Here is a 72,089-nt window from a genome sequence, read left to right on the forward strand (position 1 = left end):
CTAAATGTTGTTTTTATCTCTTCCCGCACTGAATAAACACGTGTTAAGCCCTCGAAGTGAGCATTTGGGTCCTTTTAAGTCACTTTTAACCATGAGCCAAATCCTGAATTTTGGCTCCCTAGAAGCATGAAAATGAATATTAAGATGCTCATTTTAGCTCCAGAAATGATGACCCACATCTGAAAGTAAAAATTAGTAGAAAGATGGAAATTTTCAAAACAGACCATTATGGTCATCTCAGAGCAATTTCATCAGGTCGCGGGTCATCGATCTTTTAGCATGAAAAATCGAACTTTCTCGCATGAACATTAATTTACTCTAAATGTTGTTTATATCTCTTCCCGCAGTGAATACACAGGTTTTAAGCCCTCGAAGTGAGCATTTGGGTCCTTTTAAGTCACTTTTAACCATGGGCAAAATCCTGAATTTTGGCTCCCTAGAAGCATGAAAATGAATATTAATATGCACATTTTAGCTCCAAAAGTGATGATCTACCTCTGAAAATCAAAATTAGTTGAAAGGTAGAAATTTTCAAAATGGACCATTATGGTCATCTCAGAGCAATTTCATCAGGTCGGTCATCAATCATTTTGCATGAAAAATACAACGTTCTCCCATGAACATTAATTTACTCTAAATGTTGTTTATATCTCTTCCCGCACTGAATAAACACGTGTTAAGCCCTCGAAGTGAGCATTTGGGTCCTTTTAAGTCACTTTTAACCATGAGCCAAATCCTGAATTTTGGCTCCCTAGAAGCATGAAAATGAATATTAAGATGCTCATTTTAGCTCCAGAAGTGATGACCCACATCTGAAAGTAAAAATTAGTAGAAAGATGGAAATTTTCAAAACAGACCATTATGGTCATCTCAGAGCAATTTCATCAGGTCGCGGGTCATCGATCTTTTAGCATGAAAAATCGAACTTTCTCGCATGAACATTAATTTACTCTAAATGTTGTTTATATCTCTTCCCGCAGTGAATAAACTCGTTTTAAGCCCTCGAAGATAGCATTTGGGTCCTTTAAACTCACTTTTACCCATGCACCAAATCTTGAGTTTTGGCTCCCTCGAAGCATGAAAATAAATATTAAGATGCTCATTTTAGCTCCAAAAGTGATGACCCACATCTGAAAGTAAAAATTTGTTGAAAGATGGAAATTTTCAAAACGGACCAGTATGGTCATCTCAGAGCGATTTCATCAGGTCGCGGGTCATCGATCGTTTTGCATGAAAAATCGAACGTTCTCGCATAAACATTAATTTACTCTAAATGTTGTTTTTATCTCTTCCCGCAGTGAATAAACACGTTTTAAGCCCTCGAAGTGAGCATTTGGGTCCTTTTAAGTCACTTTTAACCATGGGCAAAATCTTGAGTTTTGGCTTCCTAGAAGCATGAAAATGACTATTAACATGCTCATTTTAGCTCCAAAAGTGAAGATCCACATCTGAAAGTAAAAATTAGTTGAAAGATGGAAATTTTCAAAACAGACCATTTTGGTCATCTCAGAGCAATTTCATCAGGTCGCCGGGTCATCGATCATTTTGCATGAAAAATCCAACGTTCTCGCATGAACATTAATTTACTCTAAATGTTGTTTTTATCTCTTCCCGCAGTGAATAAACAAGTTTTAAACCCTCGAAGTGAGCATTTGGGTGCTTTTATGTCACTTTTAACCATGGGCAAAATCTTGAGTTTTGGCTCCCTAAAAGCATGAAAATGACTATAAACATGCATATTTTAACTCGAAAAGTGATGATCTACCTCTGAAAATCAAAATTAGTTGAAAGATGGAAATTTCAAAAACTGACCATTTTGGTCATCTCAGAGCAATTTCATCAGGTCGCGGGTCATCGAACGTTTTGCATGAAAAATCGAACGTTCTCGCATGAACATTAATTTACTCTAAATGTTGTTTATATCTCTTCCCGCAGTGAATACACACGTTTTAAGCCCTCGAAGTGAGCATTTGGGTCCTTTTAAGTCACTTTTAACCATGGGCAAAATCCTGAATTTTGGCTCCCTAGAAGCATGAAAATGAATATTAATATGCCCATTTTAGCTCCAAAAGTGATGATCTACCTCTGAAAATCAAAATTAGTTGAAAGATGCAAATTTTCAAAACGGACCATTATGGTCATCTCAGAGCAATTTCATCAGGTCGGTCATCGATCGTTTTGCATGAAAAATCGAACGTTCTCGCATGAACATTAATTTACTCTAAATGTTGTTTATATCGCTTCCCGCAGTGAATAAACACATTTTAAGCCCTCGAAGTGAGCATTTGGGTCCTTTAAAGTCACTTTTACCCATGCACCAAATCTTGAGTTTTGGCTCCCTCGAAGCATGAAAATGAATATTAAGATGCTCATTTTAGCTCCAAAAGTGATGATCCACCTCTAACAGTCAAAATTAATTGAAAGATGGAAATTTTCAAAACGGACCATTATGGTCATCTCAGAGCAATTTCATCAGGTCGCGGGTCATCAATCATTTTGCATGAAAAATCCAACGTTCTCGCATGAACATTAATTTACTCTAAATGTTGTTTATATCTCTTTCCGCAGTGAACAAACACGTTTTAAGCCCTCAAAGTTAGCATTTGGGTCCTTTTAAGTCACTTTTAACCATGCGCCAAATCCTGAATTTTGGCTCCCTAAAGCATGAAAATGAATATTAAGATGCACATTTTAGCTCCAAAAGTGATGATCTACCTCTGAAAATCAAAATTAGTTGAAAGATGGAAATTTTCAAAACGGTCATTCAATTCAAGTACCTCCATAGGGCATACTATACGAGGGAACGACTGTGGAAAGCGGGACTAATTGCCTCCCCGGACTGTCTGAGGTGCGGCAGTGCTGTGGGATCCTTTCTTCATATGGTGTGGGAGTGTGTGAGACTGCGGAGATTTTGGTCAGGAGTGTGGGAGTGCCTGGAAGAGGTGCTGGGCTGGGAGCTCCCCCGCTCGCCGAAGTTAGGCCTTCTTCATGTCATGGAACAGGTGGGGGGGAATTTGTACAAGCGGCATTTGCTCCTATTGGGCCTCATAGTGGCCAAGAGGGACATAGCTAGGGCCTGGAAGGCTACTAGAGCCCCACTGCTGGAGGTGTGGAAACGAGGTTTGGACTTTAACATGGGACTAGAACGTCCGATATTTGAGGCGAGGGGGTATCCTGCAAAACATTATAAGATCTGGAAGAAATGGGCTGACTACAGAGGCCTTCTGCTGGACCCCCCGGAACCTCGGGTCGCCGACGCAGATCGCGTCTGTACTGGCTTAGGGTGACGTGGCTCACATGCAGCGTTTACGATTGCTAGGCTCCTCTAGATGGACAATACAGACACCGTGTGGGGTGGAGGGAGGGTTCCAGGTGGGTTAATGGTGGGTGGGACCTGGGGGAATATCAGCTGGCTGTATTTGAATGTGCTGTTTTTGCTATGCCTACTGCCTCTCTGCTAATAGGGGAGCGGTGGATTATTTCTATTATGCTGTCAACTGCCAAAACCTAATAAAATTTGTTTTGAAATTTTCAAAACGGACCATTATGGTCATCTCAGAGCCATTTCATCAGGTCGCGGGTCATCGATCATTTTGCATGAAAAATCCAACGTTCTCGCATGAATATTAATTTACTCTAAATGTTGTTTATATCTCTTCCCGCAGTGAATAAACACGTTTTAGGCTCTCGAAGTTAGTATTTGGGTCCTTTAAAGTCACTTTTACCCATGCACCAAATCTTGAGTTTTGGCTCCATATAAGCATGAAAATTAATATTGAGATGCTCATTTTAGCTCCAAAAGTGATGATGCACCTCTAAAAGTCAAAATTAATTGAAAGATGGAAATTTTCAAAACGGACCATTATGGTCATCTCAGAGCGATTTCATCAGGTCCCGGGTCATCGATCGTTTTGCATGAAAAATCGAACGTTCTCGCATGAACATTAATTTACTCTAAATGTTGTTTATATCTCTTCCCGCAGTGAATAAACACGTTTTAAGCCCTCAAAGTGAGCATTTGGGTCCTTTTAAGTCACTTTTAACCATGGGTAAAATCTTGAGTTTTGGCTCCCTAGAAGCATGAAAAAGACTATAAACATGCTCATTTTAGCTCCAAAAGTGAAGAACCACATCTGAAAGTAAAAATTAGTTGAAGGATGGAAATTTCCAAAACGGACCCTTATGGTCATCTCAGAGCAATTTCATCAGGTCGCGGGTCATCGATCATTTTGCATGAAAAATCCAACGTTCTCGCATGAACAATAATTTACTCTAAATGTTGTTTTTATCTCTTCCCGCAGTGAATAAACACGTTGTAAGCCCTCAAAGTGAGCATTTGGGTCCTTTTAAGTCACTTTTAACCATGGGCAAAATCTTGAGTTTTGGCTCCCTAAAAGCATGAAAATGACTATAAACATGCTTATTTTAACTCGAAAAGTGATGATCTACCTCTGAAAAGCAAAATTAGTTGAAAGATGGAAATTTCCAAAACGGACCATTTTGGTCATCTCAGAGCAATTTCATCAGGTGGCGGGTCTTCGATCGTTTTCCATGAAAAATCGAACGTTCCCGCATGAACATTAATTTACTCTAAATGTTGTTTATATCTCTTCCCGCAGTGAATAAACAAGTTTTAAGCCCTCGAAGTGAGCATTTGGGTCCTTTTAAGTCACTTTTAACCATGGGCAAAATCCTGAATTTTGGCTCCCTAGAAGCATGAAAATGAATATTAAGATGCACATTTTAGCTCCAAAAGTGATGATCTACCTCTGAAAATCAAAATTAGTTGAAAGATGGAAATTTTCAAAACGGACCATTTTGGTCATCTCAGAGCAATTTCATCAGGTCGCGGGTCATCGATCTTTTAGCATGAAAAATAGAACTTTCTCGCATGAACATTAATTTACTCTAAATGTTGTTTATATCTCTTCCCGCAGTGAATAAACACGTTTTAAGCCCTCGAAGTTAGCATTTGGGTCCTTTAAAGTCACTTTTACCCATGCACCAAATCCTGAGTTTTGGCTCCCTAGAAGCATGAAAATGAATGTTAAGATGCACATTTTAGCTCCAAAAGTAATCATCTACCTCTGAAAATCAAAATTAGTTGAAAGATGGAAATTTTCAAAACGGACCATTATGGTCATCCCAGAGCAATTTCATCACTCCCTTTTGCATGAAAAATCGAAAGTACTCGCATGAACATTAATTTAATGTAAATGTTGTTTATATCTCTTCCCGCAGTGAATAAACACGTTTTAAGCCCTCAAAGTTAGCATTTGGGTCCTTTTAAGTCACTTTTAACTATGCGCCCAATCTTAAGTTTTGGCTCCCTAGAAGCATGAAAATGAATATTAAGGTGCTCATTTTAGCTCCAAAAGTGATGAACCACATCTGAAAGTAAAAATTAGTTGAAAGATGGAAATTTCCAAAACGGACCAATATGGTCATCTCAGAGCAATTTAATCAGGTCGCGGGTCATCGATCCCTTTGTATAAAAAATCCAACGTTCTCGCATGAACATTAATTTACTATAAATATTTTTTATATCTCTTCCCGCAGTGAATAAACACGTTTTAAGGTCTAGAAGTGAGCATTTGGGTCCTTTTAAGTTACTTTTAATCATGGGAAAAATCATGAGTTTTGGCTCCCTAGAAGCATGAAAATGACTATAAAGATGCTCATTTTAGCTCCAAAAGTGATGATCCACATCTGAAAGTAAAAATTAGTTGAAAGATGGAAATTTTCAAAACGGACCATTTTGGTCATCTCAGAGCAATTTTATCAGGCCGCGGGTCATCATTTGTTTTGCATGAAAAATCTAACGTTCTCGCATGAACATTAATTTACTCTAAATGTTGTTTATATCTCTTCCCGCAGTGAATAAACACGTTTTAAGCCCTCGAAGTTAGCATTTGGCTCCTTTTAAGTCATTTTTAACCATGCCAAATCCTGAATTTTAGCTCCCTAAAAGCATGAAAATGAATATTAAGATGCTCATTTTAGCTCAAAAAGTGATGATCCACATCTGAAAGTAAAAAATAGTTGAAAGATGGAAATTTTCAAAACAGACCATCATGGTCATCTCAGAGCAATTTCATCACTCCCTTTTGCATGAAAAATCGAACGTTCTCGCATGAACATTAATTTACTCTAAATGTTGTTTATATCTCTTCCCGCAGTGAATAAACACGTTTTAAGCCCTCGAAGTGAGCATTTGGGTCCTTTTAAGTTACTTTTAACTATGGGCAAAATCATGAGTTTTGGCTCCCTAGAAGCATGAAAATGACTATAAAGATGCTCATTTTAGCTCCAAACGTGATGATCTACATCTGAAAGTAAAAATTAGTTGAAAGATGGAAATTTTCATATCGGACCATTTTGGTCAACTCAGAGCAATTTCATCAGGTCGCGGGTCATCGATTGTTTTGCATGAAAAATCAAACGTTCTCGCATGAACATTAATTTACTCTAAATGTTATTTATATCTCTTCCCGCAGTGAATAAACACGTTTTAAGCCCTCGAAGTGAGCATTTCGGTCCTTTTAAGTCACTTTTAACCCTGGGCAAAATCCTGAATTTTGGCTCCCTAGAAGCGTGAAAATGAATATTAAGATGCACATTTTAGCTCCAAAAGTGATGATCTACCTCTGAAAAACAAAATTAGTTGAAAGATGGAAATTTTCAAAACGGACCATTTTTTTCATCTCAGAGCAATTTCATCAGGTCGCGGGTCATCGATCTTTTAGCATGAAAAATCGAACTTTCTCGCATGAACATTCATTTACTCTAACTGTTGTTTATATCTCATTCCGCAGTGAACAAACACGTTTTAAGCCCTCAAAGTTAGCATTTGGGTCCTTTTAAGTCACTTTTAACCATGCGCCAAATCCTGAATTTTGGCTCCCTAGAAGCGTGAAAATGAATATTAAGATGCACATTTTAGCTCCAAAAGTGATGATCTACCTCTGAAAAACAAAATTAGTTGAAAGACGGAAATTTTCAAAACGGACCATTATGGTCATCTCAGAGCAATTTCATCAGGTCGCGGGTCATCGATCATTTTGCATGAAAAATCCAACGTTCTCGCATGAACATTATTTTACTCTAAATGTTGTTTATATCTCTTCCCGCAGTGAACAAACACGGGTTAAGCCCTAGAAGCATTTGGGTCCTTTTAAGTCACTTTTAACCATGGGCAAAATCTTGAGTTTTGGCACCCTAAAAGCATGAAAATTAATATAAACATCCTTATTTTATCTCGAAAAGTGATGATCTACCTCTGAAAATCAAAATTATATGAAAGATGGATATTTCCAAAACGGACCATTTTGGTCATCTCAGAGCAATTTCATCAGGTCGCGGGTCATCGGTCATTTTGCATGAAGAATCCAACGTTCTCGCATGAACATTAATTTACTCTAAATATTGTTTATATCTGTTCCCGCAGTGAATAAACTTATTTTAAGCCCTCAAAGTTAGCATTTGGGTACTTTTAAGTCACTTTTAACCATGCCCCAAATCCTGAATTTTGGCTCCCTGGAAGCATGAAAATTAATATTAAGATGCTCATTTTAGCTCCAAAAGTGATGACCCACATCTAAAAGTCAAAATTAATTGAAAGATGGAAATTTTCAAAACGGACCATTATGATCATCTCAGAGCAATTTCATCAGGTCGGTCATCAATCATTTTGCATGAAAAGTCCAACGTTCTCGCATGAACATTAATTTACTCTAAATGTTGTTTATATCTCTTTCCGCAGTGAACAAACACGTTTTAAGCCCTCCAAGTTTGCATTTGGGTCCTTTTAAGTCACTTTTAACCATGCGCCAAGTCCTAAATTTTGGCTCCCTAGAAGCATGAAAATGAACATTAAGATGCTCATTTTAGCTCCAAAAGTGATGACCCACATCTGAAATTAAAAATTAGTTGAAAGATGGAAATTTTCAAAACGGACCATTATGGTCATCTCAGAGCGATTTCATCAGGTCGCGGGTCATCGATCGTTTTGCATGAAAAATCGAACGTTCTTGCATAAACATTAATTTACTCTAAATGTTGTTTTTATCTCTTCCCGCAGTGAATAAACACGTTTTAAGCCCTCGAAGTGAGCATTTGGGTTCTTTTAAGTCACTTTTAACCATGGGCAAAATCTTGAGTTTTGGCTTCCTAGAAGCATGAAAATGACTATTAACATGCTCATTTTAGCTCCAAAAGTGAAGATCCACATCTGAAAGTAAAAATTAGTTGAAAGATGGAAATTTTCAAAACGGACCATTTTGGTCATCTCAGAGCAATTTCATCAGGTCGCCGGGTCATCGATCATTTTGCATGAAAAATCCAACGTTCTCGCATGAACATTAATTTACTCTAAATGTTGGTTTTATCTCTTCCCGCACTGAATAAACACGTTTTAAGCCCTCGAAGATAGCATTTGGGTCCTTTAAACTCACTTTTATCCATGCACCAAATCTTGAGTTTTGGCTCCCTCGAAGCATGAAAATGAATATTAAGATGCTCATTTTAGCTCCAAAAGTGATGACCCACATCTGAAAGTAAAAATTAGTTGAAAGATGGAAATTTTCAAAACGCACCATTATGGTCATCTCAGAGCGATTTCATCAGGTCGCGGGTCATCGATCGTTTTGCATGAAAAATCGAACGTTCTCGCATAAACATTAATTTACTCTAAATGTTGTTTTTATCTCTTCCCGCAGTGAATAAACACGTTTTAAGCCCTCGAAGTGAGCATTTGGGTTCTTTTAAGTCACTTTTAACCATGGGCAAAATCTTGAGTTTTGGCTTCCTAGATGCATGAAAATGACTATTAACATGCTCATTTTAGCTCCAAAAGTGAAGATCCACATCTGAAAGTAAAAATTAGTTGAAAGATGGAAATTTTCAAAACGGACCATTTTGGTCATCTCAGAGCAATTTCATCAGGTCGCCGGGTCATCGATCATTTTGCATGAAAAATCCAACGTTCTTGCATGAACATTAATTTACTCTAAATGTTGTTTTTATCTCTTCCCGCAGTGAATAGACACGTTTTCAGCCCTCGAAGTGAGCATTTGGGTGCTTTTATGTCACTTTTAACCATGGGCAAAATCTTGAGTTTTGGCTCCCTAAAAGCATGAAAATGACTATAAACATGCATATTTTAACTCGAAAAGTGATGATCTACCTCTGAAAATCAAAATTAGTTGAAAGATGGAAATTTCAAAAACGGACCATTTTGGTCATCTCAGAGCAATTTCATCAGGTCGCAGGTCATCGATCGTTTTGCATGAAAAATCGAACGTTCTCGCATGAACATTAATTTACTCTAAATGTTGTTTATATCTCTTCCCGCAGTGAATACACAGGTTTTAAGCCCTCGAAGTGAGCATTTGGGTCCTTTTAAGTCACTTTTAACCATGGGCAAAATCCTGAATTTTGGCTCCCTAGAAGCATGAAAATGAATATTAATATGCACATTTTAGCTCCAAAAGTGATGATCTACCTCTGAAAATCAAAATTAGTTGAAAGATAGAAATTTTCAAAATGGACCATTATGGTCATCTCAGAGCAATTTCATCAGGTCGGTCATCAATCATTTTGCATGAAAAATACAACGTTCTCGCATGAACATTAATTTACTCTAAATGTCTTTTTATCTCTTCCCGCACTGAATAAACACGTGTTAAGCCCTCGAAGTGAGCATTTGGGTCCTTTTAAGTCACTTTTAACCATGAGCCAAATCCTGTATTTTGGCTCCCTAGAAGCATGAAAATGAATATTAAGATGCTCATTTTAGCTCCAGAAGTGATGACCCACATCTGAAAGTAAAAATTAGTAGAAAGATGGAAATTTTCAAAACAGACCATTATGGTCATCTCAGAGCAATTTCATCAGGTCGCGGGTCATCGATCTTTTAGCATGAAAAATCGAACTTTCTCGCATGAACATTAATTTACTCTAAATGTTGTTTATATCTCTTCCCGCAGTGAATAAACACGTTTTAAGCCCTCGAAGTGAGCATTTCGGTCCTTTTAAGTCACTTTTAACCCTGGGCAAAATCCTGAATTTTGGCTCCCTAGAAGCGTGAAAATGAATATTAAGATGCACATTTTAGCTCCAAAAGTGATGATCTACCTCTGAAAAACAAAATTAGTTGAAAGATGGAAATTTTCAAAACGGACCATTTTTTTCATCTCAGAGCAATTTCATCAGGTCGCGGGTCATCGATCTTTTAGCATGAAAAATCGAACTTTCTCGCATGAACATTCATTTACTCTAACTGTTGTTTATATCTCATTCCGCAGTGAACAAACACGTTTTAAGCCCTCAAAGTTAGCATTTGGGTCCTTTTAAGTCACTTTTAACCATGCGCCAAATCCTGAATTTTGGCTCCCTAGAAGCGTGAAAATGAATATTAAGATGCACATTTTAGCTCCAAAAGTGATGATCTACCTCTGAAAAACAAAATTAGTTGAAAGACGGAAATTTTCAAAACGGACCATTATGGTCATCTCAGAGCAATTTCATCAGGTCGCGGGTCATCGATCATTTTGCATGAAAAATCCAACGTTCTCGCATGAACATTATTTTACTCTAAATGTTGTTTATATCTCTTCCCGCAGTGAACAAACACGGGTTAAGCCCTAGAAGCATTTGGGTCCTTTTAAGTCACTTTTAACCATGGGCAAAATCTTGAGTTTTGGCACCCTAAAAGCATGAAAATTAATATAAACATCCTTATTTTATCTCGAAAAGTGATGATCTACCTCTGAAAATCAAAATTATATGAAAGATGGATATTTCCAAAACGGACCATTTTGGTCATCTCAGAGCAATTTCATCAGGTCGCGGGTCATCGGTCATTTTGCATGAAGAATCCAACGTTCTCGCATGAACATTAATTTACTCTAAATATTGTTTATATCTGTTCCCGCAGTGAATAAACTTATTTTAAGCCCTCAAAGTTAGCATTTGGGTACTTTTAAGTCACTTTTAACCATGCCCCAAATCCTGAATTTTGGCTCCCTGGAAGCATGAAAATTAATATTAAGATGCTCATTTTAGCTCCAAAAGTGATGACCCACATCTAAAAGTCAAAATTAATTGAAAGATGGAAATTTTCAAAACGGACCATTATGATCATCTCAGAGCAATTTCATCAGGTCGGTCATCAATCATTTTGCATGAAAAATCCAACGTTCTCGCATGAACATTAATTTACTCTAAATGTTGTTTATATCTCTTTCCGCAGTGAACAAACACGTTTTAAGCCCTCCAAGTTTGCATTTGGGTCCTTTTAAGTCACTTTTAACCATGCGCCAAATCCTAAATTTTGGCTCCCTAGAAGCATGAAAATGAACATTAAGATGCTCATTTTAGCTCCAAAAGTGATGACCCACATCTGAAATTAAAAATTAGTTGAAAGATGGAAATTTTCAAAACGGACCATTATGGTCATCTCAGAGCGATTTCATCAGGTCGCGGGTCATCGATCGTTTTGCATGAAAAATCGAACGTTCTTGCATAAACATTAATTTACTCTAAATGTTGTTTTTATCTCTTCCCGCAGTGAATAAACACGTTTTAAGCCCTCGAAGTGAGCATTTGGGTTCTTTTAAGTCACTTTTAACCATGGGCAAAATCTTGAGTTTTGGCTTCCTAGAAGCATGAAAATTACTATTAACATGCTCATTTTAGCTCCAAAAGTGAAGATCCACATCTGAAAGTAAAAATTAGTTGAAAGATGGAAATTTTCAAAACGGACCATTTTGGTCATCTCAGAGCAATTTCATCAGGTCGCCGGGTCATCGATCATTTTGCATGAAAAATCCAACGTTCTCGCATGAACATTAATTTACTCTAAATGTTGGTTTTATCTCTTCCCGCACTGAATAAACACGTTTTAAGCCCTCGAAGATAGCATTTGGGTCCTTTAAACTCACTTTTACCCATGCACCAAATCTTGAGTTTTGGCTCCCTCGAAGCATGAAAATGAATATTAAGATGCTCATTTTAGCTCCAAAAGTGATGACCCACATCTGAAAGTAAAAATTAGTTGAAAGATGGAAATTTTCAAAACGCACCATTATGGTCATCTCAGAGCGATTTCATCAGGTCGCGGGTCATCGATCGTTTTGCATGAAAAATCGAACGTTCTCGCATAAACATTAATTTACTCTAAATGTTGTTTTTATCTCTTCCCGCAGTGAATAAACACATTTTAAGCCCTCGAAGTGAGCATTTGGGTTCTTTTAAGTCACTTTTAACCATGGGCAAAATCTTGAGTTTTGGCTTCCTAGATGCATGAAAATGACTATTAACATGCTCATTTTAGCTCCAAAAGTGAAGATCCACATCTGAAAGTAAAAATTAGTTGAAAGATGGAAATTTTCAAAACGGACCATTTTGGTCATCTCAGAGCAATTTCATCAGGTCGCCGGGTCATCGATCATTTTGCATGAAAAATCCAACGTTCTTGCATGAACATTAATTTACTCTAAATGTTGTTTTTATCTCTTCCCGCAGTGAATAGACACGTTTTCAGCCCTCGAAGTGAGCATTTGGGTGCTTTTATGTCACTTTTAACCATGGGCAAAATCTTGAGTTTTGGCTCCCTAAAAGCATGAAAATGACTATAAACATGCATATTTTAACTCGAAAAGTGATGATCTACCTCTGAAAATCAAAATTAGTTGAAAGATGGAAATTTCAAAAACGGACCATTTTGGTCATCTCAGAGCAATTTCATCAGGTCGCAGGTCATCGATCGTTTTGCATGAAAAATCGAACGTTCTCGCATGAACATTAATTTACTCTAAATGTTGTTTATATCTCTTCCCGCAGTGAATACACAGGTTTTAAGCCCTCGAAGTGAGCATTTGGGTCCTTTTAAGTCACTTTTAACCATGGGCAAAATCCTGAATTTTGGCTCCCTAGAAGCATGAAAATGAATATTAATATGCACATTTTAGCTCCAAAAGTGATGATCTACCTCTGAAAATCAAAATTAGTTGAAAGATAGAAATTTTCAAAATGGACCATTATGGTCATCTCAGAGCAATTTCATCAGGTCGGTCATCAATCATTTTGCATGAAAAATACAAAGTTCTCGCATGAACATTAATTTACTCTAAATGTCTTTTTATCTCTTCCCGCACTGAATAAACACGTGTTAAGCCCTCGAAGTGAGCATTTGGGTCCTTTTAAGTCACTTTTAACCATGAGCCAAATCCTGAATTTTGGCTCCCTAGAAGCATGAAAATGAATATTAAGATGCTCATTTTAGCTCCAGAAGTGATGACCCACATCTGAAAGTAAAAATTAGTAGAAAGATGGAAATTTTCAAAACAGACCATTATGGTCATCTCAGAGCAATTTCATCAGGTCGCGGGTCATCGATCTTTTAGCATGAAAAATCGAACTTTCTCGCATGAACATTAATTTACTCTAAATGTTGTTTATATCTCTTCCCGCAGTGAATAAACACATTTTAAGCCCTCGAAGATAGCATTTGGGTCCTTTAAACTCACTTTTACCCATGCACCAAATCTTGAGTTTTGGCTCCCTCGAAGCATGAAAATAAATATTAAGATGCTCATTTTAGCTCCAAAAGTGATGACCCACATCTGAAAGTAAAAATTAGTTGAAAGATGGAAATTTTAAAAACGGACCAGTATGGTAATCTCAGAGCGATTTCATCAGGTCGCGGGTCATCGATCGTTTTGCATGAAAAATCGAACGTTCTCGCATAAACATTAATTTACTCTAAATGTTGTTTTTATCTCTTCCCGCAGTGAATAAATACGTTTTAAGCCCTCGAAGTGAGCATTTGGGTCCTTTTAAGTCACTTTTAACCATGGGCAAAATCTTGAGTTTTGGCTTCCTAGAAGCATGAAAATGACTATTAACATGCTCATTTTAGCTTCAAAAGTGAAGATCCACATCTGAAAGTAAAAATTAGTTGAAAGATGGAAATTTTCAAAACAGACCATTTTGGTCATCTCAGAGCAATTTCATCAGGTCGCCGGGTCATCGATCATTTTGCATGAAAAATCCAACGTTCTCGCATGAACATTAATTTACTCTAAATGTTGTTTTTATCTCTTCCCGCAGTGAATAAACAAGTTTTAAACCCTCGAAGTGAGCATTTGGGTGCTTTTATGTCACTTTTAACCATGGGCAAAATCTTGAGTTTTGGCTCCCTAAAAGCATGAAAATGACTATAAACATGCATATTTTAACTCGAAAAGTGATGATCTACCTCTGAAAATCAAAATTAGTTGAAAGATGGAAATTTCAAAAACTGACCATTTTGGTCATCTCAGAGCAATTTCATCAGGTCGCGGGGTCATCGATCGTTTTGCATGAAAAATCGAACGTTCTCGCATGAACATTAATTTACTCTAAATGTTGTTTATATCTCTTCCCGCAGTGAATACACACGTTTTAAGCCCTCGAAGTGAGCATTTGGGTCCTTTTAAGTCACTTTTAACCATGGGCAAAATCCTGAATTTTGGCTCCCTAGAAGCATGAAAATGAATATTAATATGCCCATTTTAGCTCCAAAAGTGATGATCTACCTCTGAAAATCAAAATTAGTTGAAAGATGCAAATTTTCAAAACGGACCATTATGGTCATCTCAGAGCAATTTATCAGGTCGGTCATCGATCGTTTTGCATGAAAAATCGAACGTTCTCGCATGAACATTAATTTACTCTAAATGTTGTTTATATCGCTTCCCGCAGTGAATAAACACGTTTTAAGCCCTCAAAGTGAGCATTTGGGTCCTTTAAAGTCACTTTTACCCATGCACCAAATCTTGAGTTTTGGCTCCCTCGAAGCATGAAAATGAATATTAAGATGCTCATTTTAGCTCCAAAAGTGATGAACCACCTCTAACAGTCAAAATTAATTGAAAGATGGAAATTTTCAAAACGGACCATTATGGTCATCTCAGAGCAATTTCATCAGGTCGCGGGTCATCGATCTTTTAGCATGCAAAATCCAACGTTCTCGCATGAACATTAATTTACTCTAAATGTTGTTTTTATCTCTTCCCGCAGTGAACAAACACGTTTTAAGCCCTCAAAGTTAGCATTTGGGTCCTTTTAAGTCACTTTTAACCATGCGCCAAATCCTGAATTTTGGCTCCCTAAAGCATGAAAATGAATATTAAGATGCACATTTTAGCTCCAAAAGTGATGATCTACCTCTGAAAATCAAAATTAGTTGAAAGATGGAAATTTTCAAAACGGTCATTCAATTCAAGTACCTCCATAGGGCATACTATACGAGGGAACGACTGTGGAAAGCGGGACTAATTGCCTCCCCGGACTGTCTGAGGTGCGGCAGTGCTGTGGGATCCTTTCTTCATATGGTGTGGGAGTGTGTGAGACTGCGGAGATTTTGGTCAGGAGTGTGGGAGTGCCTGGAAGAGGTGCTGGGCTGGGAGCTCCCCCGCTCGCCGAAGTTAGGCCTTCTTCATGTCATGGAACAGGTGGGGGGGAATTTGTACAAGCGGCATTTGCTCCTATTGGGCCTCATAGTGGCCAAGAGGGACATAGCTAGGGCCTGGAAGGCTACTAGAGCCCCACTGCTGGAGGTGTGGAAACGAGGTTTGGACTTTAACATGGGACTAGAACGTCCGATATTTGAGGCGAGGGGGTATCCTGCAAAACATTATAAGATCTGGAAGAAATGGGCTGACTACAGAGGCCTTCTGCTGGACCCCCCGGAGCCTCGGGTCGCCGACGCAGATCGCGTCTGTACTGGCTTAGGGTGACGTGGCTCACATGCAGCGTTTACGATTGCTAGGCTCCTCTAGATGGACAATACAGACACCGTGCGGGGTGGAGGGAGGGTTCCAGGTGGGTTAATGGTGGGTGGGACCTGGGGGAATATCAGCTGGCTGTATTTGAATGTGCTGTTTTTGCTATGCCTACTGCCTCTCTGCTAATAGGGGAGCGGTGGATTATTTCTATTATGCTGTCAACTGCCAAAACCTAATAAAATTTGTTTTGAAATTTTCAAAACGGACCATTATGGTCATCTCAGAGCCATTTCATCAGGTCGCCGGGTCATCGATCATTTTGCATGAAAAATCCAACGTTCTCGCATGAACATTAATTTACTCTAAATGTTGGTTTTATCTCTTCCCGCACTGAATAAACACGTTTTAAGCCCTCGAAGATAGCATTTGGGTCCTTTAAACTCACTTTTACCCATGCACCAAATCTTGAGTTTTGGCTCCCTCGAAGCATGAAAATGAATATTAAGATGCTCATTTTAGCTCCAAAAGTGATGACCCACATCTGAAAGTAAAAATTAGTTGAAAGATGGAAATTTTCAAAACGCACCATTATGGTCATCTCAGAGCGATTTCATCAGGTCGCGGGTCATCGATCGTTTTGCATGAAAAATCGAACGTTCTCGCATAAACATTAATTTACTCTAAATGTTGTTTTTATCTCTTCCCGCAGTGAATAAACACGTTTTAAGCCCTCGAAGTGAGCATTTGGGTTCTTTTAAGTCACTTTTAACCATGGGCAAAATCTTGAGTTTTGGCTTCCTAGAAGCATGAAAATGACTATTAACATGCTCATTTTAGCTCCAAAAGTGAAGATCCACATCTGAAAGTAAAAATTAGTTGAAAGATGGAAATTTTCAAAACGCACCATTATGGTCATCTCAGAGCGATTTCATCAGGTCGCGGGTCATCGATCGTTTTGCATGAAAAATCGAACGTTCTCGCATAAACATTAATTTACTCTAAATGTTGTTTTTATCTCTTCCCGCAGTGAATAAACACATTTTAAGCCCTCAAAGTGAGCATTTGGGTCCTTTAAAGTCACTTTTACCCATGCACCAAATCTTGAGTTTTGGCTCCCTCGAAGCATGAAAATGAATATTAAGATGCTCATTTTAGCTCCAAAAGTGATGAACCACCTCTAACAGTCAAAATTAATTGAAAGATGGAAATTTTCAAAACGGACCATTATGGTCATCTCAGAGCAATTTCATCAGGTCGCGGGTCATCGATCTTTTAGCATGCAAAATCCAACGTTCTCGCATGAACATTAATTTACTCTAAATGTTGTTTTTATCTCTTCCCGCAGTGAACAAACACGTTTTAAGCCCTCAAAGTTAGCATTTGGGTCCTTTTAAGTCACTATGGTCATCTCAGAGCGATTTCATCAGGTCGCGGGTCATCGATCGTTTTGCATGAAAAATCGAACGTTCTCGCATAAACATTAATTTACTCTAAATGTTGTTTTTATCTCTTCCCGCACTGAATAAACACGTTTTAAGCCCTCGAAGATAGCATTTGGGTCCTTTAAACTCACTTTTACCCATGCACCAAATCTTGAGTTTTGGCTCCCTCGAAGCATGAAAATGAATATTAAGATGCTCATTTTAGCTCCAAAAGTGATGACCCACATCTGAAAGTAAAAATTAGTTGAAAGATGGAAATTTTCAAAACGCACCATTATGGTCATCTCAGAGCGATTTCATCAGGTCGCGGGTCATCGATCGTTTTGCATGAAAAATCGAACGTTCTCGCATAAACATTAATTTACTCTAAATGTTGTTTTTATCTCTTCCCGCAGTGAATAAACACGTTTTAAGCCCTCGAAGATAGCATTTGGGTCCTTTAAACTCACTTTTACCCATGCACCAAATCTTGAGTTTTGGCTCCCTCGAAGCATGAAAATGAATATTAAGATGCTCATTTTAGCTCCAAAAGTGATGACCCACATCTGAAAGTAAAAATTAGTTGAAAGATGGAAATTTTCAAAACGCACCATTATGGTCATCTCAGAGCGATTTCATCAGGTCGCGGGTCATCGATCGTTTTGCATGAAAAATCGAACGCTCTCGCATAAACATTAATTTACTCTAAATGTTGTTTTTATCTCTTCCCGCAGTGAATAAACACATTTTAAGCCCTCAAAGTGAGCATTTGGGTCCTTTAAAGTCACTTTTACCCATGCACCAAATCTTGAGTTTTGGCTCCCTCGAAGCATGAAAATGAATATTAAGATGCTCATTTTAGCTCCAAAAGTGATGAACCACCTCTAACAGTCAAAATTAATTGAAAGATGGAAATTTTCAAAACGGACCATTATGGTCATCTCAGAGCAATTTCATCAGGTCGCGGGTCATCGATCTTTTAGCATGCAAAATCCAACGTTCTCGCATGAACATTAATTTACTCTAAATGTTGTTTTTATCTCTTCCCGCAGTGAACAAACACGTTTTAAGCCCTCAAAGTTAGCATTTGGGTCCTTTTAAGTCACTTTTAACCATGCGCCAAATCCTGAATTTTGGCTCCCTAAAGCATGAAAATGAATATTAAGATGCACATTTTAGCTCCAAAAGTGATGATCTACCTCTGAAAATCAAAATTAGTTGAAAGATGGAAATTTTCAAAACGGTCATTCAATTCAAGTACCTCCATAGGGCATACTATACGAGGGAACGACTGTGGAAAGCGGGACTAATTGCCTCCCCGGACTGTCTGAGGTGCGGCAGTGCTGTGGGATCCTTTCTTCATATGGTGTGGGAGTGTGTGAGACTGCGGAGATTTTGGTCAGGAGTGTGGGAGTGCCTGGAAGAGGTGCTGGGCTGGGAGCTCCCCCGCTCGCCGAAGTTAGGCCTTCTTCATGTCATGGAACAGGTGGGGGGGAATTTGTACAAGCGGCATTTGCTCCTATTGGGCCTCATAGTGGCCAAGAGGGACATAGCTAGGGCCTGGAAGGCTACTAGAGCCCCACTGCTGGAGGTGTGGAAACGAGGTTTGGACTTTAACATGGGACTAGAACGTCCGATATTTGAGGCGAGGGGGTATCCTGCAAAACATTATAAGATCTGGAAGAAATGGGCTGACTACAGAGGCCTTCTGCTGGACCCCCCGGAGCCTCGGGTCGCCGACGCAGATCGCGTCTGTACTGGCTTAGGGTGACGTGGCTCACATGCAGCGTTTACGATTGCTAGGCTCCTCTAGATGGACAATACAGACACCGTGCGGGGTGGAGGGAGGGTTCCAGGTGGGTTAATGGTGGGTGGGACCTGGGGGAATATCAGCTGGCTGTATTTGAATGTGCTGTTTTTGCTATGCCTACTGCCTCTCTGCTAATAGGGGAGCGGTGGATTATTTCTATTATGCTGTCAACTGCCAAAACCTAATAAAATTTGTTTTGAAATTTTCAAAACGGACCATTATGGTCATCTCAGAGCCATTTCATCAGGTCGCCGGGTCATCGATCATTTTGCATGAAAAATCCAACGTTCTCGCATGAACATTAATTTACTCTAAATGTTGGTTTTATCTCTTCCCGCACTGAATAAACACGTTTTAAGCCCTCGAAGATAGCATTTGGGTCCTTTAAACTCACTTTTACCCATGCACCAAATCTTGAGTTTTGGCTCCCTCGAAGCATGAAAATGAATATTAAGATGCTCATTTTAGCTCCAAAAGTGATGACCCACATCTGAAAGTAAAAATTAGTTGAAAGATGGAAATTTTCAAAACGCACCATTATGGTCATCTCAGAGCGATTTCATCAGGTCGCGGGTCATCGATCGTTTTGCATGAAAAATCGAACGTTCTCGCATAAACATTAATTTACTCTAAATGTTGTTTTTATCTCTTCCCGCAGTGAATAAACACGTTTTAAGCCCTCGAAGTGAGCATTTGGGTTCTTTTAAGTCACTTTTAACCATGGGCAAAATCTTGAGTTTTGGCTTCCTAGAAGCATGAAAATGACTATTAACATGCTCATTTTAGCTCCAAAAGTGAAGATCCACATCTGAAAGTAAAAATTAGTTGAAAGATGGAAATTTTCAAAACGGACCATTTTGGTCATCTCAGAGCAATTTCATCAGGTCGCCGGGTCATCGATCATTTTGCATGAAAAATCCAACGTTCTTGCATGAACATTAATTTACTCTAAATGTTGTTTTTATCTCTTCCCGCAGTGAATAGACACGTTTTCAGCCCTCGAAGTGAGCATTTGGGTGCTTTTATGTCACTTTTAACCATGGGCAAAATCTTGAGTTTTGGCTCCCTAAAAGCATGAAAATGACTATAAACATGCATATTTTAACTCGAAAAGTGATGATCTACCTCTGAAAATCAAAATTAGTTGAAAGATGGAAATTTAAAAAACGGACCATTTTGGTCATCTCAGAGCAATTTCATCAGGTCGCAGGTCATCGATCGTTTTGCATGAAAAATCGAACGTTCTCGCATGAACATTAATTTACTCTAAATGTTGTTTATATCTCTTCCCGCAGTGAATACACAGGTTTTAAGCCCTCGAAGTGAGCATTTGGGTCCTTTTAAGTCACTTTTAACCATGGGCAAAATCCTGAATTTTGGCTCCCTAGAAGCATGAAAATGAATATTAATATGCAAATTTTAGCTCCAAAAGTGATGATCTACCTCTGAAAATCAAAATTAGTTGAAAGATAGAAATTTTCAAAATGGACCATTATGGTCATCTCAGAGCAATTTCATCAGGTCGGTCATCAATCATTTTGCATGAAAAATACAACGTTCTCGCATGAACATTAATTTACTCTAAATGTTGTTTTTATCTCTTCCCGCACTGAATAAACACGTGTTAAGCCCTCGAAGTGAGCATTTGGGTCCTTTTAAGTCACTTTTAACCATGAGCCAAATCCTGAATTTTGGCTCCCTAGAAGCATGAAAATGAATATTAAGATGCTCATTTTAGCTCCAGAAGTGATGACCCACATCTGAAAGTAAAAATTTGTAGAAAGATGGAAATTTTCAAAACAGACCATTATGGTCATCTCAGAGCAATTTCATCAGGTCGCGGGTCATCGATCTTTTAGCATGAAAATTCGTACTTTCTCGCATGAACATTAATTTACTCTAAATGTTGTTTATATCTCTTCCCGCAGTGAATAAACACGTTTTATGCCCTCGAAGATAGCATTTGGGTCCTTTAAACTCACTTTTACCCATGCACCAAATCTTGAGTTTTGGCTCCCTCGAAGCATGAAAATAAATTGTTGTATAGCTCCTATATATCCTTATATCGTGTTAAGTTAGCATAGGTACATTTGAGATTTAAACGCCATTTTTCCTTTCTTGCTACTTCTGCACACGACCCTTAATTGTTGACTTAGCTTTCAACCTAGTGGTTTGCCGTGGTGTATGTGAGAATAATATGTTATTGCTCTGATATCAGTTTTGTTTGTTAAACCATGTCTGCACGGAGAGTGCTGAAGTTTCAGGAGCAACACGATATGGAATTGTTATGAGGTCTGATCTCCACGCCTTCATAGTCATAACACAAGTGCAGCCTTTGCCAACTTGGGCTTGAGGCGGGATTGATATTGCTTTGCACGAGAATTGTTAACACACTTGATGCGGTGCATATGCAGAGAGAGCTGGTGTATGCTGATGTGATTCCTTTCATGCTAGGACACTAAGGTATGGGCCCGCCCTAAAACAACCCAAAGAGACCTTCTTAGCTAATAATATAATATATGTGTTAGGGAGGGTGAGATATAAGTGTTGTTAACTCTTATTCATTACAGCATGTTAACATGCTGTCACCATTCGCTTTTTATGTCTTAGTAACTATGCTGATAATTTTGCTACTGATAATAAGTATACTTGTATTATCTAAGATACTGCGCCTGAGAAGACGGCATTAGTTAATAAACATTTCAAATGCACATGTGTCTTCTTTACTCCATGTTCTGGTTTGTAATGATAATATAACGAAAGAGTGTTCATGAGTCCCACGTACCCTGAGGTACTGTAAGTTCATGTTCTGGTTTGTCTAAACATTGGGAGTTTGATATGTCCAATGAGACACTGTAGCTAGCTCGGTAAGGGGTGAGTTGGTTGCTAAGGTAAGTTTTGGGACACCCTAATTTGCCGAGGTTCCACTCCTCTGTGCACAGTTCTGTGTGAGTACAGAAACCCTGCAACATGGCGCCCAACGGTTTCGGTGGTCTTATATCATGACACTCGAGTAGTTTATCGTTCATGCCTTAACCCCTTCACATCCGTTTCCGGAAAACGGGGTGTCGGTGAAACCTACCTATTTTTTGTAATAGGTCTTTATTCAAGCTTGATTCTTTCTCAAACGGTTTCTTTGAATTACTACCCAGTTGTGCTACAAAGTATTCTTTGTGTGTTCTTGTTTCCAGTGTTGACATGGCGGCGGTGGCTATTGCGCAGCATAGTCGCGTAGCGGTGCGCAATCATCTTCAGACGTACCAAGTCCCAGTAGATGGGATGGCTGTGATTTTCGTGGTATGTGCAGATCCGGCGTTTCCTTACGAGTTGTTTTACTCTTGGGTTACGTTTCCGGCTGTGGACGCTAATTCTGGTTTGTTCCACTCCTACACCGCCTCGGATGTCCCGGCTGAATATACGCTGTACAGGGCATTGGAAATACCTATTGATCATTGGCAGCATCGAGTTTGGTTTGATGGCGCCCTCCCCCACTCTTTGTCCGCTGCGAGGTTAGGTCCACTCTCAATTCCAGGTACAAATTGGCCTGCGTTGGGTGGCTTTACCCCGCACCCGAATCACGGGGCTTGTACCCTGGCAGAAATTCGCAGGCTACATGTAGTTTCCATTTCCGTGATTCGTGCTTTAGTGCAATACATCGGTCGACATCTTCCTGGTGGTCCCCAGGGGGGTGCGGCCGCTCCCATGGAACGAGGCGGAATGCGTCTCAATCCAGTGATGGTTAATTCGGTTTTTGGTGCGCGTCCTGTTGACAACGATGACTTCCCATTCTGGCTAGCAGAGAAGTTTGATCAACTGGAGGCGGTTTTTCCGAATTCTACTCCTGCTGATAAACATAGAATGTTAACGATTACTCTACCAAAGGATATTACTCCTGAACTTGCTGATTGTGAAAGCTGGGGAAAAACGTTTGCGGCAGTTTATACGAGGTGCTTCGGCACCCCGTCTATGAATGCTCTGCCTGAAATCATTAGACGTGTTCAGAATGATCACGGTCCAGAGGCAGCGGTTGAATTGGGTATGCGCCTGTGTGGTTCTTTTGAGATTGTAAGTGATCTCATTCTCTCCAATGTTAAAGGAGATGCAGTTAACTTTCAGGTGTCGAATGCTTTGGCTGCTCTGCCCGATGCCGACAAACCCCGCCAGTTAGCAAAGATTGTGTTGGCCGCTTATAAGACAATTGGCCGCACGAGTAGAGGTCTGAAATATTTTCCAGTGAAGGATAAAAAACAACCTCAGGGACAATCTGCAGTGACAGATGTCCAGCCCAAGTCCAAAAAACAGAATTGGCCTAAAAAACAGACACAGGGGAAGCAGACTAGGCAAACTCAGGATTCTGTTCCTGCAATACAAGCTCCTGCGCCGGCAGACAGAGTTTATGATTTGCGCGATCGCGCGATGATTAAATCACCTGATCGTTTTCAGGGTTCTGATCAACGCTCTCCTCGTTCCTTTCAGGAAACATCGGCCCAGAAGACCGGTGGTGGAGGAGGGGGTGGACGTGGACGTGGTGGCCAGCAAGGACGTGGTCAGTCCCGCCAGACAGACGGCGCAGTGAAGCAGGAGGATTCTACGCCTAAGCGTCCGCAGTTTGCGAAGAAGAAGGTCGCGGCCTTAACAGCGCATAGATATGCCACAGATAGTGAGAACGCGGCTTCGGAATCTGACGTGGGCTCTGACCTTGCTGGACAGCGCGGCGGAGATTACCATAGTCAGAGAGGCGCTCCGTCCACTACTGAGGGTGACAGCGACTGAAGTTTTTGTTGTTATAGAAACAGCCGATACGAGATTGGCTCCCCCTGAAAGACTTTTTTAAATTGTCCTGTTAATTGAAGGTGACATACAGCGTACTGTCAGAGGGGTATTTTGGGAGAACCTTTCGTCTACGTACGACATTTTGCTTTCCGAGGCTGACTGGCCCCCACCTTTTGTGCTCGCAGCGCCGCGAGGGGAGGAGGTAATCCTTCCCAGTTTCGCGCACACAGTCTCAACTGAGCATGCGCAGCATTTTGCAGAAGAGTGGGCTCGTGCTCTTGCACCGGCTCTCTACCGCAACCAATGTGGTTGGGACAAATTGTCCCCATGCCACGAAATTCCTTTGCGGTCTGAGCCGCAGCCTCAGCCTCAATATCCCATACGGCGTGAAGCTAAAGCGGCCGTCGCAGAAATCCTTGAACAATTGGAATATCAGGGAGTTATTGAAACGTGTGTGTCACCAATGAATAATCCCCTTTTTACTGTGACCAAACCTGACGGATCATATCGTTTGGTATTGGATTACCGGCATTTGAACTCGCATTGCCGTAACTGTGCAGTACAGAATACTCACGGCTCTGCCCTAGTGGATAGTCTAGTGCGTAAGCGTTTCAAGACAACGCTTGACATTTCCAATGGTTTTTATGCCCACAGACTGGATGGCTTTAGCTCCCAATGGACAAGTTTTACGTCCGCTGGTGTGCAAAAATGCTTCCGGCGACTCCCAATGGGCTACAAAAATAGTCCTGGGGTCTTCACCTCCAGAATAGTCACACTATTGGAGGGAATCGATCCGGATGCATGTTCTTATGTGGATGATATTTATCTCACAGACGACGAAATTTGGATGCATCTGTGTCGAGTGAATTCCATAATTTGTACCTTTGCAGACATGGGTTACAAATTTAATTTTGCAAAATCGCACATTGCAGAACACACAGTGTTGTTTTTGGGCTATGAGCTCAACAATGAAGGTAGAGGTTTGGCTCCTCACTTCTTAGAGAAGTGCGCACAATTGCGCGCTCCAACAACACTGAAAAAATTACAATCTTTACTGGGCTTTTTGAATTTCGGCAGAACTTACATTCCGGATTATGCCCAGCGTATCAAGCCTTTGTATGCTTTGATACAACCAACTTTCTCAAAATCATGCTGGCTGCCTGAGCATTCAGCCATTTTGCAATCCTTGCAGGCTGATCTGCTCGCTTCTAAATATTTACTGACTCGTGATAACCACACCAACCTGGTAATAAGAATAATTCCTGGGACGGTGGGTTTCACATACCTCACTTTTAATGAAGGTGACACAGTACCTATTGCTTACAAGTCACACTTGTACACTTCGGCTGAGATGCGGTTTCCCACAGTGGAAAAGGTTTTAACTGCTGTACAGATGGCTATTCTCAAGGAACGAGCACTGTCTCAGGGGAAACGCATGCTAGTGGTAACACCCTGTCATCACTTGGAGGCGGTCACGAAAGCCAGTGTACCGAATTCAAAGGCTTTGCACCCTCGGTGGATTCAGTGGGCAGCGTCATTGTCATCCACGGATGTCATGTTTATTTTTGACGCTTCCTTACGGTCGCAGGAGTACTTGCAGTATGAATTCGTTCATCCTGCTCCTCTGGCTATGCGACCTTTGGAGGACTTCCATTGCATCATTTACACTGATGGGTCGGCGCAGGTTGCGCATGGCTCTAAACATGCCTACGTTTCCGCATGCGCCATTGTGGTCGGTGCTATGTTGAATGATGAGTTCGTTTCCAGGGAAGTGCACACGTTGCCCCTGGGCGATTGCACCGCACAATTGGCAGAGCTTCGTGCTCTCTTACTAGCTTTGGAGTACGCAGATCCAAGTGTTACTACTCTAATTGTAAGTGATTCTTACTACTGTGTCCAATCTTACAATGAAAACTTGTTCTTTTGGATTCAAAATGATTTTCATGATTCCAAGGGTAGCACAATAAAACATAAAATGATCTGGGTTCGAGTGGCAGAGCTTAAGGCTATGTTGCCACTCGTTTATGTGATTCATACTCTCGGTCATCAGCGCGTAGGAGTTCACGCTGTTGGCAACTCGCTTGCTGATGAAGCAGCGAAATCAGCAGTATCTACATACTTAGTTGCAGCAGTTACTAGGTCTAAAACCAAGATTGATAGCGACATCTTGGCAGCGATTGCTGCCTCTGAGAAGGGAAGTAAACATCCTGCGGGATTCCCTTCGAAGTATAAATACCACTTAAGTCCCGAAAAGGTTCCTTTTGTGACAATTCCTGATGTTGGGGAACGGCTGATTCCCAACTCGGATCGCAGAACAGACTTGATTACAGCGGCTCATGAAGGTGTGGCGTCTGCGCATGCGGGCGTCTCAGCCACTGTAACGCAACTACAACAACGTTTCTGGTGGCGGGGACTGTACAAACAGACGCGTGATTATGTCCTTCTTTGTGACATATGCCAGCAGATTAAACCTTCAACTGCTACGCGTCCGCCACAGACTCAGTTGTACATTTCTAATAAACCACTAGGCTGTGTTTATTTAGATCACTGCGGTCCTTTTTCATCTGATACTGCGTATAAGTACATCTTAGTAGCAGTTGACTCATGCACACGCTTTGTGTGGGTATGGCCACATCGCAGCGCTGATTCACGGACTGTCATTAGAGATTTGCGTATCTTTATAGGGATTTTTGCCTGTGGTACCTTCCATTCGGATCAGGGTCCGGCTTTCGCCTCTAAGGCGTATAAGGATGCCATGACTTCGATGGGGGTCCAAGTCAAGTTTTCGTCACCCTACTGACCTGAGGGTAATAGTGTAGTTGAACGAATGAACCGTGATTTAAAGCAATCTTTGACAGCCCGAGTTATAGGCACTGGCAGAAACTGGCTGGCTCACCTCTATGGCGTGCAGCGTGCTCTTAATAATCTCCCTAGAAGGTCTCTGGGTGGGCGGACCCCATACGAAATGCTCTTTGGCATCAAGATGTACGTCCCTGACCTTGACGGTCTAGACTCTGTGGTTCGCGCCACTTCCTTTGACGCAGATGAACATTGCAATGTTTTACAGAATCTACAAAAGACCAGAGACAGTCTTGCAAAGGAACATTTGCCCTCCACATCGGATGATGCGTTGCAGATCCCGGTAGTTGGCTGGCTACCCCAAGTTGGAGAACTGGTTCGAGAGAAGATCGACAACAAGAAAGAGTTTGGTCCCTCCTATCGAGCTCCGGTCCCAGTGCTTGGAGTGAAGGGCACGAGAACAGTCATTTTACCACCACTTCCAGGTCGTAAGGAAAACAGGTTTATTTCTATTGACAATGTCAAGATACACAGAGTGGCCGATTCTTCTTAGCATGACACCAGCTGTTTCCTGTCCTTCCATTGTGAGAAATTCAATTATGCCCACTGCTTCTAATAATGAACCTGAGGTGGCCATCGAATTACCTGCTGTTTCCAGTCCATTATTAAATAATTTACCCGGAACTAACATTGATGAGACAGACTATACCTACCCCACTGATTTGTCTATGCCTGACCTGCAAGCTCGTTTAGCCACGGAATCCAGATTTTCATTTGACTCTGCTTCCCTTGCCTCGAAAAAACCCTCTCAAATTGCGGTATATGCTAGCCTGTTTAAAAAACATTTTTTGATTCCTCCTTGGATATACATTTGGCTGGTCCTTTTTTCGGTTTACCTTTTTATGTCAATTGGTTTTGTGTTTTATTTTTTTCGGATTATGAATGGACACTATGTCGAGGAGAGAACTTGCATTACTCATTTAAATGGAACATTGGCCCCACTTTCCTCTTCACATTCTACACACAGATTAAAAAGAGACTTGACTTTGGTTAACATCACAGCATGGCCTGTTCTGGATGGAATCGCGTGGGATGCAGTTCGTTTTCAGATTCATGGCCCAACGGAAGTCGTTAATGTTCCTAATGTACTAAGAGTTAATATGGGGGATGTGGTGAAACAAAACATTCGTTCTGATGATTGGGATGTTAATGCTGTGGAAAGTTTGTTTTCTGATTTGAAATACTATGCTGCTTTTGATGCTGAGGATTTATATTTAGAATCTGCTAATTATGGTGAATTGTTCTGTTACCAACATTATGGCAATCACTTCTTACACAAAACATCTTCCCGAAGGGATGCTGTTAATTTTACTCAGTGGGAACATTGCCCAGCTCCTACACAAGGGAGTTCAGAAACGTTTCTTAAAAAGTATACTTATTTCACTGACTTTAACCAGTCCAATCCCGAGTCCTTTTATTTTAAATTTCACAAACAGCCACTGTCCAAGGTTAGACTTACCGATACAAAATTGTTGTATTCGAAGGCCTTCCTAGATCAATTAGTTACTGGGGGCTATGAGTTATGGAAGGAAACAATAGACCTTAAATCGGTTTGGGGTTCAAGGGCCTGGCAGGTACGAGGCACTGAGGCTTTGCACCGTGCATGTCTCATCCCGAATCATATGTTGTTTTTAAATGAAACCATTTCCCAGACCACATGCTTTGGATTGGCTACATCTAAAAGGTTAAACACCCCGTCTTTCCCGGAGTTGGAGGAATATGAGGATTGCAGTAATTTTACTCGATTGTCCATTAAAGATATACAGGCTCTGCTTCTTAATTCCTCCTTTAACATTTCCAGTATGAATCCCAAGGGTTGGCTGCTTTGGCACCGTAGTGCTGATTCTTGCCAAAAAAGATTTTTAAATATAACTGACGGTTTTAAGACTGTTAGATCTGATCCCCGGTTTGATTTGAGTCATACTGTCACCTCTTACTCTGTGGGCAAGTTGTGTCAAGCTTGGCTGAAACATTCAACTTTACCTGCGGTTAAGTATCACCTTTCCAAACTGAATGCAGACGTGGATTTGAATGATTTCATTAAGGGCCCAGCTAGTGGCAGGTCGAAACGGTGGTTATATGGGGTTTACAATGAAATTTGGAAACTCTCACAGATTGAGGCTGCTTCACGCCTTAGGGCTATTGATCAGGCGAATCTTGAGAAAGTGCTTGCAGTTGTTGACAATAGCATTAACGTGCTTTCCTCTAGAATTTACACATTAGATAATATTGTGTCGTCTGTTGTTGATATTGTGCATGATGAAGTGTCAGTATTATACCATGGTCAAAATCAATTACGGTCAATCATGCAGTTTGCATGGACACTTCAGACTCTGAAAATGGGTAAAGTTCCCTGGGGATACATGAACGTTTCCTCTTTATTTTCACCGTTTAATTTGACAGATAAACAACGCTTGCTTTCAATGCGTGATGCTTCCTTTTCTATGCTCCATATTGAAAGGTTGGAATCTTTACCTTTTTCTGTGGCAGAAGCCACTACTGCTACGTGGCTTATCCACGGTTTAATAACACTGCCTTTTGCTTTATATAAGTTTTCAAATTGTATGAAATATGTGCCAATAGGTCGTTTTGAACCCTTAGGTAGCGGTTTTCTTCATGAGGTCTGGTCACTCCCATACACATACAGATGTTTCAAGGATGAACAAGAAGTTTATCTAACAGGGGATGAGTGTACTGAGACGCCAGATCATTCTTTAATGTGCAGACACATACAGTTACACGGTTCATGTAACAAGGACCGACCGAATATGGCTTGCGTTTTACAGGGCACGCCAGTTCCTGCTATCATCCCCACGTTTAAATTGTTAGAGAATGGTAGTTATTTAATGCTCAATAATGAAAACTGTTGTGGTTTAATTAAAGGTATAGCTTTCATAGTAACAGTTAGTGAGCGAGTTATTTGCTGCAGAAATGTTCTTTATCCTCCCACACGTGAACATAGGGAGTCTTCCATTTGGCCACAGATACCGACCTTGGGAGCAGAATTCAGCGGCATGGCTAGAATAAGAGCTCTATTGTCCCAGAAAGAGGTGGCCTTGAGCTCGGCCCGTGAAACTTTCGTGCTTCACATTGCTAACACCCGTACGGAGGTTCAGGCTCTTTTAAACACTGATTTGCCTTTGCATTTCGGAGCCATGGTCCGTTCTATCTTTAACGCATCCTCCACAACGGGCCTAGCGCATTTTTTTAAAGTTGTTAGCGGTGGTCTCGTGACTTCCTTTGAGAAGATTTTTGGAGTCATCCCTGCCTTCTTCCATTCTATTTTTTCGTCCTTATTTGGAGGGTTCCCGTTTTTACTTGCATTAGCGGCTGGCGCATTGGTGGTTTTCTGCCTTTTTAAATATGGATGCCCTTCCTGTGCAAGACCACGCTCAGCTGTTACTGACGCGGTTTCGCAACCGCATGCTTGATTATTATGGCACACTGCCGTTGGCGACTCTAAGCACGGCGTTTGGATTATCTTTTCGGTTCTCCTATTTCACCTGTGTCCAGCCTGTATTTCGCTGCCTGACCTGTGATTTCCTTTGGGCCATTGATTTGTGTCTCTGCGGACCAATATCTTCTGACGTCGATTTTGATCAACTGATGAGTCCTATCATTGCTCACGAGTTGGTTTGTTCTGACGAAAGGATTATGGCCTTGGCGGTGGCACATGGACTAATGGGTCCCTGGGATGTGTTGTCGGCAGCGCAAAATTTCTTGGAACGAAGTTTTCTTGAATACCCACCGAGCTGTCCTCTGATGGTTCTAGAGGATCCGGTGCTGGAAGATCACGTATGTTCCTTTCATCTTTTAAATTGGATGGCTGAACTGTTTTCGGATGAGGACAGTGACTTCCTCCTGGAGGCTGTTGCAGCTTACTTTTCATATACAGTCTTATCATAGACACTGCCTCAAATTGACATGCTGATTGATAGCATTTCCTTGATTTTATTGACTTTTAGTCAAGACATTTTTTTTTTCTTGCCTATTGGCTTGAGCCACATTATACTTGTGGGCTATTTTTTAGCATTAGTTTTTATAATTGAATTTTTATTCATGCTCGTTTATAATTGGATTCTGCTCTCATGTGATGGCACTTCTGTTATCTTATTTAGTCCGTTCTCGGATCATGGGGGGGTGTTGTATAGCTCCTATATATCCTTATATCGTGTTAAGTTAGCATAGGTACATTTGAGATTTAAACGCCATTTTTCCTTTCTTGCTACTTCTGCACACGACCCTTAATTGTTGACTTAGCTTTCAACCTAGTGGTTTGCCGTGGTGTATGTGAGAATAATATGTTATTGCTCTGATATCAGTTTTGTTTGTTAAACCATGTCTGCACGGAGAGTGCTGAAGTTTCAGGAGCAACACGATATGGAATTGTTATGAGGTCTGATCTCCACGCCTTCATAGTCATAACACAAGTGCAGCCTTTGCCAACTTGGGCTTGAGGCGGGATTGATATTGCTTTGCACGAGAATTGTTAACACACTTGATGCGGTGCATATGCAGAGAGAGCTGGTGTATGCTGATGTGATTCCTTTCATGCTAGGACACTAAGGTATGGGCCCGCCCTAAAACAACCCAAAGAGACCTTCTTAGCTAATAATATAATATATGTGTTAGGGAGGGTGAGATATAAGTGTTGTTAACTCTTATTCATTACAGCATGTTAACATGCTGTCACCATTCGCTTTTTATGTCTTAGTAACTATGCTGATAATTTTGCTACTGATAATAAGTATACTTGTATTATCTAAGATACTGCGCCTGAGAAGACGGCATTAGTTAATAAACATTTCAAATGCACATGTGTCTTCTTTACTCCATGTTCTGGTTTGTAATGATAATATAACGAAAGAGTGTTCATGAGTCCCACGTACCCTGAGGTACTGTAAGTTCATGTTCTGGTTTGTCTAAACATTGGGAGTTTGATATGTCCAATGAGACACTGTAGCTAGCTCGGTAAGGGGTGAGTTGGTTGCTAAGGTAAGTTTTGGGACACCCTAATTTGCCGAGGTTCCACTCCTCTGTGCACAGTTCTGTGTGAGTACAGAAACCCTGCAACAAAATATTAAGATGCTCATTTTAGCTCCAAAAGTGATGACCCACATCTGAAAGTAAAAATTAGTTGAAAGATGGAAATTTTAAAAACGGACCAGTATGGTCATCTCAGAGCGATTTCATCAGGTTGCGGGTCATCGATCGTTTTGCATGAAAAATCGAACGTTCTCGCATAAACATTAATTTACTCTAAATGTTGTTTTTATCTCTTCCCGCAGCGAATAAACACGTTTTAAGCCCTCGAAGTGAGCATTTGGGTCCTTTTAAGTCACTTTTAACCATGGGCAAAATCTTGAGTTTTGGCTTCCTAGAAGCATGAAAATGACTATTAACATGCTCATTTTAGCTCCAAAAGTGAAGATCCACATCTGAAAGTAAAAATTAGTTGAAAGATGGAAATTTTCAAAACAGACCATTTTGGTCATCTCAGAGCAATTTCATCAGGTCGCCGGGTCATCGATCATTTTGCATGAAAAATCCAACGTTCTCGCATGAACATTAATTTACTCTAAATGTTGTTTTTATCTCTTCCCGCAGTGAATAAACAAGTTTTAAACCCTCGAAGTGAGCATTTGGGTGCTTTTATGTCACTTTTAACCATGGGCAAAATCTTGAGTTTTGGCTCCCTAAAAGCATGAAAATGACTATAAACATGCATATTTTAACTCGAAAAGTGATGATCTACCTCTGAAAATCAAAATTAGTTGAAAGATGGAAATTTCAAAAACTGACCATTTTGGTCATCTCAGAGCAATTTCATCAGGTCGCGGGTCATCGATCGTTTTGCATGAAAAATCGAACGTTCTCGCATGAACATTAATTTACTCTAAATGTTGTTTATATCTCTTCCCGCAGTGAATACACACGTTTTAAGCCCTCGAAGTGAGCATTTGGGTCCTTTTAAGTCACTTTTAACCATGGGCAAAATCCTGAATTTTGGCTCCCTAGAAGCATGAAAATGAATATTAATATGCCCATTTTAGCTCCAAAAGTGATGATCTACCTCTGAAAATCAAAATTAGTTGAAAGATGCAAATTTTCAAAACGGACCATTATGGTCATCTCAGAGCAATTTCATCAGGTCGGTCATCGATCGTTTTGCATGAAAAATCGAACGTTCTCGCATGAACATTAATTTACTCTAAATGTTGTTTATATCGCTTCCCGCAGTGAATAAACACATTTTAAGCCCTCGAAGTGAGCATTTGGGTCCTTTAAAGTCACTTTTACCCATGCACCAAATCTTGAGTTTTGGCTCCCTCGAAGCATGAAAATGAATATTAAGATGCTCATTTTAGCTCCAAAAGTGATGATCCACCTCTAACAGTCAAAATTAATTGAAAGATGGAAATTTTCAAAACGGACCATTATGGTCATCTCAGAGCAATTTCATCAGGTCGCGGGTCATCGATCTTTTAGCATGCAAAATCCAACGTTCTCGCATGAACATTAATTTACTCTAAATGTTGTTTTTATCTCTTCCCGCAGTGAACAAACACGTTTTAAGCCCTCAAAGTTAGCATTTGGGTCCTTTTAAGTCACTTTTAACCATGGGCAAATTCTTGAGTTTTGGCACCCTAAAAGCGTGAAAATGACTATAAACACGCTTATTTTAGCTCCAAAAGTGATGATCCACCTCTAAAAGTCAAATTAATTGAAAGATGGAAATTTTCAAAACGGGCAATTATGGTCATCTCAGAGCAATTTCATCAGGTCGCGGGTCATCAATCATTTTGCATGAAAAATCCAACGTTCTCGCATGAACATTAATTTACTCTAAATGTTGTTTATATCTCTTTCCGCAGTGAACAAACACGTTTTAAGCCCTCAAAGTTAGCATTTGGGTCCTTTTAAGTCACTTTTAACCATGTGCCAAATCCTGAATTTTGGCTCCCTAAAGCATGAAAATGAATATTAAGATGCACATTTTAGCTCCAAAAGTGATGATCTACCTCTGAAAATCAAAATTAGTTGAAAGATGGAAATTTTCAAAACGGTCATTCAATTAAAGTACCTCCATAGGGCATACTATACGAGGGAACGACTGTGGAAAGCGGGACTAATTGCCTCCCCGGACTGTCTGAGGTGCGGCAGTGCTGTGGGATCCTTTCTTCATATGGTGTGGGAGTGTGTGAGACTGCGGAGATTTTGGTCAGGAGTGTGGGAGTGCCTGGAAGAGGTGCTGGGCTGGGAGCTCCCCCGCTCGCCGAAGTTAGGCCTTCTTCATGTCATGGAACAGGTGGGGGGGAATTTGTACAAGCGGCATTTGCTCCTATTGGGCCTCATAGTGGCCAAGAGGGACATAGCTAGGGCCTGGAAGGCTACTAGAGCCCCACTGCTGGAGGTGTGGAAACGAGGTTTGGACTTTAACATGGGACTAGAACGTCCGATATTTGAGGCGAGGGGGTATCCTGCAAAACATTATAAGATCTGGAAGAAATGGGCTGACTACAGAGGCCTTCTGCTGGACCCCCCGGAGCCTCGGGTCGCCGACGCAGATCGCGTCTGTACTGGCTTAGGGTGATGTGGCTCACATGCAGCGTTTACGATTGCTAGGCTCCTCTAGATGGACAATACAGACACCGTGCGGGGTGGAGGGAGGGTTCCAGGTGGGTTAATGGTGGGTGGGACCTGGGGGAATATCAGCTGGCTGTATTTGAATGTGCTGTTTTTGCTATGCCTACTGCCTCTCTGCTAATAGGGGAGCGGTGGATTATTTCTATTATGCTGTCAACTGCCAAAACCTAATAAAATTTGTTTTGAAATTTTCAAAACGGACCATTATGGTCATCTCAGAGCCATTTCATCAGGTCGCGGGTCATCGATCATTTTGCATGAAAAATCCAACGTTCTCGCATGAATATTAATTTACTCTAAATGTTGTTTATATCTCTTCCCGCAGTGAATAAACAGGTTTTAGGCTCTCGAAGTTAGTATTTAGGTCCTTTAAAGTCACTTTTACCCATGCACCAAATCTTGAGTTTTGGCTCCCTATAAGCATGAAAATTAATATTGAGATGCTCATTTTAGCTCCAAAAGTGATGATGCACCTCTAAAAGTCAAAATTAATTGAAAGATGGAAATTTTCAAAACGGACCATTATGGTCATCTCAGAGCGATTTCATCAGGTCCCGGGTCATCGATCGTTTTGCATGAAAAATCGAACGTTCTCGCATGAACATTAATTTACTCTAAATGTTGTTTATATCTCTTCCCGCAGTGAATAAACACGTTTTAAGCCCTCAAAGTGAGCATTTGGGTCCTTTTAAGTCACTTTTAACCATGGGTAAAATCTTGAGTTTTGGCTCCCTAGAAGCATGAAAAAGACTATAAACATGCTCATTTTAGCTCCAAAAGTGAAGAACCACATCTGAAAGTAAAAATTAGTTGAAGGATGGAAATTTCCAAAACGGACCCTTATGGTCATCTCAGAGCAATTTCATCAGGTCGCGGGTCATCGATCATTTTGCATGAAAAATCCAACGTTCTCGCATGAACAATAATTTACTCTAAATGTTGTTTTTATCTCTTCCCGCAGTGAATAAACACGTTGTAAGCCCTCAAAGTGAGCATTTGGGTCCTTTTAAGTCACTTTTAACCATGGGCAAAATCTTGAGTTTTGGCTCCCTAAAAGCATGAAAATGACTATAAACATGCTTATTTTAACTCGAAAAGTGATGATCTACCTCTGAAAAGCAAAATTAGTTGAAAGATGTAAATTTCCAAAACGGACCATTTTGGTCATCTCAGAGCAATTTCATCAGGTGGCGGGTCTTCGATCGTTTTCCATGAAAAATCGAACATTCCCGCATGAACATTAATTTACTCTAAATGTTGTTTATATCTCTTCCCGCAGTGAATAAACAAGTTTTAAGCCCTCGAAGTGAGCATTTGGGTCCTTTTAAGTCACTTTTAACCATGGGCAAAATCCTGAATTTTGGCTCCCTAGAAGCATGAAAATGAATATTAAGATGCACATTTTAGCTCCAAAAGTGATGATCTACCTCTGAAAATCAAAATTAGTTGAAAGATGGAAATTTTCAAAACGGACCATTTTGGTCATCTCAGAGCAATTTCATCAGGTCGCGGGTCATCGATCTTTTAGCATGAAAAATAGAACTTTCTCGCATGAACATTAATTTACTCTAAATGTTGTTTATATCTCTTCCCGCAGTGAATAAACACGTTTTAAACCCTCGAAGTTAGCATTTGGGTCCTTTAAAGTCACTTTTACCCATGCACCAAATCCTGAGTTTTGGCTCCCTAGAAGCATGAAAATGAATGTTAAGATGCACATTTTAGCTCCAAAAGTGATCATCTACCTCTGAAAATCAAAATTAGTTGAAAGATGGAAATTTTCAAAACGGACCATTATGGTCATCCCAGAGCAATTTCATCACTCCCTTTTGCATGAAAAATCGAAAGTACTCGCATGAACATTAATTTAATGTAAATGTTGTTTATATCTCTTCCCGCAGTGAATAAACACGTTTTAAGCCCTCAAAGTTAGCATTTGGGTCCTTTTAAGTCACTTTTAACTATGCGCCCAATCTTAAGTTTTGGCTCCCTAGAAGCATGAAAATGAATATTAAGGTGCTCATTTTAGCTCCAAAAGTGATGAACCACATCTGAAAGTAAAAATTAGTTGAAAGATGGAAATTTCCAAAACGGACCAATATGGTCATCTCAGAGCAATTTAATCAGGTCGCGGGTCATCGATCCCTTTGTATAAAAAATCCAACGTTCTCGCATGAACATTAATTTACTATAATTATTTTTTATATCTCTTCCCGCAGTGAATAAACACGTTTTAAGGTCTAGAAGTGAGCATTTGGGTCCTTTTAAGTTACTTTTAATCATGGGAAAAATCATGAGTTTTGGCTCCCTAGAAGCATGAAAATGACTATAAAGATGCTCATTTTAGCTCCAAAAGTGATGATCCACATCTGAAAGTAAAAATTAGTTGAAAGATGGAAATTTTCAAAACGGACCATTTTGGTCATCTCAGAGCAATTTTATCAGGCCGCGGGTCATCATTCGTTTTGCATGAAAAATCTAACGTTCTCGCATGAACATTAATTTACTCTAAATGTTGTTTATATCTCTTCCCGCAGTGAATAAACACGTTTTAAGCCCTCGAAGTTAGCATTTGGCTCCTTTTAAGTCATTTTTAACCATGCCAAATCCTGAATTTTAGCTCCCTAAAAGCATGAAAATGAATATTAAGATGCTCATTTTAGCTCAAAAAGTGATGATCCACATCTGAAAGTAAAAAATAGTTGAAAGATGGAAATTTTCAAAACAGACCATCATGGTCATCTCAGAGCAATTTCATCACTCCCTTTTGCATGAAAAATCGAACGTTCTCGCATGAACATTAATTTACTCTAAATGTTGTTTATATCTCTTCCCGCAGTGAATAAACACGTTTTAAGCCCTCGAAGTGAGCATTTGGGTCCTTTTAAGTTACTTTTAACTATGGGCAAAATCATGAGTTTTGGCTCCCTAGAAGCATGAAAATGACTATAAAGATGCTCATTTTAGCTCCAAACGTGATGATCTACATCTGAAAGTAAAAATTAGTTGAAAGATGGAAATTTTCATATCGGACCATTTTGGTCAACTCAGAGCAATTTCATCAGGTCGCGGGTCATCGATCTTTTAGCATGAATAATCGAACGTTCTCGCATGAACATTAATTTACTCTATATGATGTTTATATCTCTTCCCGCAGTGAATAAATACGTTTTAAGCCCTCGAAGTTAGCATTTGGATCCTTTTAAGTCACTTTTAACCATGCATCAAATCTTGAGTTTTGGCTCCCAGGAAGCATGAAAATGAATATTAAGATGCTCATTTTAGCTCTAAAAGTGATGATCCACCTCTGAAAGTCAAAATTAGTTGAAAGATGGAAATTTTCAAAACAGACCATTATGGTCTCAGAGCAATTTCATCAGGTCGCGGGTCATCGATCGTTTTGCATGAAAAATCCAACTTTATCGCATGAACATTAATTAACTCTAAATATTGTTTATATCTCTTCCCACAGTGAATAAACACGTTTTAAGGCCTCGAAGTGAGCATTTGGGTCCTTTTAAGTTACTTTTAACCATGGGCAAAATCTTGAGTTTTGGCTCCCTAGAAGCATGAAAATGACTATAAACATGCTTATTTTAGCTCGAAAAGTGATGATCTACCTCTGAAAGTCAAAATTAGTTGAAAGATGGAAATTTTCAAAACGGACCATTTTGGTCATCTCAGAGCAATTTCATCAGGTCGCGGATCATCGATCGTTTTGCATGAAAAATCGAACGTTCTCCATGAACATTACTTTATTCTAAATGTTGTTTATATCTGTTCCTGCAAGGGAATAAACACGTTTAAAGCCGTCGAAGTGAGCATTTGGGTCCTTTTGAGTCACTTTTAACAATAGGCAAAATCGTGAGTTTTGGCTCCCTACAAGCATGAAAATGACTAAAAACATGCTCATTTTAGCTCCAAAAGTGAAGATCCATATCTGAAAGTAAAAATTTGTTGAAAGATGTAAATTTTCTAAACGGACCATTTTGGTCATCTCAGAGCAATTTCATCAGGTCCATTTTGCATGAAAAATCTAACGTTCTCGCATGGACATTAATTTACTCTAAATGTTGTTTATATCTCTTCCCGCAGTGAATAAACTCATTTTAAGCCCTCGAAGTCAGCATTTGGGTCCTTTTAAGTCACTTTTAACCATGCGCCAAATCCTGAATTTTGGCTCCCTAGAAGCATGAAAATGAATATTAAGTTGCTCATTTCAGCTCCAAAAGTGATCATCCACATCTGAAAGTAAAAATTAGTTGAAAGATGGAAATTTTCGAAACTGACCTTTTTGGTCATCTCAGAGCAATTTCATCAGGTCGCGGGTCATCGATCATTTTGCATGAAAAATCGAACGTTCTCGCATGAACATTAATTTAATGTAAATGTTGTTTATATCTCTTCCCGCAGTGAATAAACACGTTTTAAGCCCTCGAAGTTAGCATTTAGGTCCTTTTAAGTCACTTTTAACCATGCACCAAATCTTGAGTTTTGTCTCCCATGAACAGTGGTTCCCAAACTGTGCGCCGCGGCGCCCCGGTGCGCCGTAATGAGGTGCCAGGGGCGCCGTGCACAGTCTAGGGTGACCAACCGTCCGTAAATTCCACGGGCCTTTTATCTGTAATTTTGGCCATCACAGGGAGCAGTGCTGCTCCCCTGTGAGAGGCCTCACCCCGCTGCTGGAGCCACCTCGCACTCCTCCAGGAGCACAGGAGCAGCCCCTCCCGCCCATTGTCATTCAGTATGCCGCTGATTGCCACTTACTGAATGACAATGGGGCAGTCTGGGGGTGTGACACCATGTGGCGGCCTCCTCCTGCCTCAGGGTACAGAAGGGCATTCTCTACGGTAAAAAGTGAAACGCCCACACTGCAACACTTCATTCAAAGAAGCCTGTAAAATACGTTTAAAAGAACAGGTTATCGTTCTCTGACTGTCCTGTCATTTTAGAACTGAAGTATTTTCAATATTGTATTCAACAAAGCCATGGTTGCTCCTTTTTTTTTTTTCAGGAACTAGCAACCATTGACAAAGCCAATAGTCCTGGCTTGTTGTGTGTGTAATGATATTTGCTGTATTATATATCTGGATGCAATGACAGAAACAACATAATACCAGTCGGGCGCAACACTATGCTAAGCGCAGATTTTTAGCCTAGGTGTTGTAAGCTGCGCTCTTAATTACGTCAAACACCCCCTTTGAAGAGACCCCCCAGTTTTTTTACACCGCTTAACGCCCTGGAAACAACACCATGTTAAAGTAACCTCACATCCTGGCACTGTGCAACATGCATGACTTCTACGTTTTCAGCCTGCCTATGTGCAGGGGCGTAGTGAACTCTCCACCAGCCCACCCTTTGCTGTAGTTCATTCTTGATGGGACTCTTCTGCCTGCAACTCTGCAAACAAAGGCTCAGCTCATAATGTGAAAAGGTGGGTGAGTAAATAAGTGAAGGAATGTCTGAATGGCTGGATGGATTACTGAAAGGATGAATGCATGAATGAAACAGGGAATGGATAGATAATGAAAGAAAGGATGGATTGATGAGTGAATGAATGGAAGTATGGATGAGAGAAAAGGTAAATAGATGGATGTGTGGGTGGAAGGGTGATGTATGGGTGGAAGGGTAGATGGATGGGTAAAAGTGTGGATGGGTGTGTGAAAGGATGAATGGATGAGTGAAAGGGCAGCTGATGGGCGAGTGAATTGGTGGATGGGTGTGTGAAAGGATGGATGGTTGGATGAATGAAAGGGTAGATGATGGGCAAGTGAATGGGTGGATGGATGAATTGATAAGTGTAATGGTGAATGGATGGAAGAGTGAAAGGGTGGATGTAAGGATTGATGAGTTAGTGAAAGGGGGTAGATGGGCAAAAGGATGGATAGATGAGTGAAGTGAAAGGGTGGATGGATGAGAGAACGGATGGCTGGATGAGTGAACGGATGGTTGGATGAGTGAAAGAATGGATGAGTAATAGGATCAATGGATGGATTCATGAATGGATGAGTAAATGGGTGTGTAGTTGGATGGATAAGTGAAAGGGGGATGGAGAGAGAAAGGGAGGATGAATGACTGAAAGGGTGAATGGGTGGAAGGATAAATGACTGGGTGAATGGATGAGTAAGTGAATGGATGGCTGGGTGAAAGAGTGGATGCATGGATGATTGTACAGATGGATGGGGTGAAAGGGTGGGTAGATGAATAGTGGATGGATGAGTGAAAGGGTGGATGGAGGGATGGATGAGTGAAATGATGGACGGAAGGATATATGGTGGATAGGTGTGCAAATGGTTGAATATGTTTGGATATAGATGGGCACACAGATGGAAGGACAGACCTTTTTAGTGTAAAAATAAGGCTGGGGATACTGATTACGACAGACCAAACTCAATGGTCCATTTTCTCAGAGCGGGTCTCAGTACCAAAAGGTACTGAAAGCAGCAGCTGGCATAAATAAGGGTTTGGGACCAGGCACTCTGTTGGGGAAAAAAACGATGGATTGGGATGCAGCCAATGTGATTGCCAGTGGATGAGATTAATATTTCAAGCATTCCAACCAATATAATACCTTCATTGCGTCCCAAATACTTTAAGAAAGATAACAGGAGGTACACACCACCCACCCGTAAAAAAATGGCGGGGAGCCACGGCCAACTGCCAAATAGGTCAGGGGAGCCACAGGTCAAAGAAGTTTGGGAACCACTGCCCTAGAAGCATGAAAATGAATATTAAGATGCTCATTTTGGCTCCAAAAGTGCTTATCCACCTCTGAAAGTCAAAATTAGTTGAAAGATGGAAATTTTCAAAACAGTCCATTTTGGTCATCTCAGAGCAATTTCATCAGGTTGCGGGTCATCGATCGTTTTGCATGAAAAATCCAACGTTCTCGCATGAACATTAATTAACTCTAAATATTGTTTATATCTCTTCCCGCAGTGAATAAACACATTTTAAGGCCTCGAAGTGAGCATTTGGGTCCTTTTAAGTTACTTTTTACCATGGGCAAAATCTTGAGTTTTGGCTCCCTAGAAGCATGAAAATGACTATAAACATGCTTATTTTAGCTCGAAAAGTGATGATCTACCTCTGAAAGTCAAAATTAGTTGAAAGATGGAAATTTCCAAAATGGACCATTTTGGTAATCTCAGAGCAATTTCATCAGGTCGCGGGTCATCGATCATTTTGCATGAAAAATCTAACGTTCTCGCATGAACATTAATTTATTGTAAATGTTGTTTATATCTCTTCCCGCAGTGAATAAACACCTTTTAAGCCCTCGAAGTGAGCATTTGGGTCCTTTTAAGTTACTTTTAACCATGGGCAAAATCTTGAGTTTTGGCTCCCTAGAAGCATGAATATGACTATAAACATGCTTATTTTAGCTCGAAAAGTGATGATCTACCTCTGAAAGTCAAAATTAGTTGAAAGATGGAAATTTCCAAAACTGACCATTTTGGTCATCTCAGAGCAATTTCATCAGGTCGTGGGTCATCGATCATTTTGCATGAAAAATCGAACGTTCTTGCATGCACCTTAATTTTATGTAAATGTTGTTTATATCTCTTCCCGCTGTGAATAAACACGTTTTAAGCCCTCGAATTTAGCATTTCAGTCCTTTAAGTCACTTTTAACTATGCGCCAAATCTTCAGTTTTGGCTCTCTAGAAGCATGAAAATGAATATTAAGATGCTCATTTTAGCTCCAAAAGTGATGAACCAAACCTGAAAGTAAAAATTAGTTGAAAGATGGAAATTTTCAAAACGGACCATTATGGTCATCTCAGAGCAATTTCATCAGGGCGCGGGTCATCGATCGTTTTGCATGAAAAATCGAACGTTCTCGCATGAACATTAATTTATTGTAAATGTTGTTTATATCTCTTCCCACGCATTTTAAGCCTCGAAGTGAGCATTTGGGTCCTTTTAAGTTACTTTTAACCATGGGCAAAATCTTGAGTTTTGGCTCCCTAGAAGCATGAAAATTACTATAAACGTGCTTATTTTAGCTCGAAAAGTGATGATCTACCTCTGAAAGTCAAAATTAGTTGAAAGATGGAAATTTCCAAAACAGACCATTCAACCCACCTCCTTCTCTACCTCCCTGTTCTCTTCTCCAGTGCTGTTCTGCTGCTCTCTTCCACCCCACCTCCTTCTTTAACTCCCTGTTCTCTTCTCCTGTGCTAATCTGCTGCTCTCTTCCACCCCACCTCCTTCTTTAACTCCCTGTTCTCTTCTGCTGTGCTTCTGCTGTGGGGTTACACTTTGCCTGCCTGTGCTTGCGGAAAATTGGAGCTGTGGACAGCGTATCGACTGCTGGAAATAGCGTCGTGTACAATGCTACAGTTCGCCGGACCCGCTCCGCGGGTCCCGCTTCATCTACTTACTATGTGGGGGCTCGTGAGAAATCCAGGGCTGGGAGCGTGAAGGCAGGGACTCAAACTTCCAGGAGTCCCTGCGAGGCCGATAATCACCACCTGGCCCACTCTCCCTGTTGACACGCCCATAACTCACCGACCGGGTAATACCCGCATCATCCTTTGGCTCCAGTGGGTTACCCTTTGCCTGCCTGTGCTTGCGGAAAATTGAAGCTGTGGACAGCGTATCGACTGCTGGGAATAGCGTTGTGTACAACGCTACAGTTCGCCGGACCCGCTCCGCGGGTCCCGATTCATCTACTTACTCTGTGGGGGCTCGTGAGAAATCCAGGGCTGCGAGCGTGAAGGCAGGGACTTGAACTTCCAGGAGTCCCTGCGAGGCCGATAATCACCACCTGGCCCACTCTCCCTGTTGACACGCCCATAACTCACCGACCGGGTAATACCCGCATCATCCTTTGGCTCCAGTGGGTTACCCTTTGCCTGCCTGTGCTTGCGGAAAATTGGAGCTGTGGACAGCGTATCGACTGCTGGGAATAGCGTCGTGTACAACGCTACAGTTCGCCGGACCCGCTCCGCGGGTCCCGCTTCATCTACTTACTCTGTGGGGGCTCGTGAGAAATCCAGGGCTGCGAGCGTGAAGGCAGGGACTTGAACTTCCAGGAGTCCCTGCGAGGCCGATAATCACCACCTGGCCCGCTCTCCCTGTTGACACGCCCATAACTCACCGACCGGGTAAAACCCGCATCATCCTTTGGCTCCAGTGGGTTACTCTTTGCCTGCCTGTGCTTTTGGAAAATTGGAGCTGTGGACAGCGTATCGACTGCTGGGAATAGCGTTGTGTACAACGCTACAGTTCGCCGGACCCGCTCCGCGGGTCCCGCTTCATCTACTTACTCTGTGGGGGCTCGTGAGAAATCCAGGGCTGCGTGCGTGAAGGCAGGGACTCGAACTTCCAGGAGTCCCTGCGAGGTCCATAATCACCACCTGGCCCGCTCTCCCTGTTGACACGCCCATAACTCACCGACCGGGTAAAACCCGCATCATCCTTTGGCTCCAGTGGGTTACCCTTTGCCTGCCTGTGCTTGCGGAAAATTGGAGCTGTGGACAGCGTATCGACTGCTGTGAATAGCGTCGTGTACAACGCTATAGTTCGCCGGACCCGCTCCGCGGGTCCCGATTCATCTACTTACTCTGTGGGGGCTCGTGAGAAATCCAGGGCTGCGAGCGTGAAGGCAGGGACTCGAACTTCCAGGAGTCCCTGCGAGGCCAATAATCACCACCTGGCCCGCTCTCCCTGTTGACACGCCCTCATCACACACGTATATAAACAGCCTATTACCCGCGTACGCGGGACGCGCGCAGGACGAAGCGCGGGACGAAGCGCGGAGCGAAGCCCGGGCAAAGGGCGGGCCCTCTTAGGCCCTCAGAGGCCGAAGTAGGCTGGGCTGGGCCCACTCTTTTTCATTTTACATCTTATTTCACAGTCCCTCTATCCGTGTTTGTATCAGACATTGTTTCTTGTTGATTAGTTTCAGCTTCACACAGTTTATCTTGTTTAATTCGTTTTAGATATTTTTGTATTTGCATTAAGGATTGCCTCTGTTATCTCCTTATTTTTGTTTTTTCTTTATTTTTTTGTTGTTTAAATATAACCATGACAGCAAAAAAGCTTCGTTCAGGGAGACTTTTGGTAGGAAGGTCTTGTGCAAAAACCAAATCTAACCCTCTTAGAAACAAGGAGGTCCAAAACCTGCAACTAAAGGGCCAGTGTCAATTATTCCAATTATGGGAGAAGCCCAAAGATAAGAATATGCCTACGGATATGGGTGTAGTAAGTTCCCTTGTGGGGTCTCCCAAGCTGTTATTGGAGGGTCCACTTATGGGGGAAAAATCAGATATGAGCTCACTGATTTGTGAGGAAATTAATTCGACAAAATCTACTGCTTCCCTTTCTACTAAATTACCCGCCCCTAGAGCTGAGGGTATGTTGCAGCAGAATACTCTTACAATGTCCGGGGTTAACCTGATTCAAGAACTTGCAGTTGGTTCCAACCAAAGGGAAGCAGGAAATGAGGACTCTCAAATGTTGGACATTGATCTGGATCTTTGTGGGCACTACTTAGTAGATGGATCTTTGAAGCTATTTGAGGCCACTAAAACCCCGCTTGGCTCCATTCCCTCGGGTCTCCGACTCTATAGTAGCACCCCTTCTATTAAATCCCAAGATATTACCTCCCTGTCTAACAACTCAAATAGCCCCGAGCTGAATATATCAGGCATCCACCCAACTGTCTTTCCTCGCCCAGAGAGTCTTGATAAACCTATCTCGGAGTCCCTGATTGCTTTAGAACCTCTGCTGTCCTCTATATTACTGCTATTCGGTAAATGTGTGGGTAGTAATGATTGTGTTCTGGAAACAGTTACCCAGATATTGAAGGTCCTTTTAAATTGGGAAAAGATACCCAGTATAGATCCTCGAGGTGGTTTGCAAGGGCCTAAAGACGGTGGTGATGTTTCGCCTGGAACTGGGCCCGTAGACTTTCCTCTCAATTCAGCCCAGAACATCCCGCCTGTTTCCGTTGGAAACGAGCTTATATCTAACGTGCTCTTGTCAGTCCCTAAATCTTCTGCATACAATTGTATCACGGAAGTGGCTCTTGAAATTGCAGAAGATACTGGCGAAGGAGTTGATTTAAATTCTGTTAAACAGTTTTTTCCTATCTTTGCCCAAGAGACTAAGGAAAAGGGGGAAAAAGAAAAAATGGAAAAGCCAGTAAAGCGTAGAGGTAAAAAGAGGAAACCTATCCGCAGAATCAAAAAAAAAGGCAGAGACAAATAATCTTTGATGATGTTTTAGACCAGCATGTCAAGAGTGATGATAATATGTCCTCGCCGGCTATTGTTGGGGCTGAAGATTGAAGCCCAAAGCAGGGCACCAATATGCAAAGAGATGAGGCTCCAGTTCCCCTTGTTGAAAACAACTATATCATTTCCAGTTGTACGAATCCCAATCTAGGAAGCCCCACTATCGGATCAGGGAGGTCAACGAACCCTTTTCCGATAGTGAAGATGATAAAATCTGCTCCTGAATTGGTATCGGTCCTCAATCCTACTGCTCCCCCCTTTTCTGCCCCGATAGAAGATGGAGTCTGCTCCAATAAATCCTCTGGAACCCCAATAGAGGATAGTATAGATACGCTGATGTTGGATTTCCTCCCTCTCTTTGACACTGAATTAATAATGAATAGATCTTGGCTTCTTAGGTGTTTTAAGGAGATGGAGAGTTTGAAGTTAATCCAAACTAGTGACATTGATCTGGTCTCAATTTTGAATGTTGAGGCAGGTTCTTGTACTAGGGTAAGGATCTATTCCAAACTTATTGTGAACCACATTTTGAAGCAGGCTGAGGGTCTTCAGAGTCGTGGGATCGATGTAATGCCTTTTTTCTCCATCTGTAGAGTTGATTCCTCTGATAAGAGGCCCTCTGGCTCAAGACAAGCCGGTCCTTCTTTCCCTTTTGAGGATTTAAAGATCTGCCTTTCTAAATCTAAACGTCTAGTAACACATGTAATTCCTCCCTCTTTATCCTTAAATGGAAATAGAGTAGATGACGGTCAGCAATGGAACTGGTTACCTGGCGCTTTATCAGGTAAATCTACGGACAATCCCAAATCATTTTCTCATCTTTAGCAGCAGCTTAAAAATGATCTCTTGGAATGCCGCTGGAACCAAGAACAGCCCTGAAAAGATGCAGTATCTTTATTCCTTGAAGGCTAATGTGATTTGTATTCAAGAGACGTGGTGTGTGGACAAAATGATCGTGGGCAGGGATTACATTGTCCTAGAAGGAGGGGCTGTTGCCTCTAAGAGGGGACACGCTAAAGGGGGAATCGCATGCCTGTTATCTAATCGGATAAAGTGGAAATATTCACACCACTTAGATCCCAGTAACCTTTTTCAGGCTGTGACACTATTTAATTTTGACAATATGGAAAAGAAACACCCCCTGGTATTAATAAATGCATATATCCCCCCCCGATGACTGTTTCAATGGAGTGTTAAAACAAGTTTTTGACTTTATTAAACAAATTAAGGATACAGTTCCCTCCCCCCATGTAATTTTACTGGGTGATCTTAACTGTAAAGTCTCTAATTTAAGCTTGGATCTATTTAGAAACAAGCTTAAAGAGGAATATTTTCAGATCCCACAAGCTCTTTTTCCAGTTAAAATTAGAACGAATAAGAGAGGGAAATTGCTCCTAAAAGAATTATCCGAAACCGAGGGTATTATAGCTAATGGAAGGCTTCCCTCCGACACACCTGCACTTTTTACGCATAAATCCAACAACAGTGAGTCGATATTGGACTACATAATCGTTGATTATTGCTTTTTCTATCTTTTAAGAGATCTAGTGGTCTCACAGACTCCATTCAGTGACCATAAGGTAATTGCTTTAACTCTTTCTATAACTCTGCCTCCTGCTGACCCTTGGACTCTTAATGGTGATCTGGTCAATTTTGGTGCTAAATCTGGAAGATGTTTCTGGAACTCAAAAGCCATGAAGGGTCTGGAACGTGTTCTAGATAAAACACTCAAAGATCTCCATAATTGGCTAGGGGCCGAACTGATGTCTTTTGAGGTTTTTATGAAGGAGGTTACTCGGGCTGCAAGGAAACCCAACTCAATTATAAAAAAGCCCATACTCCCCAGTTCGGTCATTTCCTTAAATAAGGAAATAAATAAATTGGTGAGGGAACAATACTTGTCCAGATCCCCCGAAAGATACCGAAAAATAGCCCTCTTAAAAAGAAGGAGACGAAGGGCCAAGATTAAAATAAAAAAAGAAAAAGAGGACTCTCTCTGGATCAATCTGCGTGAGGCCGCAGTGAACGGGCACGCTAGATTGTTCTGGTCTATAATCGGGGAGGGCTGTGGAACAAGAGTTAGTCCCCGCCCTATCCACATATGTGAGCAAACCTGGGTCAATTATATTGTAAATGTATATGCCAGTAATGGGTCTGCGGCCGAGTATGGGAGTTTTTGCAATGATAGAGATCCTCTAATAGATTTCCCGTCCGAAAAAAACATTGAATTGGCTATAAAAGAACTCCGCCTTTCGGGTGCAATGGGGCCTGATGAGCTCCCTATATCTGTCCTGAAGCAGGACCCAGTTTCCTGGAGCAAAATTTTGTTCTTCATATTTAGATTTTGCTTCCTGAATAAATCTGTCCCCTCGTCCTGGAAAGGGAGCATTTTGGTGCCATTGTTCAAGAAGGGAGATAGGAACGAACCTAAGAATTATCGTCAAATCGCCCTTCTCGATGCAATCGGTAAAGTTTTCTCCAAATGTCTCCTATATACCATAAATGACTGGGTGGAGAGGAATCACATTTTACCTCTAGAACAGACAGGCTTTCGCAAGGGTCATGGCACATTGGACAACCTCACCGCACTTCAGATAATCTCTGATAAATATGTAAGGGTTCGAGGAGGAAGAGTATATGCGGCGTTTATAGATTTCTCCACAGCGTTCGACAAAGTGGATTGGCCGTTGCTGTGGAGAAAACTAGCGGCTCTAGGCATGCCTCCTCTCCTGTTAGATTTGGTTAAGGCCCTTCACTCGGATACTTGGTGCCAAGTCCTGCAAGGAGGGGAAAGGGGGTTATCCCAAATTATTCCGACTATCAACGGACTGAAGCAGGGTTGTCTTTTGGCGCCTCTGCTCTTTTCCCTATATATTTCAGATCTTCCTATGTCTTTATCTGCTTGTGAAGGTATCGCTCCGTCATTAGGGGGAACCCCAATTTCCTGTTTGTTGTATGCGGACGATATCCTTATATTGGACCTTACGCCCAAGGGGTTAAATAATCGTCTGCATGCCCTACACCATTTTGCAGAACTTCATTATTTAAAGATAAATACGGCCAAAAGTCAAATTATGAGTATTTCAGGGAGGAAAAAAACAAAATATGAGAACTTTGGTTGGTCCATAGGAGGTCATAAACTGGAGGTGGTTAAATCTTATGTCTTCCTGGGGAAAATAATATCTGATAACCTAAGCGACAAGGCCCACATCGATAACAACGCCTGGAAGGCCCTGTCTCAGGGTAAAAGTTTGAGTGCATTGTACTCTGCCACTGGGAGAAGACATTTTCCTCATATGCTAGAGGTTTTCAGGGCAAAAATCCTGTCATCCCTTCTGTACGGTATTGAAATAGTTGATATAGGGCAATGGGTTTTTTTTACTTGTTGCAGAAGGAAAAATTCTACGGTTTTTAGCCTCTATTAACACTGCCTGCACAGTGGCATCCCTGAGACTTGAGTTTGGCATCTGTAGTAGTTGGGTGCAGGGCTTGGCAGGCTAGTGCGTTGGGTAGCCAGCCTGGCCAGAGGGGATGTGGGTACCTTGAGACACTTAATGAAGTCGGAATTGTTGGGCACTTTAAGGGAGTTCTCCTCTATTGTAAAGAATTTCAGGAAAGCTGTTGTCCTTCTGCAATTGGAGGAGAGCACTCTTTTCACTCTGTCGGCCGTACAGTTAAAATCACTTTTGAAACAGGCCTCGTGGGATCTCAGCTTTAGGCTGGACAGGGAATCTATACTAGCAAAGAAAAAAGTATCCCCCCTCACTGATACGTGCATATTAAAACGCATGCAACCCTATGTCGCCTGGAATCTATCCCATGGCATACGGCGTTTTTGGCTTCTCTTGAGGCAGGATCTACTCCCTCTTAATAAGCTTATGGCTAAGTGGTATGGTTGCTCTTGCAATTTTTGTAATTTGTCTACCCAGGACTTCATACATGTTCTTTTTGTTTGTCCTGCACTTCGTTTATTTCGTCGTAAGTGGTTTAGACAAATTTGTTTGAAATTGAATATCCTTACAGCCAATGCTTTCTTATGTGCTTTAAATAATCCTCCTAATGAAATGTTCTTCTTTAGCATTTTTAATTTTTTTTAATGTTTCTTAGATATCTACTAGAGGGTTTTATTCAACTGTGCTGTGCTGATTATTTAGTATTTTGGTAAAAACTTGTTAATGTTTGTTGCTTTTGTATGAGTACTTTGTATCATGTATTTCTTTTCTTATTTTATGTGGACCTCTTTTGAGTTCCAAAACATAATAAACAAACAAACTTCTGCTGTGCTGATCTGCTGCTCTCTTCCACCCACCTCCTTGTTAACTCCATGTTCTCTTCTGCTGTGCTGCTATGCTGCTCACTTCCACCTACCTCCTTCTCCAACTCTCTGTTCTCTTCTCTTCTCCCGAGCTGATCTGCTGCTCTCTTCCACCCGCCTTCTTCTCTAGCTCCCTGTTCTCTTCTCCTGTGCTGATCTGCTGCTCTCTTCCACCCGCCTCCTTCTTTAACTCCCTGTTCTCTTTTGCTGTGCTGATCTGCTGCTCTCATCCACCCCACCTCCTTCTTTAACTCCCTGGTCTCTTCTTTTCTCCTTTGCTAATATACTGTTCTCTCCCACCCTCTTGCTTCTTTAACTCCATGTTCTCTACTCCAGTGCTGATCTGCTGCTCTCTTCCACCCCAACTCCTTCTTTAACTCTGTTCTTTTCTCCTGTGCTGACCTGCTGTTCTCTTCCACCCGCCTCCTTCTTTAACTCCCTGTTCTCTTCTCCTGTGCTGATCTGCTGTTCTCTTCCACCTCCTCTTTCTCTAACTCCCTGTTCTCTTCTCCTGTGCCGATCTGCTGTTCTCTTCCACCCGCCTCCTTCTTTAACTCTCTGTTCTCTTCTCCTGTGCTGATCTGCTGCTCTCTTCCACCCCCCTCCTTGTTTAACTCCCTGTTCTTTTCTCCCGTGCTAATCTGCTGCTCTCTTCCACCCTGCCCCCTTCTCCAACTCCCTGTTCTCTTCTCCCGTGCTGATCTGCTGTTCCCTTCCACCGCCTCCTTTTCTAACTCCCTGTTTTCTTCTCCCGTGCTGATCTGCTGCTCTCTTCCACCCACCTCTTTCTCTAACTCCCTGTTCACTTCTCCTGTGCTGATCTGCTGCTCTCTTCCACCCGCCTCCTTTAACTCCCTGTTCTAATATGCTGTGCTGTTCTGCTGCTCTCTTCCACATACATCCTTCTCTAACCGCGCACACACACATACATATAACCACGCACACACACATACAACCGCACACACAACCACCCACACACAACCACACACACACAATCACACCCACAACCACACCCACAACCACACCCACAACCACAACCACAACCACACACACAACCACACACACAACCACACACCCAACCACACACCCAACCACACACCCAACCACACCCAACCACACCCAAAACCACACACCACTCACAACCACACACACACTACCACACACACAACCAAACACACAACCACACTCTATCTATCGCCCTCACTCTCTATCTATCTATCACCCTCACTCTCTATCTATCTATCGCCGTCACTCTATCTATCTGTTGCCCTCACTCTATCGCCCTCACTCTCTATCTATCTATCAATCTATCTATCTATCTATCGATCGGCCACACTCTATCTATCTATCTCTCTATCGCCCTCACTCTATCAATCTGTCTATCGCTCTCATTCTATCTATCTATCGCCCTCATTCTATCTATCGCACTCACTCTATCTAGTCTGACCTATCTCTCTCCTCCCAGGCATTAGCAAGGTGACAGAGAGGATTGTTAATGAACAGCTCTCAACATTCTTAGAAACCAATAACCTCCTCCGCCACTCGCAGACAGGGTTTAGACCCGGACAGGGGACCGACACCGCCCTCCTGGCCGTAACAGAGGAGACAAGATCCATTCTGGATGCAGGGGGATCAGTGGCAGTGATCCTCCTGGACCTAAGCGCTGCCTTTGACACGGTGGATCACACCATATTGCTCCACTGCCTCCAAAAATCGGGCATCTCGGGCACCGCTCTGGCATGGCTAAAGTCATTTCTGGAACACAGGACCTTCCGAGTGGCCGATAGCCACGGTCATTCTAAATCTCTCTCCCTGAACTGTGGAGTTCCTCAGGGCTCCTCCCTGAGCCCCACGCTTTTTAATGTTTACATGGCCCCTTTGGACGACATCGCCTCCCCATTTGGCATAAAGGTGGTCATGTACGCCGACGACACGCAATTAGTCATCTCAATCAACCAGGCCGATCAATCCATGGAGAACCTGGACTCTTGCCTACACAACATATCTATATGGATGGGCAATTCTAGGCTCAAACTCAATGGAGATAAATCGGAAGTCATGCTCCTAGGTAACCCAAACAAACTTCCAAAAACTCTTACCTGGCCAGCCAGTATGGGCACCACCCCCCCCCCACACCTAAACAAGAAATCAAAAGCTTGGGCGTCTGGCTTGACCAAGATCTCAGCTTCAGAGCCCAAGCAAGAAAGACAGCAGGAACCTGCTTTGGACTCATGCGAGCAGCCCGGAAGATCCTTCCACTGATCCCCCCCCAGTCTAGGAAAATCTTGATTCAGGGCCTCATTTTATCAAGACTGGACTACGGAAACGCCCTATATTTAGGCGCACCCGCAGCTATGATAAAAAAAACTCCAGCATGCCCAGAACGCCGCAGCAAGGCTACTGACGGGAACGAAATCCAGATGCTCAGCCAAGCCCTCCCTCAAGACGCTTCACTGGCTCCCCATCCAAGAACGCATCTCTTTCAAAGCCTTGTGCATCGCCCATAAAATCTTACAAGGAAAGGGTCCTCCAATCCTGAGACCTCTCATTAAGCCACACAAATCAGCCCGACATCTCAGGTCAGACGACCTGTTCCTGGCTAGAGTACCCAGAATAAGGAAAGCTCGCACTGGCGGCCGACGCTTCTCTTATAACGCTCCCAAGCTTTGGAACAGCCTCCCCCTTAACATCCGCAAAGAAAACAATCTCCTCTCATTCCGCAGAATGCTGAAAACCTGGTTGTTCCCTCAATAATCCACCTCTAGGAGTACTGTCAAACTTTACTTAGCGCTGGGAGGCCCGAGGGTAGCTATGCGCTTTAGAAATCCCGAATCAAATCAAATCAAATCAAATCATCTATCTATTGCACCACCACAGCATCACTCAGCACCACCACAGCATCACTCAGGGGCACCACAACATCACTATGCGCTACTACAGCATCACTGAACGCCACAGCATTACTCTTATGCACCACATCACTCAGCGCCACCACAGCATCAATCTGTGCAACCATTCAACAACAACTAGTTCAAATATGTTCTCTCAATGTTTCAAGCTTTATTACAAATGTCACAAAAAGATGTTAATATTTCACTTCTGTTCTGGGATTTTCGTCACAATAAAATACAATGAACATAATCTTCACAAAAGTTATTTACAAAAGCTATTGCCATTATAAATTACAATAACTTTTATTTAAGTATTAATGATTAAAAAAATTAAAAGCCATTGTTAGTTGTAATATCAATACATCTAAGTCACGTAAATACAACACATATTTCATTACAAATGCTATAGGTGTCACATTTGCGAAAGTAAAAAACTATTGGCATTGTAAATGACAAAGCTATTAATTTAGCTATTTTCAAAACAAACACATAAATAAAAAAATTGTCATTTGCAATACCAATAGCTCAAACTTTCCTAATGCGAGACCTATTGCATTGCAATGCTTGTTTTGGTTGTTCCAATTGCCTTTTTTGTAAATGGGGGAGATGATCGAGCCACTCCATGAAGATGGTATCGTTGATGTATGCAATATTAATTCAAAAGTCGTTTTTTATACGGCTGCCCCGTATTCCAGGTCTTGTTTGAATAGTATGGGTGGGATCCTGTTTGGTCCTGGAGCCCCCTTGCGCCTACATTTTGATATTCTTTTGCAAATTTGTTTAGTCGTAATTATAAGAGGCTGTTCTGAAGTTATATTAGAAGACAATTGAGATGTTGATGCTTCACTTTCGGACAAAAGGCTTCCTCTTAGGGGAGGAAGCATTTTGCTTTGCTAACTGTAATATTGTGACAGTATGTCTATTGGTTGCCTAGTGGAAAAGGTTATACTCAATACAGCAGGCCTGTGTTTGGTTATGTTGGTTATCGTGAGAAGCCAATAATAACACCTATAAGGCTGATTGGTTCACTGAGAAAAGTTATTGAAGATACAATAGGTCTAGTCTGTTTATTATGAAACGTTATGACAAAGGCAGAAGGCCTTACTTATTTATTGTGAAAATCGTTTGTTAAAGTCAATAGGCCTCAAATTGAATTGTTATAACACTGTTACAGGCTACAGATCGGTATTTTGTTACATGTAATCACACAGGCAAACATGTTGGTATTGACCACGCACTCTAACAACACCTAGGAGCAGAATAACTTCACTCTGATGATTCCTGTTAGGCCCTGTTGAATGGTGTTGTATATTATTTTACCAATTGCAATTTTTTTTTACCAATTGAAATTTTGTACATTTTTGTCATTTCATAACTGCATATATGATGATTGCCATCTTATGCACACTTTTGTAGGCCTGTATTAGTTGTAGTGCCAAGCCAATGATAAAGGCTTTAAGCCTTATCGGTTTACTGGAAGAGGTTATGCCAGATTTCTTAGGTGTAATCTGTGCAGAATGAAAAGTTATGACAGCAAGCAGGCCTGACTTACTTATTGTGAAACGCATATGTTAAAGGCAATAGGCTTATACAGGATTGTTATTAGGCTGCAATAAAACCTGTAGGCAGGTGTTTGTGTTTTGTTACACAGAAACTAGCAGATTACCATAATAGGCAAGGATTTTGGTGTTGTTGACCTATCCCAATAAGCCATGGACATAGAAGATTTGCACTGTAGTAATCCTTATTTTGTTTTTCTCTTACCTTAGTTGGCACAATAGATTAGGCAACGGGGTAGTGTACCTCTATCAATTATAACGTTAGATGCCGCAAAAGCCTTCAACCTGGTTAACTGGTATTATCTTTCTAGAGTACTGAAGGCTTTTGGTTTTGGTGAGATCTTTAGAGAAGTCCTTAAAAAAAGTACAAAAATCCTCGAGCTCAAATTGTAGTGAATGTTAACCACTCATCTCCTATATTATTAGGGGGGGCAACAGACAAGGGTGCCCGCTGTCTCCTATTCTTTTTGATCTATACATCAAGCCATTGGCTCAAAGCCTAAGGCTAAACAAAGAAATGTTCCCCTTCACTGCAAACAGGTTTTCAAGTAAATTAGCATTGTATGCGGATGATTTGATACTTTTTACATCTAATGTTAATCAAGCCCTACCTACACTAGTTAGGGAAGTGCAGGTTTTTGGGAAAATGTCAGGGTAGGAGATTAACAGTAGTAAGAATGAAATCATGGCTTGAAATTCAGAAGTGCAGGGGTTCAGGGTCTCAAATGAGTTAAGATATTTAGGAATAATTATTACACAAGAGTTAAAAGAACTGACCAAAATAAATATAGCTAGTGTCTCTAAGGAGGTCAATATTTGTTTGAAGAGATGGCAGAATCTTCCACTTACACATTATGGGAGGTCTAACCTGGTTAAAATGTGTATGTTTGCCTAAGTTTGCATATCTTTTTAATAATCTTCCCCTGACTTTTGATAAAAATCTCTTGAGTAAAATCCAGGGAAGGATCTCTACTTTTATCTAAGCTCGTAAGGGTATCAGACTATCGTGGAAAAAGCTTAGACTGAAGTTTGCACACGGTGGCCTGGATCTACCAGATCTACAATTATATTGCTGGGTATACCAAGTAAAGAATTGCAGGATGCTCCTTCTCAGACCAGAAGATAATTTGATTGGTTGTATGTTTAAGGCCATGCTGCTTGATATCCCAGACGAGGGTTTCATGTACAAATTCCGTGCCCCCAATTCTTTTTTTAAAGTCTGCCTGAAGGTTCTAAATGCTGCCGCCAAATTATGGTTCGACTGCCGTGTAATTCTAGGTATACCCTACTATAGCGAGTGGGAACCTGTATGGGACTCACCGGGCACCCCTGAGTGCCTGAATGACACTCTATCTCCACCTTTGAAAGCGGCGGGTGTTCTGCGTTGGGGCGATATAGTTGAAGGAAGCAATTGTCTGCTCTGGGACACTTGGAAGAACTTAACGAACGGCAGGCTGTCTAGATTCAAATATTACCACATTTCAACGTGGTGCAAGAACCAACCTTGGCATTTCTCTTGAGACAATGCAATGGAGGATGACCTCCAAGATCTAAACCCAAGGAAAAAGGAAATAGTTCTTTGGTATAACCATCTCCTAACTGCTGCAGACAGGAAGCTTGATCCTCCTCATTTGGTCTGGGAGACGTGCTTGCCGGATGAAGACCTGCAAAATATATGGCAAGTATCTTTAGATAAACTATACCCTTTAATCAAATCGGCTGCACTAAGGAAAAACTACCTTTTTACCCTTCACAGGATATACTGGTCTCCGCTTAAGATATCCAAAATAAGGGGAGGTGGAGATGCCAGATGTACAAGATGCCGTATCCACGAGGCAGACGACATCCACAAGTTTTCTACCTATCCATTTTTTAAGGAATATTGGGACAATGTGGATAAGACCTTGTCAGAAGCACTCGGTAAAGGTGTGAAGGTAAGCCCTAATTTAATTTTCTTTGGCATTGCACAGCCTTCAGAGGGTGAGGTGGACTTCATGGGTGAGCACTGAGCAGTGTAAACTTGTGTTCTACTTAATCCTTTTCGAAAGACGAGAAATCTGCAAAAGATGGCACCAGGCAGACCCTCCAACTTTGAGAGGATGGTCGAACTCAGTAAGATTTTTTAGAGACCTACATCAAAAGGCTGATTCCTACAAAAAAGAAATGAGATCGGGCTATTTTGGAAACTACTAGATCCAGAGTAGATGGTTATGGTTGGTATAGACTGTCCAATGTTTACACCTCTTGGTCAGCTTATGATGTGCAGTAAGGGCTGGTCCCCATAGAACATCAGCTGAGATCAGACCCCAAGATATAAGCAATTCATTGGGTGGCTAGGACCGAGAGGACGCTTATACTATGGAGGTTATATGAGGACAAAAAAAATCCTTATTTTGTTTTATTAGGAGAAATTGTATATTTTTTTAACAACTGTAATCTTGTACATATTCGTTAATTTTATAATGATATGTCTGCCTGTTCTGTGAGAAAGTTTATGCACAACACAGTAGGTATTTAGTGTCAGAGCTAGTTGACCAATACTTCAGATTTCAATTGCCTCATTTTAGAGCTTTCACTTAATTTCCTTCCTGCTCTTTTATTTTAATTTCTTTAGAGGATACTACATCTCCCCAAGCAGTGCTAACGGGCTGCTTTCTTACTGCTCATTTTATCTGCAGTGTGCCGTATCCCGCTTGGCCACTTCCTCAAAACCAGGCAACCATTATCAAAAGCTGTTGTGCATAAAGTATCATTGTTTTTTCTTTCCAAGAGGATCAACATGTTGGTTCTAATCACTGCTTGATTGATGAACAGATGCATGAGTACAAAGTCAAGTGAAGAAGTACATGTGTGATGATTTATTGAGTGCCTAAACCCATCAATGAGACAAAAGTAAACTTCCAGCCATACACCAGTCCTCTTGGCATTGCCAATGCTTGTTGGGATAGTCTGCTACGCCCTTTAAAATACACAGAAAAGTTGTTGCAATAGCTTTGCTCCTGCCTACATGGTGAATTGCAGATGCCTACTTTAGAGGTTCTACACATGAAGTAATAATACAAGATCTGTAGCAACATGACAGATGGCTTTCCTGCCTTTAACCCCGTTGCAAACAAGCCAAAGGAAATACGTGGCCTGCTCCATGCTTACCTGTTGGCGACCGAGTTAGATGTTTTGCTGTGACTGGCATTTTCTTGGCCTATTTTACCTAAATGTGTGTCACCCCAGTTCTGAATGGTACTCGTAGTTTTATATGGCTTTTGCAGAGTTAATGTTTGGTGTGTCATCTCCTTCTATACTGTTGTTTAAGTATCGTGAGAGCATTGTTCTGACATGGCATCTGGTTGTATTAAGTATTAAGGGGGTAACCCCCAAAAACTACCCGACCTGGGTCAGTAATGCAGTACAAATAGATGAGTGGTCGCGGTAGCAACACATTTGATCCATACTAATATTATAAAGAGAGAGCCCAAACCTTTGAGGCAGGTAATCTCAGTAACCACAGCACCAATCACAACACCCAATACATCGTTGGAAAGGGCAGTTGCAGCAGAAGGACATAGGCTATGCAGACGGCCACCATATATATATATTTTTTTTTTTTTTTGCAGTTTTATATAGCGCGAACTTGACCCGAACTGAATCAGGTATCAGAGCGCTTTACATAGCACCAGTTAAGTTACATGAGGACACACATTCATTTTTGTTAGGCACGGGGAGATTAAGTGATTTGCCCAGAATCACAGGATGTTTGACGTCGTTACCAAGACTCGAACCGAGATCCCCAGGTCTGAGGTCGAGCGCCTTAGCCGTTAGGCCAACTCCTCTATACATTTAAAAGGTAAAAGAACCGTGCCAGCAAAGTAGTCCCTTGTGGGCGTGTCAGCGTTGTGCTGTGGGCGTGGGCTGGGGGCGTGACTAACGCTGGGGGCGTGTGGTACGGCCATCACATCGTGGGCTGTGGGCGTGTGCTGCGGGCATGACAAACGCTGGGGGCGTGACAAACACTGGGGGCGTGAGTCCGCCCTTCATGCCATGTGAGTCGTACATACAAGCGCCAATGACGTTGCTGCACAGCATCAAGTGGCACGTGGGGGCGTGAGAAACGCTGGGGGCGTGTGTCCGGCCTTCATGCCATGTGAACGCAATTGCACCGCATCAAGGTGCACGCTGGGGCCATGAGAAACGCTAGGGGCGTGTGCTACGTTCCACCCTTCATGCCATGTGGGTCGTACATTAATCAGAAGATCGTCTGCTGTGGCCGTGCGCTGGGGGCGTGACAAACGCGTTCACCTGGAGGCCTGGTAAGTAACGTTACTGCAGCCTCTCCTGCGCGCTGTTACTGAACTCTCTCATTCAACGAAATTACACGCGCCTGCTACCATCAACCAGAGCTCTAGCTGGGCTCAGGCGGCAGATCAGTACACTAATTACACGTGCCTGATAACATCAACCAAGGCTGCAGCTGGGCCTCAAGCGGGGGAACACGCGCCTGCTAACATCAAACAGGCCTGCATCTGGGCCTCAAGCGGGGGAACACGCAAATGAGCGTGTCTGCGGGGACAATTACTTCAGCCTCTCCTACTCGCTGTCACTCAACTCTCTCATTAAACGGATTTACCCGCGGCTGATAACTCTCTCATTCAACGACATTACACGCGCCTGCTAACATCAACCAGGGCTGTAGCCGGGCTCAGGCGGCGGATCACTACACCAATTACACGCGCCTCCTAACATCAACCAGGGCTGCAGCTGGGCCTTCCCCGTCCCTATTCTAATGAAACAAAAAGTGTTGTCTATCGCGAGATTTTAAAATAAATTGCCCTTGCCAAATACACACATTCTATTTCATACCCGGACAACGTCGGGACGGGCTGATAGTTGATAATAAAATAGCATTCACCAGTTTTTCTTATAAAGAAACCGCTAAGTTTCTAGCTGTTTTGTATGGTGGGCACCTAGTCCTTTTCAATATTAGAACATGACCGCATATGAGCCGCTGCTCTCAGGCACTGCGTCATGTATACATACAGTGAAAGTGATTCAGATAAGAGCGCTTATGTTTAATCCTGCAAATGAGTTTCATGTTACTTTGGATTAAGACCACGTTCCCGACAATATCACCCGCAACCTATCTACTTTTCACCCGGTGCAAGCTTACTGACACTGATGGAGCGAGATTCAGAAATGTTTTTCATTTCGACTCGTGAAGTCACACTTCCATAATAAAATAATAAAATTAACAGTTGTATTGTATATGTATTAATTTAATCTAGTTTAAGTTGCATCTACACCTGACAAACGCGGGATACTAACATCTGTGCTCATAAACGTGCATTATGTTGCATTTCCTTGTTTGTGAAAATAATAAATTAATCATGTTTTATTTTGTCATGTCAAAAATTAACTGCAGCTGTTTAGAATAAATAGCATGTGCTTATTTTGCTTCCTTGTCTATGTGGTGTCATTCTATTCTCTATAGGTGCATTAAAGAACATTGCTGGATATTAAGAAGAATGGTAGATATAAAATGCTGCTTTATTTGTTTGCTTCTGCTAGTTAATTCAAACTAATGGGTTGGTTATTAGCAATAAAGGGTGGCAACAGAACAAATTATTTTTCTCGCATTAATTATTTTCTTGTGTTTGTTTATACATTAGTTAATAAAGAGGCTTTGGGCCTAGTGAAAATTTTCCGTGCTTGCAAAAATCTGCTTGGAGCCAGAATAAGTCTGTGATGACTTCAGTTCTTTCCGTCTGAAAAGTTTGTTTCGATGAAATGACATTCTCTTTGCCAAACAAGGCCAAGGCCAGGAACCGGCGAAAGGCTTCATCCGAAGAAGCTGAAAACTTTAAATTGTTGCCAATGTATCAACTGGAGGAAACTGCGTTTTTCGAAAGCCGGAGACAATGGTCTCTAAGAATGATGACGGAACTGTAATTCTGAAATCTGGTGACATGTCGCTTGTCACTTTTGAACCAATGGGACTTCATTTCAGCAGAGAAAAATATACAATTTTAGATTAGCTTAGCGTAGAAAGGTATAAAAACTCTTGCCCCGTGGAGGAGTTATGCTTCTCCTTGCGGACCTTTGATGAGGGCGCTATGCTGTTGGACTTCTCTTGGAGCACGTAAGGGCCCTCAAAGACTTTACTTTTAATTTTTCCTTATAGCTAGTTTTAGTTAGGGACCTAGGTTTTGAAAAATGCCAAACTGATAATTCTCATTTCCAATAATAATTTTGATTCATAATAAAATTGTCATAACTATTTGCAATGATTCAAATAAAAATGCTTTAATAAAATCTCTAATACATTTTCCAAATGAGTAGCTAATAAAAATCTTACTTTGGAAATCAAGCTGGTCTTGTTATTTTCATATGTATAGGTTATTCATAGTTAGATCTTATCGCCACAGTGGCTTAATTAGCTTGTAGGTTTGTATAGTATGAAGAATTCATTTACCATGGTTGTATATAAATGTATATAATTTGTGAATAGGTTAATTAGGTCACATGATCCAGTTGGTTATAGTATGTCATGTTAGATTTATGGGCCTTATGAGAGTTTATTGATTGATGGTGTATATAGTAGAGTTGGGTAGCGTTTGCTCATGACATATTTCCAAATGCCCGCTGGATCAACACTACGACCGGGAGTGGGCACGCTCCTCCTTTTACGCTTCATGTTAACAGGCATTCGTTAAAATCTTTCCAAGTCCAGTTGGACAGACATTATGCACAGATAAGTCATATACAGACACCCGCATGACTTTTTTTGGCTGGTTTTGTAGTATCCGTATAGGATTGTAAATTTGTATTCAAGAATTTTGAAACTTGGTAACACTTGTTGCTTTTGCAGATATTTAGGATTTTTTCAGACCTCCTGTAAGGGATAGAGATACCGCTGTAGTAGACTCTTCATTAATTGATGATTAAGTAAGTTAAAAGATTTGGCACTACTTTGATTAGAGTGTTATCGGACCCAGATAGCAGATATTTGACTGTTCTTCCCTCCACCCCTAGGAGCCATTCCAAGCCCATACCTTCTAACCACGTGGCGGAGGAGTCCCGCGTTTTTATCTAGTAGGTATTATCTACCAGACACACGAGCAGCATTCACGTGATTTTATATGTTCCCCCCTCACACGCTTTTTTGTTTATTCACAGGTGCTCTTCTCAGTTCAGTCCTGATGAAGACCCCACTGTGAGGACATTAACCCAGCCTGCACCTTAGGGGTCGAAACGTCGACAATACACAGACAACATACAACACAAACTCTGACGCTAAATTAAAAAGTGGATGTTCACCAGAGTTATGTGTAAAACCAGGAATATTTGACCTGTTCTAGGCCAGAAAGGTTCATATCATGTATAACTGATGTATATATGTCAGAACCACCTCTTTCCTATCTTTCACCCACACGCTACCACTTGACCCCCATACCTTTTCCTTTTCCTACTCACATCAAGAGCACTATATAAAATATATTGCACTGTGATATAATTGAGCAACTGTGTTGCCTTCATCTATTAATGCTTTGAATTTAATTACATTAGATGCTCCTATTCCAATTGAATAAATTGGACTCATGCTTTATAAGAAAAACTGTTGAATGTTATTATTTTTTATTGTCAATCAAATATGTTGCTACCGCGACCACTCATCTGTTTGTATGGCATCTGATTGTAGCACGGGTATCCTTACATCATTTATTCCTTTTCTCTGTACTGCATTGTTTAAGATTGATGCTGGTTATACTTTTTTTCCATCGTGTGCCTGGTTTGTTCTGTGTGATCTGATGCGTTGCAATTTAGAAAATTAAAATACAAAATGAATAAAAACCAATATCTGTATATTATTACTTCTACAGTCTACAATGGTCTCTCTGTAGACAATGCTGTGTGCTCTGTGTGACGTAGAGTAGGCCTGGCCCTCGTTGTCATGCGGTGAGGGGCTCATATACTGCAGGCGAGGCCCAACTGACTCCAGTTCCTCATTGTGTCCCTGTTTAGCTGCTATTTTTTTTTATAAATCTACAACCAGTGTATTTAATCGCTCATACTGGGGGCCACTGGCATAACCAACCCTGTGACCCATGAATTTACGGCATAATAATTGATTTACCAATCTCTGCGAATAACCCACCAGTTGATGCATAGTTTATAGATTTCAACAAAAAATCGTGTTTCTAACTCAAATGTATCAGAGTAGTACGAAAAAGTGTCCCACAATGGCCGGCACTTGTAAAGCTTACCTGCTCACCGTTCAGTCGTAGATGGATTAGTTATAATAATATTTATTATTGTTATTATTTAGACCAAAAGTTTAGCAATCGTAAACCAAAAAAATGAGATATCGCTGAATCGATGACTATACCAGTTATAGTCCTGAATGCTTGAACTCTTGTGGCTGGTCACAGTAATCCACCCCAGTTGTCCATTACTGTGTTCCCACATATCAGATGACATATAAATATATTTTCGAGGCTTTATCCAAAGGTTTTTATTTGTCAGTAATGATGTCAATCAACTCATGATCCACTTCTGCATGCCAGGTGGGCAGAAGATGGGTCGGTCCTGGTCTTTAATCAATGTGGGAGCCTCTGCAGGCAGTAATCTCACGCCCATCCACCCCCCTGGACTGAAAGTCCCAAGGTATGTTAGAGATCTTCTGCGCCTCCGCTGTTCCCAAATAAAATGTCATAGCATGTATTTATTGGAATGGAGCAGGTGGGAGCTACACCGACAGAGCTGTAACGAGGATGTGGAGTAAGGGCCAGAGTTGCAGGCTTTCGAACTGGGAAACAGGTTCGAAACTGGCGTCCTCTCAACGTCCTGTGATTCTGGGCCAATCACTTAATCGCCCCGTGCCTAGAAAACAAAAAAAAAAATGATTGTGTGTAATGTAACTTGCTAGTGTAAAGCGCCCCAATACCTTGGGGTGGAAGGAGCCCTGCTTCAAACTGCAAAAAAGGATATATCATAATTTGAGATCTAATATTCTGAGGAGAATTATCATTGCATATGTCGACCGTCAAAGTGGGTACAATGTTGCTCAACTAAAATGTGTTCAAATTGCAAAATAGTGAAATACTACCACCGAGAATGCCACGTTGGTGCATTAAGTCCAGTTTGCTGCCTTCCCTCACTGAGACCCGATTCACAGCCTAGATGACAGTTAATGCAGTGTTTGCCCTCTCTAACGATTGACTTCAGGGGGCAGCTTCACAAGCGTTCATCCTCTCGAAGTTTCCGACACCTGCTCGTAAAGTAACTGAAAATAACATGCACAGGGGTTGAAGGCTTAATGGTTAGGGTTACTGCCATCAAGACAGCTCCTTGAGTGTGCCGCAAGAGGGCGCTAGATTGCAACAAATGAACGCTATTACGGTTCCTAGCGGGAGAGAAGTCTCCAGCAAGGTGCTATTAGGCATGTGGTTCGAAATATCCCTGCTCTGGGTGTGGTTATTGCTGCAAAAGCAAATTAAACTGGTTTTTCTTTTGGCACTGTTACCCAAAACATTGTTATTAACTTCAGCAGGATGGGTCCCCGGGGGGACTTGGCACGAGCCGGTGTCCCCCCGGGGGATTTCGCGCAATTCGGCCTCACATGGGAGGCGATTGGTGGTTCTGGGAGTGGGAGGGGCTTAGCGGCGCTCGGGGTGGGAGCGGGAGGGATTGCATCACTCGCAGCCAGGAGACGGCGGTGGCGAGTTTTTTGACAGAGAAGCGCGTCAGCTGGGTTTTCCTGTCAGAATTTGGACAGAGAACAGCTGTAGCGCTGGGAAATTCGTAACGGAGGTTAGAAGTCATCTGCAAGTTAACCTCTGTCAGCGTTTTTTTTTTTTTTTAAATGTTTTATTAATTTTAAAACAAGAAAACAAAAGAACAATACAAAACAAGGCAGTACATTAAAACGTGTCATCACGTGGCCCGTGGGGGGGGTATATAGAGGAATCAAGCAGTAGTGCAATCAATAATTGGGGGGGGAGAGGGGGGGGGGGGAAGGAGACCAAAATATATACAAAACAACTTCATTCCTGCGGAGGAAACGTCAGGTTGGGAGGAAGACAAATCAGCATCAAATTCCGACATTGGGGGAGTACATATATCTCCACGGTATGCGTTCCATTGGGTCCACACTTTCCCCCACTTGCCTGGTCTGCCACGGGAAACATACACTGTTTTTTCTCGAAACATGCACCAATCCATGTTTTGTGTTCACCCCAGAAGTGTCGGAGGCTTCTGAGCGCCCCACAATTGGGCAATATCACGCTTGGCAACCATGTTGCCCAAGGTCGCCCAGCGGAGCTGCGCTTGATTGTAGTCATTCGGCTCCCAGACATTCAACAAGCATCTTCGCGCTTCAGGCATTAATCGCACTCCCGTGACCTCACTCATTACTTCATGCACGCGGTTCCAATAACGTATCACAGCAGGGCATTCCCAGATAATATGAAGGAACGTAGCCACCATACCGCATCCGCGCCTGCACAATCCATCCATCGAAAATCCCATCCGAACCAGACGTGGGCCAGTCACATACACCCTATGCAAAATTTTTAGTTGGACTAACCGAAGACGTGCCGGGATAGCCACTTCCTTCGGGGAAGAAATCGCGGACTGCCAGTCCTCATCATCGAGTTCTAGACCATCTCTGGTCCACAACCCTCGAAGACTATCTAGTAGATCAGTCCTGGTATTGATCAACTTTTTATAAATTAGCGAGATCGTGCTATCAGGAACGTGACCATCCAGAATCCGATCCTCGAGCGGGGATGCCTCCGGCACGTCCGAGCCTAGTGGAAAAACAGACAAGACCGCATGCCGGACTTGCGCATATCTGAAGAATTCCTTATCATTCAGCCCATACTCAACTTTCAATTCCTCAAACGTCTTGACCCTGCCCTTGATCCATACGTCATCTACCCTACTGATCCCGATCATGTCCCACCGATCAAATCCCTTAGATTGCCAAAGGGAGCCCAGTTTATCCGAAGCATATAGTGGGGTAGCCCGGGTCGGCCTGTCGGCCCATCCTGTGGCCGGCGTAGCTCTACGCCACACCTGCACTGCTGTTTTGGTGGGGCCCGTAAGAGTTTCGCCAGCTGATTTCGCATATAGAGCCCTATTGTAGTCCCCACAGGGTAGCAACCATCTGTCCATCGCAAAAGCCGGGTTTAGTGGGGGAGTGTAGGTGCCATGGTTGATGGCCCCCAATTGAGAGGCCCAGTAATAGCGACGAATGTCCGGGAGGGCGATGCCGCCATCGTACCAAGGGAGTGTAAGCTTCGAGAGGGCGATGCGAGGACGGCCCCCCCCATATCAATTGCCGCTGTAGACTCTCAATCTCACAAAAATATTCCGCTGGCACAACATCAAGCGTGTTTTGAAGCGCATAAAGGAATCGGGGAAGCGACATCATCTTAAACAACGCAGCTCGTCCCAAGGGAGAAAGGGGTAGTCTGCTCCAAGTCCCGACATCCGCCCGAAGGCGTCTGAGAGGGGGCAGCAGATTGCGCTCATACCGAAGTGTGGGGTCCAAGGTGACAAAGATTCCCAGATATTTGAAACCATCTAGTACCACCGGAATAGGACAATCACGGGGCAGGAGAGGAGTATCACCGGAGAGAACATAAACGCAAGATTTAGACCAATTTATAACTAAGCCGGAATTCTTACGGAAAGAAGTCAAAACGTCGAAAAGGACGATTAACGACTTTCGGGGCGATGTGAGGTACAAAAGGATATCATCTGCATACAGAGATACACGGTCTTCAAATTCCGGAGACCATCGAATGCCCTTCATGGATGGTTCCCATCGCAGCCAAGCCGCCAGTGGCTCTAAAGCAAGGGCAAACAAGAGTGGGGACAGAGGACAGCCCTGGCGCGTACCTCTACCGAGAGCAAAGGAGGCCGAGACACGTCCATTCACCACTACCTGGGCTAAGGGATCAGCATAAAGCAATCGAACCCAACGGATAAAGGTGGGCCCAAACCCGAATTTGGAAAGGACCGCCCAAAGATAGGGCCATTCAATCGTGTCAAACGCCATGGTGGCGTCCAAAGACGCCAAGATGGCCGACTCTCTCAATGTCCCCGCTCGCGCGAGGACTCCATGCAAGCGCCGAAGATTAAATGCCGTATTGCGATGTGGTATAAATCCGGACTGGTCTGGATGAACCAGATCGCTTATAACAGTCACCAGATGATTAGCAAGAACTTTGGCCAGGATCTTGGGTTCAGCATTTATTAGGGAAATAGGCCTGTATGATTCGCAGCAGTCACGTGGCTTACCCTCTTTATGAATAACCACTATGGAAGCCAATCTCTGGTCAGGAGGAAGAAACCCTTCTGCCAGTGATTCCAAAAACATAGATCGCATATATGGTGCCAGCACATCCGGACGGAGCTTGTAGAGTTCTATAGGGAGTCCATTAGGGCCCGAGGCCTTCCCGGAGCGGATCGAACGGATAGCGGTCGCAACTTCATCCGCCGTGGGCGGAGCTTCCAGCAGGTCCCTCTCTGAATCAGACAAGCATGGCAGCGAGATATCGCGTAAAAGCATGTGGGAGTCCTGCTCCGGTCTATCGGACACAGGGGAGTACACTACCCGAAAATAATCGGCGAACCTCTCAACAATCCCAGCAGGGTCCGTGATACTTTCATCATTCGCGTCAACTATAACAGGAACCACTCGACTCGCGCATTCTCTCCTATCCAACCAAGCAAGCAACTTCCCAGCCTTATCTCCCACATCATACAGACGTCCCTGCTGTTCACGACTCATCTCCTTCGCTGCATCAGTCACCAGAGCTCTGTACTCATGTTGTTTTAGGTCCAACAGATGAAGCCTCTCAGGGGAGACCCCAGCATCAAACTCTCCCTCAAGAACGGTAATTTCAGTCTCAAGACGAACAACCTCCTCTCGTCTACATCTCTTAACATTGCCAATCGACGAGAGGGCCTGCCCCCGAATTACAGTTTTGTACGCCTCCCACAAGGAGACAGAAGAGGATACTGACCCCACATTTTCGGCAAAGTATTGATCAATTGTCTTAAGTAGTTCCGCTCTAATCTTAGGATCACGGAGGTACCATGGGTTGATCGGGGCCACTCGACCCTCCGATCCCCCATGTGCGTTCACAACCAACCACAGTGGGGAATGATCCGAAATACCCCTGGCAAGATGTTTCACCTCCCCTATACGGGAAGCCTGGGAGGAGGGCATCAAAACATAATCCAATCTCGAAAGGCTGCCGTGGGCCCCAGAGTGAAAGGTATACTGTTGTTGCCCAGGATGATGTAAGCGCCAACAATCGGTCAGCCCCAGCGCCTCCATGAAGTCCCCAAGCCAGGATTGGAACTTAGCGAGAACTCGGGGAGGGTAACGATCACACATCCCAGATACTACGGAATTAAAGTCTCCCCCGACTACAAGCAAACCCTCGGGGACTCCCAGAATCACTCTTCCCAGATCTGCATAGGTCGTAGTTTGAAGACCTGGGGGTATGTAAACAGAAAATAATGTAACCACCCTACCCTCCCAACGCCCCACAATGGCGGCGTACCGCCCTCTATCATCAAGTATAATGTCGTCAACAGCGAGGGGGAGGGAGGTCCGGATTAGAATGCCCACCCCTCTGGAGCCAGAAGTGAAACCTGAGTGTGCAATGAGACGATAGCCACGCCTATTCATGGCGTGGCACGTATTACCCAGCAAGTGCGTTTCCTGAAGCAAAACCACATCAGGGGACAAGCGTCTCAGTAACTGCAAGACCACTCCCCGCTTAATTCTGTCTCCCAGACCATTTACGTTCCAACACAGTATCCGTAGTCCCCTACCCCCATCCCAGATTTCACCCCAAGTCCCCCCCCACACCAGCCGCGACACCACAACACAGAAGATCATCAGCATTATGCCTTGAAAAAAACAAAGAAACACATCCCTGAACTTCTCAACCCCCCAGAACAACATCATACCCCCCACCCCGCACCCCTGCGTTAGACTCAAAAGCCACCCCAACTCGCAGCGTGCCTGTCGCCCTAACATACAACTAATCTACGAAAAGAACCCCAGAGGAGGAAGTCTCACCCGCCCCTCACCCACACCCCAGTAAGACAATGGAGTAGCAATCATTATCAGTATAGCATCGAACCACTGCCGAAAGTCAAAACGTTGGTCCGGGAGCCAATGTCGCTCCCTATTCCTGCTCCGTCGGGCCGCCCTCCGCTCCACCGGAAAGTTCCGATTGTTCAAATCGCCCTCGTCCCGTAGGCAGCGAGTCCAACCAGTCATTAGCCGCTTCAGGATGGTCAAAGAAAAATGTTCTATCGTTGTGGACGATACGCAATCGAGCCGGGAAAAGCATGGCATATTTCATGTCCCTGTCTCTCAGTCTCTTCTTCACTCCTTGAAATCCCAGCCGCTGCTTCTGGACTTGTTGGGTGAAGTCCGGGTAAAAGCTGACCGCAGCGTTCTCATATTCCGTGGGGCCCGATGTGCGGGAAGCCTGCAGTATCACATCTCTGTCACGAAAGTTGAAAATCCGCGCAATGATGGGGTGCGGAGAGGCACCCAGCTTGGGCGGGCCACCCGGGACACGGTGGGCCCGTTCTACTGCAAAAAACTTGCTCAGGCCCTTGGGTGCTAAATGATTTAGGACAAGGTCCTCCACCAGTAGGTCCACAGCTGACGATTCCGTCTTCTCCGGGACACCGACCAGTCGGACGTTGTTCCGTCGTGCTCGGCCCTCAAAATCGTCCAAGCGACGGGAGAGATAGTCACGGGCGGATCTCAGATTACCGACCTCCGTCTGTAGGTCAGAGACGTCGGTGATAAGACTAGTAGTCTTCAGGTCGAGAGACTTGACCTTTTCGTCGGTTTTTGCAAGATCCGCCCTGATCAGATTGACATCTATGGCAACAGTGTCCAGCTTGTGGGTTAGGGCCTCATACTGTTGTCCCATCGCGGCCTTCATCCCAGCAATGGCGCACATGACGTCTTTCAACGACGGGTCATCACCCAGCAGGGATTCGTCCTCAATGCCGGCCGGGGGTTTAGCCATTCCGCTCGGAGAGCTCTTAGTGAGGGTATATCGGTCCATGACGTTGGATTGGACAGAACCTCCTCGAGCTGCCGGTCTGGTCTTGCGCCTCTCCGCTTCAGGCTTGGTGGCCATCTTAGGTCGTGTGCCCCGGAGGGTATTCTGAGACCTAGTGAAAATGGCTACACTCGATGTGCCCGCAGAAGCTCAGAGAATAAAGTGAGGACCAGTCACTAGGCAAAGAGCAAGAAAGTCCGGATCTCCGAGCGATGTTGCGAATAGTTGAGTGGAGCAAGCAACCAGGGCGACCAAGGCAAGGTCAATGACGTAGGCTCGTCAGAATCGAAACTGAAAGTAGAAGACCGGGCAAGGGAGGTTAGCGCAGGCCGTTGTTATTCAATTACTACCCGGCTGTCAGAGTAGGCAAGCCCGGGGCAGTGCCATGGAGCAGGCCGCAAATATTCAAAAATCCATATATTCCGTTCCCGGAGACCAAATCGAAATTCTCAAACGGATAAGTGATCAGCAGGTTCTCGACCACAAAAGCCCGTCGTCCAAATCAGGATTAGTTGCAGGATAGTCGATGGAGGTGGCGAAGGTCCGGGAGCTCTGAGCTCACGAGACCATCTTGGGTGCGCGCTAAGCTCCTCCTTCCTCTGTCAGCGTTTTTGTGTTTTTAACGCTGCTTTGTTCGTTGAAGCTGTTGGTGATTCCTAGAAGGATGTCGGCGGATGACATTGCCAGGGAGGCAATTTGAGCTTTGGTGGCAGTTGGGCGCACTAATTTATTACGCCCAGGAGCTGTCATTGAGGGCAGCGTGGAGGTGAAGCGACCACGGCGTTTGGCGGCTGAAGGGGTGAGTCGCGCGGTGGCAGCATGCAGGGCAGGGGTTAGTTGCTCCTCAGAGACTGCGGTTGAGCTTTCTGCGTCAGCTTTTAGACCGCGTCGAGCGCGCTCTTTAGGCAGGAGCTCTAGAGGAAAGAAGGTACCACCGCGTTCTGCTTCAGCCCCGAGCGTTTTGAAGGAGACTCAAGCTGTTTTTGAGCCGCAGGCCAGGAAGAGAGCAGGGAAGCGAGGTGGAAAGGCCAGCTTTGCCTTGGTGAATAGGCAGCAGCAAGTGGAGCTGTTTGAAGAGCAGGAGGGTGGCGAATTCTTCTCGGAAGACAGTGTTCCTACACAGGCGTCAGGGGTTTCCTTTTTACATGACGCTGCTTTTACGGGAGGAAGGCCCCCTGTGGCATATGCTGTGGGCGCTACTGGCAGAAGTGTGGACATTACGCCTGAGGTCTGGGTGGGAGAGTCCTCCAATGCGCTGCTGGACTATTCCAGTGATAGCGATGAAGATTTTTGTCAGGAAGACATTTTGGGGGCAGTAGGTGCTGGGAGTGGTGAGCCAACATCGTCTACACACAGCTTTCAGACTCAGGAGATTACAGTTTTGCAAGGAGTGTTGCTGCCTCAAGATAGAGGGCCTCCGAAAAGGCATGGGGGTATGGGCTTTGGGCATGGGGGAGACAACTTTGACTCGCAGCCATGTGATTTTCAGCAGGATGAGGGGGGTTTATTGGGTAGTAGTGCCGGGGCTTGTTCCCGTGGGGTTGGAGGTCAGAATGATTGTGCTAATTTTCACAGGAAAAACGATGTGGTGGTGGTGTATCCAGAGTCCAGGCCACCCCCGGGTCGTCCTCAAGTGCAGTTTGACTCTGACAGGGGGCCACAGCAGGGGCAGTGGGTGTGGGTCAAACATGCCGAATTACCCAAGAAGTGTCCATCTGGAGTTGCGAGTTCTCAGGTAAAGGGTAAGTTGCGAGCGGTTCCTCGCTGGAGCAGCGGGAACTTATCAGCGGACTCTGGCCATAGGTCTGTTGGTCGGAGTTCTGTTAATCCTGTGGCGAAGCATGGTGCGGCTTTGGGTACTGCGCAGCAGACCCGTAGCGACTCTGGTGCGGAGTTTGAATCATCGGCCGGGCGCTCACAACTGAGGCCCATGTCCACTGGGATAAATTACGATGGCGGCATTGGCGATGGTGCTATGCCGGGCACAAGTAATGATGATAATACATTTCATGATGATTACATTGGTGCTTATGATGACACTAATAAGGAGAATGCGGACAATCTCGGGGATTGGGGGTCGAGGGAGGTGGCTCAGGGCTGGGGTGGTCAAGATTTTGGGGTTAGAGGGGAGGGTCGTCTTACATCTTCTAGTGTGTTTCAGAGAACTGGAGCGGTTTTCTCTGCTGATCGGGGAAGGCCTGGCGGTCATCATCAGCGTGATGGACTGAAGGATTATCAACAAAGGGCTACACAGCTGCCGTCAGGTAAGGAAGACTGGTGGGCTGCGTGGACACGGCCTTTGGTGGGCGGCTCAGGTGTGGAGCCAAGGGAGTGTGTGCCGGAAGGAAGGGCGAAGGTTCATAGCAATTTGGGTAATGTGGTTCAGGAACCACCACAGTCCACTAGTGGGTCTGGGGGTCAGTTGGATCGGGTTGGGGGTGCAAGTCCTGCTTCATCCATAGTAAGCTCTGCGCTGGGTGGGGGTCAGGGGTGTGGTCGCACCAAGTTACCTTATATGGGTGTGGCCATGCCTTTGGGCATGCACTTGTCGCAAAGGACGAGACAGAGAATTTGGAGTCACGACTATGTCGACGTTTTCCGTCTCTTACATAGAGACTTGCAGGCTAGGGAAGGGTCAAAGGAGGAGGAGCTAGAGTTGTCCCGCCACCCCAAGGTACCGAAGACCATCGAAAAT

The sequence above is a fragment of the Lissotriton helveticus genome, chromosome 1_1 (genome assembly GCF_964261635.1).
Source record: "Lissotriton helveticus chromosome 1_1, aLisHel1.1, whole genome shotgun sequence".
Lineage (NCBI taxonomy): Eukaryota > Metazoa > Chordata > Amphibia > Caudata > Salamandridae > Lissotriton > Lissotriton helveticus.